Source organism: Oratosquilla oratoria, chromosome 33 (assembly GCF_046742065.1).
Source record: "Oratosquilla oratoria isolate Oo_2021 chromosome 33, ASM4674206v1, whole genome shotgun sequence".
NCBI lineage: Eukaryota > Metazoa > Arthropoda > Malacostraca > Stomatopoda > Squillidae > Oratosquilla > Oratosquilla oratoria.
In genome coordinates this window covers 20114800-20186888 of record NC_134809.1, presented here as the reverse complement: position 1 = coordinate 20186888, position 72089 = coordinate 20114800, and the positions used below count along the sequence as shown (strand labels likewise).

General features: G+C 38.1%; 1 protein-coding gene across 2 annotated transcripts; it reads left to right on the top strand.

Moving 5' to 3' along the window:
- The first annotated feature begins 15966 nt into the window (after positions 1 to 15966).
- Positions 15967 to 63764, top strand: LOC143017794 (uncharacterized). 2 transcript variants are annotated; one of them, XR_012965697.1, is made up of 14 exons: positions 15967 to 16193; positions 16421 to 16635; positions 21311 to 21474; positions 24169 to 24367; positions 24646 to 24777; positions 29015 to 29374; positions 31454 to 32099; positions 33155 to 33391; positions 35923 to 36109; positions 39328 to 39436; positions 43060 to 43142; positions 45630 to 45908; positions 62588 to 63303; positions 63396 to 63764. XR_012965697.1 is itself a non-coding variant. In XM_076172684.1 (13 exons), exons 2-12 carry the CDS (start codon positions 16477 to 16479, stop codon positions 45874 to 45876), a joined length of 2523 nt encoding a protein of 840 aa, XP_076028799.1. In that variant the 5' UTR covers positions 15967 to 16193; positions 16421 to 16476; the 3' UTR covers positions 45877 to 45908; positions 62588 to 63764. The 2 variants fall into 2 exon arrangements, 1 of the variants encoding a protein (XP_076028799.1); XM_076172684.1 differs by having other exon boundaries at positions 62588 to 63764.
- The last annotated feature ends 8325 nt before the right edge of the window (positions 63765 to 72089 follow it).

Sequence of the window (72089 nt, the reverse complement as noted above, 5' to 3'; positions counted from 1 at the left end):
TATGTATATATAACATATATATATATATATATATATATATATATATATATATATATATATATATAAGATAGATGGCCGCCGCCTCGCTTTCAATCCCGTGTCGTCATTGGACGAACATTCTAGAAAATGAACAAAGTGTGTTCCGATGGCTGTCGGTCTCAGAACAGGTAATCGCTATTAGGTTATCAAATGACAAACATTGGTGATTTTTTTCTAGTGATTTACCCCTTGTATATTATTATATTCTTACCTGTGACTCATTCTATATTCTTTACTTAGATACAGAAGATCTCCTGGAAGAGGCTCACGCCTATGACTCCAGATCTAGATTCCCAACTTGTTGCAGCGTGTGGCGGATTATCTGTGCTTTATGGTTACATTTGCATTCTTGAGCAGGACTGCCATTTTGTGGGAATTTTCCACAAATTTGTGGGAGAAATTTGCTCACATGGTATGGACATATGAAGAACTATATGTTGCAATGAACTTATTTGTGCATATAATAATTCCTTCTTTTTGTGGGAAAAATATGGAAATCCAGATTTCCATGTGAGAATTTTGTGAAAAAAATCTCACTCATTTGTGGGAACTGGCAGTGGCAACACTGTTCTTGAGCGGTCCAAAATTTATCTAGCCTGGCTTCAAACTGACGTAATGTGGCTGCCGCAACCACCCACTCAGACAGTTGATTCCAGTTATTACCGCTCTGCATGGGAAAGCGTACCTCCTTACATTCATTCGAGATCTTGATTTAAAGAGTCTCAGTGAGTTACCCTGCTGGAACTTTCCTAAGTGTCAGTATTCCTTTACAGCATTCAGTATCATATTTCCCAGTGAGTAGCTTGTAAACCTCTATTAAATTGATGTTGATATTAGCTTGGATTACTTATAAGATTTTTCTATGCTGAAATAAGTAAAATAAAAAACAATAATATAAACTACTGAAAACTTATTTTTTAACCTTCACCTGTCAACAAAATACTATGTGTTTATATACATCACGCTACCAGTGTTAATATCACATTCTAAATGTTATAGAGGCTGTAGCCAATGGAGTATGAGATTAGAAAATAAAGTATCAAACACATGTAGTGGGACACAAGCAAGATATCTAAACTGGGCAAAACAAAGATTAATCTACCTTTCAGTTCACCTATTATCTTCCATGAAATAATCTTAAGGCAAAGTAAACTCCAAAAACTTGAAAGGCCCTACCTGCTGTGTCTTGGGACCCTGAATTTCATAAAAGTTGGTTTAGGCAACCACTCTGGCTTTTATTTCAGGACTGCAACCAATGGCAACTAACGACCCTAAGCCTTGTATCATCACTATACCAACTACCTGCACTTGTTCAGTTTGAACAGCCACAGACGCTCCTGGAAGTCACACTTCATAAGCCTGCCTGAGAGAGAGAGAGAGAGAGAGAGAGAGAGAGAGAGAGAGAGAGAGAGAGAGAGAGAGAGAGAGAGAGAGAGAGAGAGAGAGAGAGAGAGAGAGAGAGAGAGAGAGAGAGAGAGAAAAAAAAAAAAATATATATATATATATATATATATATATATATATATATATATATATATATATATATATATATATATATATATATATATATATATATATATATAGTTCTGGTTGAAATGCAGGGGACTCAAATACAAATCACCAGATACTAAGGCAGTACTCGTAAATAGAGTTACATAAGCCTAGCAAAGTAGTGTTGCACCCGCACAAAGCAAGCAAAATGTGCCCACTGCCCACAAACAGCAGATACTGGTGGTGGTCCTTCTTCAGCTGCAGATGCTAGTGCATTACATGCTGTTATCAATTGGACTAGGTCTGCCAGGTCCATTCCTAAGTGCTTCAGATAAGGGAACATGCCCTCAATTCAGGGAAATGTGACCAAAACACACACACTGAAAGGACATAGAAAAAGGGTTACAAGTTCTTTTGTGAAAACTGTGTTCACAAGGTGTAGGCTGGCCTTTATGGCGGTGTCTCTTACATCAGTGTTAAATGTTATTGCTCCCAAAGAAAAAATGGAGCTCATCTTAGTTTGCATGTGTTGCTGAAGCCAGATGTGTTGCATGTGTTGCATGTGTTGCATGCCAGATGTGTTGCATGTGTTGCTGAAGCCAGATGGCCAGCTGTGCTCTTGGAACCAGTGGACACTGCAACCGTGTTGTAGCCTTGCTGTATGTCATTAACCATTGTGTACTCCTGAAATATGATGAATTCCCACAACAGAAAATATGTACTGAAAATCATCAGAAGTGTAAGGGTTATCTGATGAACCAATCATGGGGTACATAGAGGTAGAATCAGGCACCAGCTATTCTATTACCTTCCACACAACTATAATACCACTATAATATTATGATATCATGCTAATAAGTTGTAGCTTCTGCTGAATTTACTCTTAGCTCCTTTATCGCTGCCATATCCTCTTTTGTGAAGTCTATGTCAGTGAGTTGTGCATCTTCATGCGTGGACAGATTTAAAAAAAGTTGGATCGTTAATTACAGATTGTGTCTGTGGTGTGCTAAAAGCACTGATATATTGCTGTAGTAATATTTCATAGGCCTGTTGTGGGGTCTCAGTATATGTACCCTCTTTGGTCTTCAGTGGTCCAATATGTATGCAAGTATGTGGGACACCTAGGAATGTGTGTAGACCCCTCGGTGGGTATGTGAGTATGTGGGGGAAGCAGATATACCCTTGGGAAGCTATGATGATGAAAACAGAGAAAGAGAGAGACAAAGATATATATATATATATATATATATATATATATATATATATATATATATATATAGAGAGAGAGAGAGAGAGAGAGAGAGAGAGAGAGAGAGAGAAAATTCATCAGGTAGTGTCCTTAGGTATCTGTCTAGTTCTTGAATCTGATGCTGGAGCAGCCTGTGACAGTCTTTATGTGTTTTGGGAGCGCATTGAATAATATCGGGTCATTGTAGATGAGACTGGTAACAAGGAGGACCACAGTGGAAATAAGTGCCAAACGCTTTTTTGTGTCATCCTCGCAAATTTATACATTGTATCTTTATATTTGTGTATGCGGTTGCAAAATATATACTAGACTAAACTAAATTCAGGACTGAATTGCAGCAGGTGATCATGTTGGATACAAGTATCCAACCTTGGAGAGGGGAGGGTTGATTTTTGTATTTGTATTTGTATTTGTATTTTTGTATTTTGTATTTGTATTTGATGCACCACAAGCAAAATAAAAACTATCCCGAGTTCATTTCTTTCCGCCCAAAGGCTAAATGATAAACGAAATCGTTCACGTCGTTAATCTGCAACCCATAGAGACATGCCGCAGGAGACATCAGCCACTCTCGTACCTAGAAGTGAAGGCAACTGTACAATCGGAATATTTAGTTCTGCCTGATACATACCAAACGATTTAATTCCACTGAGGAACGAATTGAAACAAGTCCTTGGTCGATCGAGACCACGTTTTGGAACAAGTCCGCCTTTCGAATGTTCGAATCGTTTGATATTGACCATAAAAAAAAAAAACCGTGAAGAGATAGGCTTCAACTCTTTAGCGGATTCGAGTCCACTAAAGAATTGAAGCCCATCTCTTCATCAGGCCAGCGCCATTAGCTCAGCTACACCTGCCAGCAGAAGGCACGGCGAAAAGTCGATACACGTGAAATGAGCCTAAGAAACGTCCCTCGTTCCCATCATCTACCCGTTCTCAGCACTGCTCTCTGCGAACTCGGTGTGGAGCAACAGGTCCTCGACGAAAATCGTCTACGGATCGTTGGGTGAAACCCTAACTTCGCGACCTGTTGCTGCGCGCCGTTTCAACCGGAACCTCTGACGCGTCCAGGAATGACGACATCGTCTACCTTTGCCCTGTTTACCGCCTGGCGATTTTCCTTTATTCAATCGAGATAAATCCCTCCATTACCTCTTCCTCCAACTCGAACGCCATCACCCATAAAGCGAAGCGGCTAGACGTGAGAGAGGATCATCCTCACCCTTTTCATTCCCTCTTGTTTAAACCTCACGTCATGTCTTCAGTCTGGGGAACGAGACCTGGGTGATGAATGCATTGGTCGTGCATAAGCAAAGGAACTTAGATGCTTCTGGTTATGCATGGAAATGATACCAACGATGATAATTGATACCCCGAGGCCGAGTTTCGTTGAGTGGAAACCCGTGGTCCCATAGCGCCTGGCAACGGTCATCAAGCTGGTTCTACGTTAATCAATCAATCCATTAACCCAGTTCTCTCAGAAGACCCGCGACCCCAGGAAACCGTCCACGGCCTTATGTTCAGCCCCTATCCCGGATATCAAGAAAATGAAAAGGAAGACACACAAAATAAAACTAGACACAGTAACTAGCCCACCCTTCACTATCAAAACCACAAATTACTAAGAAACGGAAAATCTCACAGGCAGAGGGTCAGACAAGATATCAAACCACTACAATCTGAAACATCTGGGCACTTTATCAGTAATAGCTCTGACCAATGTCTTCAACCACTCCTACTCATACAATGGCATCCCAACAATCTGGAAAAGAACGCATATAATCCCAATCCTAAAATCAAACAATTTGCCAGTAAACTCAGCATGTGTGTGTATGTGTGTGTGTGTGTGTGTGTGTATGTGTGTGTGTGTTTGTGTGTGTGTATGTGTTTGTGTGTATATGTGTGTGTGCGTGCGTGCGTGTGTGTGTGTATGTGTGTGTGTGTGTGTGTGTATGCATGTGTGTATGTGTATGTGTGTGTATATTGTGTACGCGCGCGCGCGTGCGTCTTTACGTACCTAGACCAAGAAAAGTTCTACAGAAAAAAAATAATTCCCCTGTGTTTTCCAAGGTTTATCATTATACTTATTTCCTTCCCTCTCATTCTCTCTTATCTCCTTTCCACCCTTATTTAATTAATTCCTTTATATATTTACCTGCATATTTTTCCATTTACAACTACTCATTTTAACTGTTTCTTTTACAAACGGTTACAAAAGAACATGCCAACAGGAGACCTTTTGGTCCATAACTAGGTTGGATGCAATAAAAAAGAATAAAGTAAATAATGATAAACAATAAACAAACATTAATAATAAATGATAATGATTAACAGATAAATAATCATAATTAATGTTATATCATATATAAATAAATAGAAAGATGAGCACATAAATAATAATAGATAATAATAAATGAACAAATAAAATAAAATAAAATAAATGATAGGCATTGCAGCATTTTGCTTAGGTGTCTATCAAACGAATCTTAAAATTTCAAACTGTACTATATTGTACTGCCTCTGCAGGAAGTTTATTCCATTCATTTACTACTCGGATGGCGAATTTGTTTTTACCTACTTCCAAATCAAATTCACTTCCTGACAGTTTGAAACCATTGTTTCATGTCTGATTCGCATTCAATTGAAAATTTCGTCACTTTTCATTTTGTCAGTTTCCTTTAAAGACCTGTATCAAATCACTTCTTAGTCTACGTTTTTTTAGGGAAAACAGATTCATATGTTTTAGTCGATTTTCGTATGATTTATTTTTGATATTTGGAATCAGTTTTGTGGCTCGCCGTTGTACTTTTTCCAATCTGTCAATGACTGAGATTCGGCGACCATAAGGATACACCATATTCCAAATGCGGACGAACTAACGATTTATATAACTTCTTGATGACAGATGGACTTTTAAAATTAAAATGTCGTGCAATCAGTCCTAGAATCTTATTTGCTTTCTCAGAGGCTGAAATACACTGCATAGATGATTTGAGATCATTACTGATAATTACGCCGAGATCCTTTTCACTATCCACTTTTGTTAACGAATTTCCAAATAACTTGTAGACCTACTTATTCTTATTTTTCCCTATGTGCATAACCTTACATTTACTTGGATTAAATTTTATTATCCACTCTTCAGACCACTGTTGTAGTTTACCTAAATCTTCTTGAATATCTAATTGATTTAAGTGACCATTTTGCCATTCCGCACAGTTCTGTATAATTGGCAAATTTGGAGACAATAGATTTCAGTCCGTGGTTTATATCATCTATCACATACCTTCTTAAAATCTTTGATGATTTTGGACTACACCATAATACAGTACTTCAGGTCCTCATCAGTATTACGCACTAGATTCAACTGAAAAAAATAATAATAAGATAGCCATATATACGTTCAAACTAGCATGAACAGAGCAGTTTGATCAAGCCTGGAAATAGACACTGATCCTCTTAATCCACAGCTCACGTCATTTCATTATGCAGAATTAGCTCCGCATGCAAACAAGTCATTTGTTAAACCACCGTCTTGACAAATTAATTGTGATGCCCACCGAGATTGCGCGCGTGTATGTGTACGTGCGTGTGTGTGTGCGTACGTGTGTGTGTGTGTGTGTGTGTGTGTGTGAGAGAGAGAGAGAGAGATAGTGTGTATGTGTGTGTGTGCGCGCGCGTGTGTATGTGTGTGCGCGCGCGTGTGCATTCATATATGCATGTGTGCGTGTGTGCATTCATGTATGTGTGCGTGTGTGTGCATGTTCACCTTGGTCTTTGGATCACGTGCTGGACTCGTGATCGACAGTTATTTTCCTCTCGAAAGAGAGCTCAGAGATCGTATGACCGATCTATGGGTAATGCTGTGACCTTACACGCACACACACACCCAACTCCCCGCTCACAAGAGTTGGAGTAACGACTCGAAGCGCAGCGATACTGAAATTATTTCAACACAGGGCAGGATTCGAACCCGGACCGCCGTAGTGACAGTCGGGGACTCTACCAACCGCGCCACCAAGTCGTGTGCGTGTGTGTGCATGTGTGCGTACATACATGCGTGTGTATATGCGCTAGTAGGTTTCACCCTCGGGTGCATATCACCTAGCTGGGACTCTTCGCCTTCTGAACTCCTCAGTGAGGTGAGTGTTGAGTAAAAGCAGCAACGACTGCAACAGCACTGTAGGAAAGAGGCCAAACGCAGAGTATGGGATCCAATGAAGAAGCCCTGCTGGGCGAAATGTCAAATATATTGGATCCCATTCTCTGCGTTTGGCCTCTTTCCTACAGAGGTGAGTGTTTCCTACTTGTAGTCGAGTCTCCCTAGTGTTGTGAAACCTAGCATGGGGGAACAGGTAAATTATACTTTCCCATCCTGTTGAAGAAGCTGTGCACATTGTTCAATTCTTCCTCCTTTTTCAAAGGATGTTTCTGGGGCTTTCGTGCACTTGGACAAGGTGTATGACAGGGTTGATGGAGAAGTTTTGAGAAGCGTGTTACAAATATATAGAATAGGGGGAAATAGGCAGTCAAAAGTTTGCACATGACTAGCAGGGCATATTATTATACACAGTTTTGAGGAGCGTGTTAGAGATGTATTGAATAGTGTGAAATCTGTTGAAGGGCAGTAAAAAGTTTGCACATGATTAGTAGGGGATGTTATTGTATACATTGTTTTGTATGGGGCAGAGTCTTGGAATATTTGGCAGTTAGAGAAGAGAATGAATGTTTTTGAGATTAAATGTTTGAGAACAAATATGAGTATTAAAAATATACAGAGTGAGTAGTGTAAAGGTGAGGAATGGGGTGGAAAGGGGGCTGTCGGGTCAGGTAGCAAAGAGTGCCGAGATGGTTTGGGCATGTAGAAGAATAAACATAAGACTAACAAAGAGTATAGTAAGAAGTGGATGGAGTGAACTTGAGAGGAGACCGAGAATGAGACGTATGGATCGAGTGAAGTAGGTTCGGATGCACACGAAATATCTGTATCAGGCAGTTGCATTCGCCGGTGACGCATACTCATCAGCATCGACGTCGCCGCCTCCAAAAGGTGCCCAGGGACCGAACACCAGGCAGGTTGTTTCTGTAAGGTGGTGTTTATTTTGACCCGTGGCCGGTTACAAGAAGTCAGTGTGGGAAACCAAAGGGGCAGTGGTGGAATACAAGTGGCTGTAGCGGAAAGCAAGAGAATGTTGGTGGGGAGGCAAGGTGGTGTTGCGGAAAAGGCAATGTGGAGTTGGATAATGCAAGGGTGTGGTGGAGGAAGGGAAGAGGAGATGGGTGAAGAAAAGGATCCGGTGGAGGTAGGACAAGAGGTAATGGAGGTAAGAAAAATGGATGGGTGAAGGAAGGGGTGGTATAGGAAAGGAAAGGCGATGGTGGAAGGCAAGGTGGTGGGGGAAGGAATGGAGAAGCAACAACAATAAAAACATGTAAACATCACAAATCTCAACAATATTGTGGTGTACTCCACGATTCCGTGACAAACGCAAAACGATATAGTTACTGTTCGACTTCGGTATATTTCGTCGTTCCTCAAAGGTCTTTTGCCACTCTCGGGGCTTCTTCTGAGGGGGTGGTAAATTAGAGTTCTGTAGTATTAACATGAGTAAGTTATCAGATATGCAAGTATTAAATATTTCAGTGTAATCATTTGTTTTCTGAACATCGGCATGGGTTCAGAAGTGAAAGATGTTGTTTAGCTAACATGCCTGAAACATTCGAATATTGAATTAAGCCATTGGATATGGGATGTGATATAGATGATATGCATTTAGACTTCAAAAAGCTATTCGATGCGGTGTTCCACGTGAAGTTTATAACAGAATAAAAAAATATGGGATGGGTGGCTTGTCAGAAGATTGAATTAAAGATTAAAAATAATAATAATAATGATAAGAGTGGCTGCCCATGGAAACTTTTCTGACTGCTGTAAGGTGAAAAGTGGAGTGCCTCAACGTTCTGTTTTAGGGTCTCTCTTGTTCTCGATATTTGTAAATGACATTCCTGGTGGAGCTTGGAGTCAATTGAAAATGTTTGTGAACGAAATAATGATCTGGAATGTAATCTGAACTGACAAAGATGCCAAGGATCTGTTTTAGGGTTTCTCTTGTTCTCGATGTTTGTAAATGGCATTCCTGGTGGAGGTTGAAGTCAATTGAAAATGTTTGTGAACGAAATAAAGATCTGGAATGTAATCTGAACTGACAAAGATGCCAAGGATCTACTAGAACAAGGGTTCTCAGCCTTACTTGGCCCATTCACCCCTTTCACCATTTGTCTGAATGTCATTCCCCCCTCCTTTCCAAGAAAGCCTGTTTCAAAAAGGGCATTCTAAATAATATGCAAATATTACTAAAAACCCTTTTATATTTTCCAAATTAGTATATATTTTTCCCATATTAGTATAATTCCAGCCCAGGTGACAGTCCAGATAGGCCAAAACCTATAATTGCTTTCCTCACCGCGTAAACTGACTGGTCACAAATCACCCCCAGAAAACCCAAAATTCCCCCCCGGGGGTGAATTTTACCCCTAATGAGAACCCCTGTACTAGAAGATTTGGACAGCCTCCATAAATAGTCTAAAAAATGGCTGATGAATTTCAGTATCGATAAGTGTAAGACACTGCATATAAAAAAACAAAAAACAAGGAGCATTGATACTTCATGGGAAATAGTAATATAAGGAAAAGATTGAAGATAGTTGATGCAGAAAATTGTCTAGGTGTGTGGACCTTCAAGGTTCTCGCTTGCTGTCAGGTGTCTGTGCCGCTCATCCTTTCCCTTGCCCCTCTGAAAATGGGTTTAAATGTGGCGGATTTGTTTATGCTGTTTTCATCACTAGCCTACGCATCCAAAAACAACCTGCTACCCTTCTTGTTGTTTTTGTACAAAACACCCGCGCCCTGGCAATCAAATTCATGCTGATACATGTCACAATGTTTGAATATCGCCGAACTATGGTCCCTCCTGTTCATTGCTCTGCGGTGTTCTTGCAGCCTCGTGGTTAGCCTTTTCCCCGTCTCTCCAACGTAGTGCGCGTTGCAGTTCATACATTTCACCTCGTAGACTGCCCCTGCTTGGCCCTCCTTGCACTCTCGATCTTTGACCATCATGAGAACCGTGCAAGGTGTTGCTTGGTTTATGTACCACATTGACTCCATATCTCCGAAGCAGTCTTGCCGTAAGGGATCGTCACCCTTGTTGCTTGTGGCGTGGCGCTTCGGTTGTTTTCCCTTTGTGGTGAAGAGGTGGAATGCATGCCAGAACAAAACAACAGACATTTGGTTACTTGGGTAATTTTGACGGGAGAATGAGAGCAGACAAGTGTACCACGTGTATTGCTTTTTTGTATATGAAAGAAGATTGAATGCCTCTCCATTGTAACCCCTCAGAACGATCCCCGGACAGGGCTCGAAACATCGGTATTAAATTATCTATATCTGAGTCCGGTGCTTTTTACTTTTTCCACCGTGGTTCTTGGACTCCAGATGTTTTTTTTCGTACACACACGCGCATTAAAAAAAAAAAAAAAAAAAAATATATATATATATATATATATATACATATATGTATACATATATATACATATATACATATGTATATGTATATGTATATGTATATGTATATGTATATGGAAGGAGGAAGAGAAAGACACGGGTCTAGGGCCGAGTTTATTCCTGACCGGTTTCGCTTACAGCTTCTTCAGAGGAATGTTGATCCTGGATGACGCTGACGGTATTTTTAGTAGTCCGACACCACAATCCCACCAGCTGGGCAAGGGACGCGGGTCGGTGGACAGAGACCTGTAAATAATTAATCAATTCATTAAAAATAAATAAAATGAAATAGAATAAATAAGTTAAAATAAAAGATAAAATGAGTTTCCCAAATCATGTATTCAAGATGAGTAAGAATGGAAAGTTAATGAGAAAACTTACGTGTCACAATGTCTCAACAATATATATATGTATATATATATATATATATGTATATATATACATATATATGTATATATATATATATATATATACATATATATGCAAACTAACCACAGGAGAAGGGAAACTTGTAGACAGTAAGTACTTTCGTATATTACATCTTCAGAGATACAGAGTTGTGTTTATGTGTTTAAACGTAAGTATCAGGTAGCGGGGGAGGGGGAGACAATACAATGCGGGAATGGGGGATGCCTTACCTCTATCGACCTGACCAACCCATAAGGTTCAATCTGGCGGAAACATTTTTATCCCCATTTGGATTACCAATTTATCACATTTAAAATGTCCATGGCTTAAGTTTATATTTTTATCAAACGTGCCTGATATTAAGCAGGCCATAAAAATAAGGGAGCTTGGGAGTAAAAACTTTAAGTTTGGACACTTGTTCACTAGTGGTGATCTTACGAACTAGCTTATTAAAAGAGGCAGCCATGTCTTTTAAGGGGTTTTTGGTGAGTTTCTCGTATGTATTTTGATCATTAAGAAGCTCCATAGCTTTTTCAACATAGCTTCTTAATGATCAAAATACATACGAGAAACTCACCAAAAAAAACTTAAAAGACATGGCTGCCTCTTTTAATAAGCTAGTTCGTAAGATCACCACTAGTGAACAAGTGTCCAAACTTAAAGTTTTTACTCCCAAGCTCCCTTATTTTTATGGCCTCCCCAAGTTACATAAAGAGGGTACCCCATTAAGGCCCATTATTTCCAACAGGGGTTCTTGTTCCAGCAGACTCTCTAAATGGCTTGCGGGTTTATTATCACCATTTGTGGGCAAATTTTCCAATTCCCATTTGAAACATTCAGAAGATTTCATCCAGAAAATAAAGGAGATTAACATAGTAGGCCGTCGCTTATTAAGTCTTGATATTGTCTCATTATTTACGAACATTTGTGTTGATGATGTTTTGTCCTTTCTAGAAACTAAGCTACAACCATTCCAAGACAAATTCCCCCTTCCGGTTTCCAAAATCATTGCTCTTGTACGCACCTGCGTGTCATCTAATGTCTTTTCCTTTCAAAATCGGTTTTTCAGGCAAAGGTTTGGTTGTAGCATGGGTTCGAATCTTTCTCCTGTTCTGGCTAATCTTTACATGGAATACTTTGAGAGTGTTCTTCTTCCAACAATTAAACCCCCAGGAATGATTTGGTTAAGATACGTTGATGATATTTTCACTCTTTGGGATGAGAGTTGGGGTCCCTTTGATATTTTTCTAGATAAACTGAATAATTTAACAACCAACATCAAGTTCAAAGTGGAATGGGGAAAAGATGACAAAATCCCCTTTTTAGACATCTTAATCATGAAGAATGGGAATAAGCTTGCTTTTACTGTTTGTAGAAAGAACACTCATTCAGGTAGTCACCTCCATTTCTTCAGTCATCACCCAGATCACATTAAAAGGAGTGTAGCTTCGGGACTTTTTCTCCGAGCCTTTAGGATTTGTAGCCCCCAATTTTTAGAACACGAATTAACTTCTATCAAGTCCCAATTAACAAAATTAGCCTACCCTCATTGGTTTCTGGATAAAGCCCTTAGTCAAGCCAGAGCAAGTTTTTTCAAACACCCTTCCACTAAGTCAAAGAAAGAGAGACAAAATCCCCTAGTCATCCCCTTCTCAGAGTCCATCAGTCAATTGTCCAAGTTTCTTCCCAAAGAGAAAGTAAATTTAATTCATAACTACCCTAATACTATTAATAAAAAAGTTGTTAATGTTCACCAGAGGTTGAAGGAAGAACATATCCCAGGTGTTTACTCCCTTCCATGTAAAGATTGTAACCTTTCATACATTGGCCAGACGGGGAGAGACCTACCGACAAGATTAAATGAACACAAAAGGTCGATTAGATATGGCCAAATAAATTCAGCAGTGTTTCAACACGTTAATAAATTTAATCACCGGATGGACTGGGAGAAATCTGATCTCATTTATAAATCAGGGTGTGGGTTCAGAAGGAAAATGGTGGAATCAACATTAATTGATTATCTGCCCACGATGAATATTTCCAAGGGTCAATGGACCCCAGACATCATTTCAGGACTATTCATCACCAAAAATATTGTCAACAAGCTTCCTCCCCCTCCCCCTGACCCGACCTCGTGTCAGCCTCAGGTCAACTAGGGTTGGGGCAGTGATGTTCTGTATTTTCTCATGTTCCCTTTCTTTTGTAAGAGGTTGCTACTTAAGATAGCCTCCTCCCTGCCACTTTGTACTACTGAAGAGGATTGCAGGTAGCAATCGAAATATATAGTTCCGCTTACGCAACTTTTTCTTTCGTCCGACTGTGGTGTTAGTTGTGATATATATATATATATATATACATATATATATATATATATATATTATATATATATATATATATATATATATATGCTGAACACATTATCTTTACGATTATTACAAAGGCCTTGGAATATTTCGTTCAGTACATTTTATTATTATTTTATTTCTTAAATGTCGGTGTTGTCTGAGCTATTTATTCTGAGCAAAGAATACCCCCGAAGAGGTCTAGGTGAAAGACTATTCATGATATAATCCGACCTAATGTATAATTAATTAGCTCAAACAGCATCGACTTTAAAAGAAGCTGAAATGAAATATACTACTTGTAATGATACGATGAAATGGACGAAATATGCCAAAAATAAGGGCAGCTACGTCTGGAAATGCCAAACGACTGTGAAAGTACAAATTTACATCCGCTGCAAGGACTGAATCATTGTTTAGCCAAATCCAACAAATACTTTTGAAAAATGGAGTAATGATGAGATGAACTTGAAATATGTAATAAATGTAAAAATAAAGTGGTTCGCATTTTTTTTTTTTTTTACAATCATGTACTCATTTCTATTCAATACCCTCTGTGATAAAGTGACTCAGATTTTCATCTATTACCCTGTCTAGCTGGGGAGGGGTAGAGTTGTGGTAAAGACCACCCACTAGTGCGGGATCGGTAGTTGTAGAAGGGATATGTCTGTAGGAAAAAAAAAATGTTGGGTATGAAAAAAGATTTGCCACCGGGCGTTTCTTTTTTTTTAATGATAATTATTGTTTATATACGATCCGTCAGGTATCGTGAGGTCTTTGATGCTTGATGTGGTACGGTTATCGAGAGAAGAATTTGTACCCTAAATTTGCTCATGTGTAAAAACTAAGTGTAACTTTGTTTTTGTGCGCGAAGCCAAGATATGACGCCACGTCGTGTGTGAGACAAGCGTGATCGATCATCGTTGTGCATCAATGTGAAATCTCAACCTGCCAGTCCAACCGAAGCGACATAATCCTGGACCACTTCAAGGTCTAAGTAAACAGGTCTAACCGCTGGAGCAGTTCTGCGCAGCTTCTGACGTCATTTGGATGCGTCCATTTTCTCTTTGTGATACACTGAAGAAAACTGTGAAACGCCAAGGAAGACAGGAACTATAATATTTTATATTATATATATATATATTATATATCATATATATTATATATTCATATATATAGACAGGAACTATAATATTTTATATATATTTATATATATATATTTTATATAATATTTGTCAGAATATAACTAATTGAGTGGAGCGGTGCGAGCGAAGGCGACGTCATTTTCGAACGACGGACCAACTTCAACTGACAGCTATAGGACCCGCTAACCCCACTTTGAACAGCCAGGTGACGTTCACGGGCTCGCTGCGCCAACTCCCTCGAAATTCGGTCGGAAGTGGTTAGACCTTATATTCTTAGATCTTGGACCACTTATTGGCTATGGACTTTTCACGAGTTCTTCAAGATCTATTGAGTCAAGAACTTCATCCTCTTATCATCTTAGACGCTTGTAAGCACTAAGCATTATGAACCACCTATATCTCTGGATAACTTTCTAGTGACTAGAAACTCGTAGGGACTAGAATCTAGTCCCTACGACTAGTAATTTTTTACAACGTATCACCAGGCTACCGCAGAATTCCCTTGATCCTCTTTTCTCCTAAGCGTATTGTTTCCATTATAGATAAGCAATGACTACTATAATGCACTAATAAGTTTATTTGTCTTTTTCTTTAGCATTTTTACATTAGTTCCAAATATACTACATATTTTCATAGATATTTTTAGACCATGTAGACTGAAAAATGTTCCAAATTCTATGAGTGAAAGCTGGACATTGATTTTTGCAAATTATGGGATCACTTTGACAGCGTATCTACTGAACAATGAACATATAATGGCAGTTGGTCTGCTGTTCCAATAACAGAACACGTCGGTTCGCGACAGCTCCCATTATCTTATCTCAGTCTTGTTCATTTATGAAGAACAGAAACTTTTACAGTTCGAACTTCACCATGAAACATGGTCGTCCAGAGAGGGAAGGAGCAACTGCTCCCCACAAAAAATCCAGGGTGATTGAAATTTTAGCGACTGTCACAAATCCTTTCGTTAAACTTTTAGATTAGAGAATATCAGTGAATGACTGATTTTCGACTGCATTAAAGTATGTACTGATTAGTCCGATGTACACATACTCTGAATTTGATTAAAGTCAAAATGTAACTTATGTAGATAATGTGAATATATGCCTATGCGGCCAATATGAACTGTGTATCTTGATATAACCATATAGCCTACCATCAGTCTCAATATCCTACGTGTTACGAATATTTTAGCAGTATTAACAAAGCTATAATAATGTTTATGTGTCATATATGTACTGATCGGTATTGCTCCTGACTGTCTCTGGTCCCTTTAACCCCTTTGTATGTTGTCTGTGTTACTTAGTGTAGAAAATCAGTCTAATGAGGACCACAATGGAAATAAGCTTACGTGCTTTTTTGTGTTATCCTCGGCAATTGTAATTGTTTTTTCGAACTATGTTATCTTGTCATTATCTGCACTTCATGTATATTGATTCTTTGCCAAATAAACTTACTTACTATTTATCAACTATATATATGTCTAATTTTAAGCCCTTAAAAATCATGCGAGATCAAGATATAGTACAAAGATAGGAAATGATCACTGTTAACCCACTATCGGAGAAATAATAACGGAAAGTTATAGTGGGTTAACAGTGATCTTTTACAAATGTGTTATAACATACTAGTTTCCAAAAGATAGGAAACTTGAAGTATCATCGAGTAGGAGAGATATAAATCCCACTTTAGTTGCCAAAAAATGCAATAGATGGCGACACAATGTAGATAAACAAAGTTTAGTAAACATGATCTATAAAAAGTAAATATTTGTGATACAATAAGTAGCTACGATATTTGTTTATATTTTTGCGTAATTCTTAGTGGTATCTAGTTATAATTTATAGTTCGCAGTGGCCCCTACTCTTATTTTAGAGAGTACACTGTACACGACAAAAGGCGACTGTGTACAGAAGACAAGTCTTAGAACTTGTAAGTCGTCATGTGACAAAAAAAAGGTGGGTAAATGAGCGTATATGTCAAATATGTAATTGATGGAAGTATTGGCATTAGAAGACTTAGTAATGCAGATATGATGAATATGCATTATAAGAAATTTCAGCTGCTTCATAAACATTGGTTTCAATTAACACAAAACTGTAATGACCTATGAATCGAATGGTCATTTTAACACCCACTCTGACTAGGCCACTTGTGAATTTTTGGTAATATTTTTTTTTTTCAGTTGATGAAGCAAGGGAGGCTGTTTAATTCATCTGAACTCCATCTACTTACTGTGACATGAATATGTCGGGGTACAGTGCATTGAGTACCTATTCAGAGTCCATGGTGCGATGGCAAGGGGCAGGTTATTCTTTAGGGGCGACTGCAGCAGCAGCCATCCAGTCTTTGCCACCTGAACTTGATATTGCCTCCTCCATTTCAGTTACACCATTTAAGGTATAGTAGTTATACTACACTGGTTTATTGTTACTACAATAATTATGATTAACCAAATCTCAGGGTATTACTGTTAGAAACTGTAGTAGTATTTCTTCTCTGATAATCAGTGGTTTTATACTTGGTGATAGTATCAGGCTAAAGGTAGAGTTATAGAGATAATAAAGGAGAGGTGTAAGGAGGGTTGCAGAAAGGAGGTATAGTAGGAATTAAAAGTGATATCAGGTAGTATTCTTTGAGTGAAGATTGGACTAAGTATAAGACTAATTGGTGTCTCATGAGTCAATGATAGGTTGTCGTTCCCTAGACTGTCTGTCCGAGCAGTCCCGTCTCCCCAAGGAAGGCCACAGCCGAAACTGGGTTTTCCCACAAATCCTTTATAGAGTGTATGTTGTGTTGTTTGCATGCATGATTGTGTATAATGCAGTCTTCCATTATGTGTTGTATGGTATGGGGTGAAGTGTTACATCCTGGGCAGCTGTTCACAACACGGTCGTCCAGCCTCTTCTGGTAGCTTAGAAGTGCTGGGTGGTGACCGCATCGCAGTCTGGCCAAGTGGACTCTGTCCTTACGTGGGAGAGAGGATTCAGAAGGGTGGATATCAGGGGGTCTGGCATGCAGCAGTGTGTTGTCTTTCAGTGTGTTAATGGAGCGGTGAGTGATATGATTATGAATATGTTTCCGGAGGCTGGTATTTGGTGGTTGTGGAGGAAGAGAAGAGAGTATCTGTGTGTAATAAAGGTCTTTGGGTGTAGTTTTAATGTTTCTTGGTGTGTGTGGGTGTTCTGCTATGTAGTGTAGCGGGTGTGATGTGTTTGTGGTGGCTGCAGCAAGTGTTTGTGTGCCTCTCATGTCGAGGTGGTCCTTGACTTTGAGGACTTTTGTCTCATGGTGTAAATGGTCTGTAGGTGTTGTATTTGTGCAGCCTGTAATTGTTTTTAGGGCTTTGTTTTGTATGATTTGAAGGGTGTTGTGGTGTGTCTCACTGAGATTAGGAGCCCATGCAGGACTCGCATAATTCATCACTGAGCGTATGCATTGTTTGTATATTGTTATATTAGTTTCTTTGTTTTGTCCAAATGTTGTTCCAGTGATTGACTTAAATGCGTTAAGTCTAGGTGTGCATTTGTTTTTTATGTTTGTGAGGTGTTGTATGAAAGACATGGATGTATCGTATGTTACACCAAGAATTTTCGGTGTGTTTGTGTGTGGTATTAGAGTGTTGTTGATGTAGAGATGAGGTATGTATTTGTGTTCTTTTGTCATTTTTCAATGATAGGTTCCTGCTTGTGGTGGTCTTGCAAGATGGACAACAGAAATACCCATTTTCAGATCCCAGCAACTCCCTCACCTCTATCAGGAGGCAATGTGAGAGTCCTGAGAGACCTAATTTGTCTCTTGACTTAATCTGAAATCTCTGTTGATCAAGTTCAACTATATAGATATTATTATTCAAGACATGGAGAGCTGATAACCAGGAGTTGCTGCCCTCTGTACTTTCAGCCAGTGACATAGTCCTGCACTATTACAGCACTGACAATTGTCTAAAGTTTCTTCTCAAAGAGATCTATCAGAGGGCCTGAGGACTCTTGCCAATCACTGTGGGGCTACAGGTTGTCAGTCATTGAAACTTGAAGCAGCAATTATTGTTGTTATTCATGTCTCTATGTATGACCTGGCTTTGCTCCACACCCACAGTCACTAAACATGGTTGGTAGCTATAATATGGTACTGTATAAAATACTGATGGCAATGTGATAAAGTGCTTTTGTATGTACCAAGAGCAGTAATAGTTGATTTAGTGTACCAATATATGGTAACAGAGGCATCTTGGTTATGAAACTTGGGAGCATGATTGTACATAAGTGAAAGTACAGTACTTGGTATACACTAAGTGGCATGGCTCTTGGAAGTGCATAGAAAACCTTGTATAAATTAGACATTCATGTTATAAATAAATGAGGTGTTCAGGGCCATGAAAACATCTGATTTGTGTATCTGATTCACAAGCGTGTGATTTATTGAGGGTTTAACATATGCATGATAGTGCCTACTAACAGGGGTCACACCCTCCCTTGTGCATTCCATAAAAGTACACTTCATCTGTCTGTGCATATGCTAACATTAATTTGTCCAAAATCACTGTATAGGACAGTGTAGCTTTAAGTCAATCTGTTCACTTTCATTACCCTATGTGGATATTTGAAGCAAATGATATAGTATAGGTGCTACTAAGTTTCTTAAATATTGACCAATTGACATCTAAAAGAAGATAGGATTCTAGTATTTCTCCATTGCAATACACCCCCTTAGTGATCAGTAATGTATTTATCATGAGTGGAGCATTGGCATGTTATTTTGTAATATTGTACTGGTGATATTGGCTGTATAGTTATATGCAGTCAATACTTTTGAAACTTTTAAGGTGCTTCTGTGAACAAGAGTCACATTCATCAATTCTAGAAAAAAATCTATTCATGAAGGAATAATGAGATGCTTTTTTTTACTGTTGCTGCCTTTCTTAATTTCTTTACAAATTCTACAATTCTACCTCTTCCTTCTTTACCTAGTGTTATGTGTGGAAGACAACTACCTCCGTTGTTCATATATGTGTTGTAGAAGGCAACTAAATGGAATAGAGTGAAGGAACAATTGATATATCACTATTTTTCTCCCTGTGAAGATAAGGCACAAGAATGTGTCTGGGAAATAGACTCCAATCAGAACTGGGTTATTGAATGTTGATATGGTATGGCTGAGAGCAAAAGAGAAGAGATTGGTAGCATGTGTGTGAGAAGAAAGATGATGTGTTACCATTGAATGACATTAAAAGGGAAAGATCATTTTGAGTTTGGGAGTGTGGTAAGTTGGGTGATAGGGGTGACAAGAAGGTGGGGAGGGAAGGAGTGGCACTGTTGGTAAGTGATGTGATATATGTGTGATGGAGTAGAGAGAATTTGGGGTGGGAGATTTGGGATTTGTGAGTTCATATGGCCATGGTAGTAAGAAAAGTGAGGAGAGAGGAATATTTTGGAATAATAAGTATGTGGAAAGGCTTGAGAGAAGTGTGTGTTGGTGTTGGAGGATCTTCCTGCTAGAGTAGGAAGTAAGTCAGTAAATGGAGTAGCAGGATATGAGGTGACAAAAAGGAACAGTTATAGAGAGATGTTGGAGATATGTATTGAAAGGAAAACAATAACAATGATAATTTTTGCTACAGGTTTCACTAAATGGAAAATATACAGCCTCAAAGGAACTGACAGTGGTCTTTAGGCTCTCCCATAGATCTCTCTGGGAAGATACTCTGGTCTGTGTTATATTGGTGTGGAACTGTTTCAGTGTCCCTGGCTGAAAGTAGTAGAAAGAGGAGAACATTTGAAGGTTGTTAACTCTCCGTGTGTGAAAAGGTGTAAGAAATACAATTGAAGTTCATAGAAAGAGATTTTAGGTCTAATCTGGAGATTGAGTGCCCCACAGGGCTGCACCTCATGATGGAAGTGAGGGAGCAAATGGGATTTGAAAACTGCACTGTCCTTCTTGCAAGACCACTGCAAGCAGGTACCCATCATTGGTTCCAAGTAAAATGATAATACTGTAGTGAACAGGGTATGAGAAGAAAGATGAATATAGGTATACATGTACCAGGGGGGTTGGTGAGAGGATAGTTGAGAGAGCATTAATTGATTTAGTGGGCACCAAAAAGAAGACTGGAAGGGATCTAGATAAGCGTGTTCAGAGGAAAGGGCAGTGGATTGTGTGATCATTATCTGGTAGAAGGGAAATTGAAAGTGGAAGTTAAGTGAAGAAGGAAGAAAGGGAGGTAGAAAGTCATTGAAAATAAACAAAAAGAATGAACAGGAGAAAGACCAGGTGAAGCCGAGAGGCATGTATTGTAATGAAAAAGTAGTAATGTGATTAGAGGAAGAATATGTATGTTTCAAGGAGGAAATGTTAAAGTGCAAAGATGGTGTGTGGAATGAGGAGGATGGGAGGTAGCAATAGGCATTGAATGGTGGGGTGGAGAGGTGAAGATGGTAGTGGCAAAAAAGAAATAAGTATATGAGGAATGGTTTCAAGGAAGATTTGGGAAAACATATGAAAGGTATAGAGTAAAGTGTGGAAGTAACAAGGTGAGAGAGGCCAAGAGGAGAGCATATGTATTTACCTAGTTGTATTTACCAAGTTGTATTTCATGGGAAGAGAGCTATGCTCATAGTGACCCGCTTTTGTATCTTTCAATATCCAGTTTTATCTTAAATTCTTGTATAGTTTTTGCACTCACTTTCCGCATTCAGTTTGTTCCAGATACCATTCTGTGTGGGAAGCTATTCTTTTTCAGATCTCTTCTGTAACTATCCTTTTTAAGTTTCTTTTCATGTCCTCTTGTTTTTCTTTTATCCCACTTTAATAAATCATCTTTATCAAGGACTTCCACCCCTTTCAAAATTGTGAGGTCGAGTAGGTGTTTGTCAGAATTTTGAAAAGAATAAAAAATGTGGAAGTGAAAATAGTGAGGGCAGGAGATGGGAAAAGAGGAGGGGATAAAAGTAAAAGATGCATATGGGCAGATGTTAATAGAAGTGAAGATAGTGAGTGGAGGATGGGTAGTATTCTACTGTTATATAGCTTAAGGGATAATGACTATAACATTGATTTATATATTTTTTTCTTATAGCCCTTGCATCTCCTGTCTGGTGTGAGTGACATAATTCTCCTGGCAGAATTTTCTGAAATTGAGGGCCCAATGCCATTAGTGACAATACCAGCCAAGAAGCACCATGGAATTGACCTTAATGACTTTGTTGTCAAGGTTATGTCAACTGACTACCAAAACACTAGGTAAGAAAAGGAGATTTTATCATGCTGCTGATTTTTTTTTATTTTTTTATGTTTAATACTAACAGGCATGTGAAATTTCTGCATTTCCATGAAATTCTGCATATTTGAGAATGCTTTCTTTTGGTTTGGCATTTATTTATTTATTTATTTATTTTTTCTTTCTGGACCAAGCTGTAAAGAAATATGTATAAGCTTGTAACTGTTACTTATGATAATTATGTGCTTTCTATATTGATTAGTGAAGTAGTTTTACCAGATCGTGCCATTTGAAGCTAAAAATGCAAAAGCTCCCCACGATGGGATGGGGGACACCTCACTCCCACATCCATCCCTCACTTGGTTGCTTCACTCCCTCGCAACTTTCCTCCTTTTTTTTCCCCGACCCCACTCACACACCTGTATTAACGAGTAAAGAAAGACTAGCAACAAGAATGGCGAAAGCCGTGATGGATTGAATGAATTTGAGGGAAGATAGAGAATGAGATGGATGGCTGTGGTGAAGGGAACCTTGGGTGAAAAGGGAACATCTGTTAAGTAGAGAAGGGAGAAGGCAAGAGCTAGATGTGGGGAATGGTTGTGAATGGGCAATAAATTGACATGGACTGAAAGGTTTCTTCTTGTCTTCTGTGTGAGGGGATGAGGAGGAAGGGCTACCATGTGAATGAAGCAGTGGAGGGTAAACTAGCTTTGGCTGTTGAGCCATACTGTGAATGTACTGTATCTTGCAACAATGGTTCTGACCCAGACAGTGGGCAAGGGTCAGGGATGGCCCGTCTTCTGTAAAGAGCTTGAATAAAAGGGAAACAAATGGGTGGGGGTTGGGTGCATGCCTTGGTTGGCTATCCTCTTACAAGGGAAAAGAGGACTTATGGTATATAGACAGATAGATAAGGTATATATCAGTTGACCCAAGCATTCAATATGATATATATACTTAATATCAAACTTATTTAAACTCCTTTCTGCCTTTTTTAAATTCCTTGTCCCTGCCCTATATGGTGTCATAAGCACACTCTGTGTTCATTCCTAGATACCTTTTTCCCATGAAACTTTTTATTTATCCCCCAAGACATTTACTTAGTTTTCTTACTCTATAACTTGCATCCATTCATACCCCACCATTCCCTGCTAAATGTAACTCTAGTTGTTCCCTTTCCCTTTGTGTTTAACCAGGTCCTGCAAGGATTTGACAAGGTTCCACACCAGAGACTACTAAATAAAGTCAAAACCCATGGCATAGGAGGAAAAGTGTTTGAATGGATTAGAGCTTGGATCAGTAACAGAAAACAGTGGGTCACCATAAACAGTGTAAAATCCAAATGGGGGAGTGTTTCTAGTGGAGTTCCCCAGGGGTTGGTTTTGGGTCCCTTATTGTTCATTATGTATATAAACAATGGGATTAGTAGTGATTTTAGTAAGTTTACAGATGATACTAAAATAGGATGCCAAATTAGGTCAGGACAAGATGCCGAGATTCTACAGAAGGATCTTATATTGATCATGTGGTTGGTGAAATGGCAAATGGATTTCAATATCTCAAAGTGTAGCACGTTAAATGTGGGTGTTAGCAACTGGGTTGGGAAATCTAGGCTTTTTTTTTTTAATGTATATCACTCAAAAGTGCACATCTCCCAACCCAGTTCCACCTTTGCTCACATTATTCCCAAATGTACCTCCCTGCACTCCACCACACATTTATCTTATCATTTACCAGTGGTGATAATCTCTCCCTCCCTTGCCCTCTCTTCACTCTTGACACCCTCCCTACCACACTCACTGCCTTTGAGCTTAATTTCCCTCATTATTAACCTCCTCCATATGATGACACCTATATAGGTGTCATGAGGCATGAGTGGGTATACAAGGATACCATTATCATCCTGGTTATATTTATTTTGTAGTTGTAACTGAGTGACCCCCAAATTCTGTTAACTGGCTGGCCGAGTAGGTTAGGGCATTGTTATTTGTGGCGAAGGTTGAGATGATGATGATTTGAACCCTTCTTGGGGTGAGTTGAACTAAGGGCATGGTTCGTTAAATTCCATGCTACAAAATCCACTGTAAGGGGCACAGTTCTAGCCTTCCAATAGGGGGGAGCTTGTGATGTTAAACCAAATCACATCATCATTACTCAAAATGAGAGAGAACGAGTAAATCAGCAGCGACTATATATTTTATAACACAAGCATTGTGATGCATCATTGAATCATCATAATTCAGGCATCCGATGCTGTGGGTGAGAATTTGACTTGTATTGAAGAAGTTAACAATCCTTCTTCCTTTTCACAAATATACTCCCAATCTCTTCCCTTTTAATCTCACCTATACCACATCCACGCATATTTAATGACCCAATTACCAGCATTCTTTTTGGAGTCTTCCAAGGCCCTCAGGAAAAACACAGAGATAAAAAATAAACAAATAAAAAATAAAGGAAGACTGCATTATGATTATACTGAGCACTGTTGTCTCCTCTAAATGTAGGTGTCTTAGGAATGTTGCCAATTATATAACACTCTTTGGAGGACATATGGGAAAGAGCTAAGTATTCATTGGTGGTGGTAGTTGTGGACAGATGCATTAACTATAGCTTTAACCACCAATTTATGTAGTAAACAATTAATATATGTTGAATTAACACATTCATATACATAGTGCTCCTCTGTCTACCTACAGTGTATAATGTTTTTTCAGTGGTGAATTCCGTGTTTGTTCTGATACACAATTGGTACAACAAAATATAGAGGCAGGAATACATGCCTATGTCCACTACTTCACTTTGTATGATGTTCGTGCTAGAGGCTTTGTGCGTCCAATGTGTCTAGCATACATATCAAGAGATGCCCAGAAGCTTCTTACATATTTCTCCATGTTTAGGAATAAGTTTTGTAGTGTAAGTATTACAATTTTTTGTAACATATTGATATTTTTTTAAACCATGATATTAATATTATATAAACCAGGCTGACAACCAGCAGCTGTTCCTCTTCTCTTCATATTAAGTGCTCTGTTCTTACACACAACCATTTGGACATTTTTTCTGGACCAATCAGTGGTAGATCTCAGGGATCAGTGATGATTACTGTGGGACTGAGAAACTTTAGGTAACAGTTGATGGTTGATTACACTGGAAGCCCACATGTTAGTTACTTTTTGTCTTTTATTTGCCAGATAACAAATTATTTGAAGTGGAGTAACTTGTCATGGTTCTCGAGTGAACTGCACCACCTGATCACAGACTTGGAGTACACAAAGGATCGATACATAGAGCATATGCGTGATGTTCCACCTGACTTAACTCTGGTTAGTATTTTTATGCAATATTTGGTTCAGTTTAATATCATAGAATTCCCCTTCTCAGAGAGGGCTAGGACTTTTTTTTTTTTTTTTGCTGATGCTGATTCCTATTCCCTCTTAGTTGCCAATGCCGATACCAATTCCTATTCACCCTTAATTGCCGATGCCGATGCTGATTCCTATTCAAATTTTTTACTTCCTTTATAATCTGTGTAGATTTATACATGCCAGTTGTTGAGCTGTTGGATGCTAATGATTGAATGAACTTAAATGAAATGCTTATTTATTGACCACTTTATGATTATCAATGTATGATTGTATTATTTTCTATTGGTTGAAAAAGAGGTTAAAAATTACCTGTTTCATAGATTTTGATGTAACTACTAACTTCAAGTAACTTGAAACATTTAATGCATGGTTTTAATAAAACACCTGTGCAGAGTGTAAAATTTATTAATCAATTTCTTAATCATAACTTCATAGTAAAACCTAAACCTAACTCAATCTCTCCTATCTATATGACCCATGGAATGTGGGAAATGGCCAAAAAATAATAAAAGATATATATATATATATATATATATATTCAACAGCTGTGTCTGGGCATAAAATCCAAAAAGGAACAAAAAAAAACAATGAAACTTTTTTTTTTTTAATTTTCGACATGCTGACTCATATAGCACATAGGCTGCATGGCCCTGTGCAACCACCAAAACAATGAATAATAGGTGAATTACTGAATTGGCATCGGCATCAGCAAAATATTGCTGATGCCAAATTCCTATCTATAAAATGCCAATTCTTGCTGATGCCTATTCACCAAAAAAAGTGCCATTTCACCAAAAAAGTGCCGATTCTTGCCAATGCCAATTATTCAGTACACCCCTAGCAAGGACAGTGCCTCCATAGAAAGGGCTTTTTGAAGCATGGTAATTTCATTTAGTATGCCTTTATTGTGAACCCACCTATCACTGCACAGCCTCAACAGCTACGCTCATGACCTCATTCCCAAGTATATACATACATATGCCAAAAGGCTTTCTCTCTTATAAGTGGGGTGGCCAAACCAAATTAGACACCCATCCTTCACCCATCCCACACCCATCCAAAAGCCTATGTGTTCTCCCTTTCCTTTTAGATCCATGTGAATAAAGGGTCTTCCCTGTCGCCCCTTGCTCAGTTAGAGGCAGTGTAGTGATAGCTTTTCCACAGCAGGACCCAACAGCCAAAAACTGATTAAATTCATGGCAACTGCTTCATCACCTCATCCACTCAAGAATTTAGAACAGATAGGAAGAAATTCTTTCAGGCCATGTGTATTCCACATTCATTGACAACTACTTTCCACTCACTCTTATCTCCTCCCATCCCTTTTGCTTGACAGACATTATTCTTGCAAGCCATCTACCTCATTCTTGGTCCACCATATGATACATTTATTAAACCCAAACAATTCACCAGAAAATCTAGCATCCTACAGGCTATTCTCATTATTAAGGTATCCAACAATCCACTTCATGCTTACCTATTTCTTCACTTGCTAGTATAGCCACCCCATCTGGGGTATTGGCTGCATGTTATTGTGGGGTTAAAAGCTGCTAAGTAGCATGCAGCTGATACTGTAGGGTCTATATGGGGCACATCTACAGACCAGAGCCATACATCATTTTGTCTGTGGTAGAGAAAATCTCTGTTCATAGAGAAATGATGATACTTTATTATACTGCAACTGTCCTTCTGTTGTGCTGTCCCCTACTCTTGTTACTGTCCTGTACCATTTCTCTGAATATTCATTTCCTTTCTTCGCCTAACCCTGTGGTGGGGGGAAAAGAATACTGCCACTAAGTCTTTCCACCCAAACCTTAGGGTGCTGGCCCGAGGCCCTCCAGCACCCCTTATGCCTTTCCTTTGCTTTTTAGGAATCTGCCCCTTGGGGCTACAGGGAGAAGGATGCCTAGTCCCTCTCCCCGTCCCTTTCTTCTCGCCTCTTACGATCCAAGTGGGAAACTTGGTGGCAGTATTCTTTTCCCCCACCACAGGGAATTCCCCCATCACAGAAAGAGAATACTCAGAGAAATGGTACAGGACAGCAACAAGGGGTTGGGGGACAGCATAACGGAGGGACAGTCGTAGTATAAAAGTGTGATGTGGAGTGGGATGTGGAGTGTATTTAGGGATGAAATGGGTGGGAGTGTTTTTATGCCTTTCCCTTTTTGGCTACCTCCCTTGGAAGGGGGAAAAAGCCTTGGTATATGTATGTATGTAAGTCTTTCCACTTGAGTCATATGAGGCAACAAAAATGGGACAGGGATAGTACTAGGCATCCTTCTCACTGTAGCCCCAAAAGGAACATTCCTAAAAAAAAAGTTGAGGCATAAGAAAGTCTAGGAGTTTTCCAACCAGTAACCTATGGTTTGGGTCTTTTAATGTGCATGGTTGTGGTACAGAGAGTAAAAGGGAAAGATAGGCAGTATGTTTGTGAGAAGGAAGATGGATGTGTTGGCATTGAGGGAAACTAAGTTGAAACATAAGAACATAAGAATAAAGGAGACTGCAAGAGACCATAAGGCTTACACTAGGCAGGGGTGGGTGAGTTTGAGTTTGGGAGTGTATTTGGGAGGATCTCAGGAGTAAAGAGAGAATGGGGGAGAGAAAGGGTTGCTATTATACAACATAAACATACAAAAGCATAGTCACATCCAGATCACACAAGCCCTCAAGACTGACCACCAAACTCCTTACCTCATGAAACCTCACCAGATATTAGCCCAACAAATACCATCCCAATAAAACAAAAACTATGCTAGCATGACTGTATTCCTCTCGAAGATTCCACAGCTCACTGGTTGAACCAAGTAGTGAAATGGAAGGTAGAGGCTGGCCCTGGGATCTGACATGATATTTTGCTCCACCTTCTTATAGCTGTCAGAAAATGTAGATAAACTTGACAAAAGGCCATGTAAACTTTTTTATACTGCAAAATTTGCAAACATTGCATTTGTAGCTACTGAATGTTTGTGTAGTATACTGCTGGTGTATTGTTTTTGTTATGTTCTTTTGGTTGTGCTTGTGTGATGTATTGAAATGAGTAAGTGGTGTTGAGGGCTCTAGCATAAAACTATGTTCCTATCATTTTCATGTAATATCCTGTAAGGAGAATTTTGATTTCTGAATTCAGATGTCCTATTGGGGTGATTTTTGGTGCATCCTGTTGTTATTCTCAATACATTATTTTATAGTTCTTTAAAATATCAATGTTTATTTTGGTGATTGTTGGGAACCAAGCTGTGGAGGGATAGTTGAGTATGGTTATGATGAATTGTTTGTTGACTGATTAGTTTCCTTGTGTTGCCCTATGCCCATGTTGATTTTTACAGTTGGGTCTTTGATGTACTGGCTGAAGGTTGTATGAGTATCAAAAGTGAGGCCTAGTATTTTACAGCTCATTTCCATTGGGATGGTCTTGCCACTTAAATTTGCAGTTTGTGAGGTGAGGCTTCCATTCTATTATCTCTAAGCTATTGTTCTAGTTTGTCTAAGTAAACTTGGGTGTTCGTAGCAGCTATTTTGTAATTGCTATCTTCAGTTATTATTGTCCGATTATCCACACAAGAGGGTGCTTTTGGTGTTATGTTCTGGATCTGATGTTGAGAGATTGCTTGTGAAGAGGTTAAATAGCATAAGTGAGCTATCCATTTCCAATATTTTGCAACATGTGGTGTTAAAGTTGATATTGTACATTGAACTTTAGTCTAGGTCTTTTGTATTAGGGTGGCTAAATGAAACACACGGTAATTAAGTAAATTCTTCAAAGCACAGACACATGTGCGTACGCTTCAGAAGCGAGAACAAGACTGCCCCATGCCAACCCTTGAGTTGGCGCGAAAAAGCATACATAAATCGCATTTGCAATACCAAAAAAAAAATGCTCACATAAATATACAATAATAAATATATAGTAACAAATAAACAATACTATAGATATGTACATACAAAACACAAGAAATATGTCACCAATACACTTTTAATGGTTTGCAGTTTCTCTCATTTTTTAATTCTTCTCATTATGACCCTGTTATTAGGCACAAACTCTTATCACCATTGAAGATTAAGTGTAAATTTTCATGATTGAGATGGACTAACACTTGACAACATGTAGTGCTACCCTTTTTATTTTCTTAGTCAGCCACATAATGGTCAAAAGAATTGCTGTAATATTTGCCTGCTCAATCTGTTGTTTCAGAGTACAGTGTTGGGGAGACCTAAGCGATACTCATTTCATGGGCAGACAACTAATGGAGAGTTTGGTAGTCTTGGTCTTAGAACTCACTCTCAACCCTCCTCATCACCAAGCCCCACTCTCCAGTTTTCACCCACAACTGCCCTATCTCTCAGTTCCCAGTTGGGTCAGTTCCTCAAGTTTAACAGAAGTAGATCTGAAGGTTCTGAGTCTCGAGATGAAGAAGAATATCAGAAGAAGGAAGAGGAGGATAGGCTACGGAAGGAAGAGGAAGAGTCTATGTTAAAGCACACTACACTCGAAGCAGTTGCTGGGCAGCTGTTAGATTGTCAGCATATCATACATACCATACTGCCATATATGGTAAGTTTATAACTAGCATAATTTGTGTACTTCAGTAAAAGACATTTATCCCTATTCTACCATGAACTTATCTATCTTGTCACTTACTACCATTGCCACTTATGATACCATAACCATCACACTCTTAGACTCCAGGTCATCCTTTCCTTTCAATTTTGTTTCATGTACTGTTAATACATCTTTCTTAAAGTGAACTGCTTAAATGATAAAGAAAAGGAAAAGGAGTACAAGAAGAAACTGAGAGAGGAGTGGGAGGGAGTGAAGGATAGAGTAGAACTAGGAGGGAGTGGAGGAGGAATGGGGATGGTTCTGGAGGGAGTCACAAGGTGTGCAAAGATGGTGTGTGGAACAAGGAGGATGGAAGGAAATAGAAGGAAGGGTAGTGAGTGGTGGCGAGCTTTCACAGAGTGGTTACAAAATAGGACAAGGGAATCATATGAGAGGTACAAAGAAAAGAGAAGAGAAGTAAAACATAAGATAAAGGAGGCAAAGAGGAGAGCGGATGTGAAATGAGGTAAGAGTATGACAGGAAATTTTGAAAGTAATAAAAAGATGTTTTGAAAAGAAATTAAGAGAGGAAGAGGAGGCAAATCAGGTAGAGAAGAAAAGGTAAAAGGTGCAGGTGGAGATATGATAATGGAAGAGAGGCCAGTAAGGGGAAGATGGGCAGAGTACTTTAGGGAGTTGCTAAATGTGAAGGGGGATAGGAAGGGGAAGGTAGTTGCAGTGGGAAATGGTAAGAAAAGGACAGTGATGAGTGAGGAAAATGGAGAAATAAGGAAAGATGAAGTGAAGGCAGTTGTTAAGATGATGAGAGCAGGTAAGGCACCTGGATTGGATGGATGCCATGCAGAATGTCAAAAAAAAGGAGGTACAGGTATCGTGGACTAGCTGGTGAGGTTATTTAATGTTTGTTTAAGAGAGGGTAAAGTGCCAGAGGACTGGAGGAGTGCCTGTATATTTCCACTTTACAAGGGAAAAGGGGACAAGTGTGAGTGTATTAGTTTCAGAGGGATTAGTTTGTTGAGTGTAGTTGGTAAGGCTTATGGGAGGGTTTTGATTGAGAGTATTAGGAGAGGAACAGAGGGAGTAATTTGTGATGAACAGTGTGGGTTTAGGACAGGTAGAGGTTGTGTGGATCAGATTTTTGTGGTAAGACAGATATGTGAGAAAGCTATAGGAAAAGGTAAGGATGTTTTTTGGGCTTTTATGGATTTGGAAAAGGTTTATGACATGGTAGACAGGAAGGCACTGTAGGAGGTATTGCAGATATATGGGATAGGAGGAAAGCTTTTAAGTGCAGTCATGAGTTTTTATAAGAGTAGTAGAGCTTGTGTTAGAATCAGAAATGGAGAGAGTGAGTGGTTTGAGGTAAAGGTGGGACTTTGTCAGGGATGTGTTATGTCGTTGGTTGTTCAATTTGTATATGGATGAGGTGGTGCAAGAAATAAATGCAAGGGTAATGGGTCGGGGACATCAAGTATAATGTTGAATAACTAGTTTGAATATGCAAGGGATTATTGGTAATGTTGCTCTTTTTAGCATGGGAGGGGTGGGGGATACCATTCAATAGCATAATTGCTTGTCACATAGATGTGTACTGGCTTGTATATATCAGAGAGACACCAGTGATTAGCTGACAGGCTGCATTTGTTTCATCAGCCAGTACCAATAATTTGTTTATAAATTTATTATGTATAATTTTTGTACTATATGATATTATCTCAATATTTTTCATTCTATACAGTACAAAGTCAGTTACCATATAAAAGATGTTTTGTAACTTTAGGTGCAATATTATAAACAGACAGGTCATTATAATAACAGTTGTACTTCCTAATATATATATATATATATATATATTATTTCTGAATATCTTGTTAGTTTTTTATTATGACCTCTTGTATTTGTGTGAATACATTGCAAGTTATTGATGTTTTAAATAGTATGCTTTTGAAGGTTTTTGTTACATTCAATTTGTTGTGCTCATGTTATATGATGATTATAAGCAAATATGGTAGTAATGATGGTAATTGTATGACTAAGTAGAATTGATTGACACAAGTTATCCTTTGTCAGGATCAACCAGGTGTTCATGAGGAAATTAGTAACTTAAAGTGCAAGGTTCATGAAACACCTGATAGTCCCTTGCATCAGTGCCTGGAGGAACTGCATTTACTCACTGATGAAGCAGATTCAGTTCACAAGCCATCCATCTTTGTAATGTCACTAATGAAGAGAAACTTCAAAGATATGCGGGGTATAATGGTATTATGTGGAGTAAGCTATGTTCTTGCTCTCATTAAGTTACTGGAGCTTTATGAACGTTTTTCAAAGCCTTATCTTACGCTTCAGTTCGAAGACTTGGACCAAAAAGTTTATAATAGTGCTAATGGATCACTATTTATTGGGACAATTCCAGTGATCAATATTGATAGTTCATCGCAGTCAAAGAATGATATATGTGAAGGTACATCACATGGTTTCACAAATTCTCTCTGGGACTCTGAATTGATTCAACTCCTCATGCCAAACCGAGGAGACTCGCCGTCACAAGATTCTGAATATGATGATGCTACTGAGGAGGTGAATAATGATACCATAGATGTCCCCCCAGCAGGTGACTGCTTAGAGGTCTTCCAACCAGTTGCAAATACAACAGATACTTCAGAAGCTTCATCAAAGACTGAGGATGAATCACATGAGGGAATTGGCGAAAGCAAAGGTAAGAAGCATGAGGTTTTATTTCCATCTGAGTTAAGGCATAGTGAACTCTTCTTTTATAAACTATAATACTTATAATACTTGTTTGAAAGTGTCACAGTCTGGCGTGTTTTTGATTAAATGTGCCAAGTCTGGCCATGATTAGAAGAAATCCCATAAATCAGTCCATTGCTAAAGTGATTATTTTCCCTTTATATTGCTCAATTTCTTTTCTTGGGCAAATAAAAGATGATGTACAAAAAACAAAAAAAAACAAAACAAAAAAAAACATAATGATACAAGTAGACTTATGTGATAATATTATAGGGATAAGAATGAAGGTGTGCAAGAGGAAGAACTAGTATGCAACCCTCTTTATATGTGTGGCACTTGTATAAGCCATAGGCATAGGTGCCAAGAAACCTAAATTTATAGTACTATTTTCCTACTCACCTGCCTTCACACATTTGTCATGTATCTTTATTATGTGAACCCCCTCACCTCCATCATGAGGGGCATGAAATTTATGGTCTCCAAACTGGGCCCAAGATCTCTCTGTAAACTTCAACTGTATTTCTAACACTTTTTCACACATGAGGAGCTGACCACAATGGAAATAAGCTTACATGCTTTTTTGTGTTAACCTCGGCAATTGTAATTGTTATTTCGAACTATGTGTTCTTTTCATTATCTACACTTCATGTATATTGATTCATTGCCAATGGAAATAAGCTTACATGCTTTTTTGTGCTATCCTTGGCAATTGTAATTATTATTTCGAACTGTGTTCTTTTCATTATCTGTACTTCATGTATCTTGATTCATTGCCAGATAAATATATTATTATTATTATTATTATAACCAGCAGCTGCTTCCCTTCTACCACTTTCAGCCAGTAACATACTGTAGAAACAGTCCCACATCAGTAAAACACAAATAACATTTTAAAGTTTTTCCTAGAGATTAGTAGGGCTGTGAGATTTTTTAGTGAAATCTGAACCAACATTTGTTATATATTAAAGAAAGATGTATTTATTTGTGATCTTTGCTAACATTATCTTTTTATACCATTTTCAGCTGAAGACCAGAGTGGAAAGAGTTCCAAAAGTGATTTGAACAGTCAAGTGAGTATCAGTAGCAGCAGAGTCAGCAGTGCTAGAGTGAGTACTAGCAGTGACAACATCTCCCTAGGGATGAACCTTGATGAGTTTGAGGAAATTGAGGAAGAGGAGGGCGTGGATGTCAACCTTATTTCAGCGCTGGACCAGGAGGTGTACAAGACCAGTATTGACATGAGAATGCTGTCAAGCAAAAGTAAGGGCAGAGCCATGAGGCTCTTCATCTTGAGATGTATCTCAACTTTAATGTCCAGGTACACACATGAAGGGACCATGCAGAGGCAACATAGATATATTTGTTTAAAAAAAAATTGTAATCAAGGTTTAAGTATCTTATGATACCATACTCTTGGAAATGAAAGTATGTATTCATGGAGAAATTTTAACTAGTTCACCTATCAGGTTTCACATATGAAAATAGGAAATGGCATTGGACATGAAACAGTGATTGTTAGAATAGTGATTTATCTTTGCACTATGAAATGCCTTTTGTTGTATTTTATGCATAAGAGGGGTAAGGAAATAATGGTAGTTATATGAAAAAAAGGTAAATATTCTGGTGTATATAAGTAATTCCAATACATACACAGGAGTGACAAATTATAAGTATCAGCAAGTGGTGGTTCTGTGAAATGGACATTAGAAGGAATAATCTCTCTACCAATCATATTCAAAACCTATGAATGTTTTCACTTCTATCTGGAGATACAACCCTAAGGAGCTGACACTTGGTTTCTGGACCAGGTGTAAGATCTCCCTTTGTCACCTTTGTAATTTGTACTTAAGGAGAGTAGACAACTGACGGTCTTCCTTCCTCTTCCTCTTATAAGCAGCACATATGATAGGCATGCAGTTAAGCCCACCCATCCCCTCACTTCACCTCACACAAACACAGCCTGCCAAATGCAACATAAAAACAAACTTTATCAATATTTTACTTAATATGGACAACTTAGCCCCAACTTTCCACAATGTGACCATACAAAACACTTGGATTTCAAAACAAGCACTCCCTAATAGACTGTCTTTTTTTTTTTTTTTCTTACTCATACTCCCCCAAAAATCAACCCAGCAGAAAAATCAATTCAAGGTAAACAAGAATTGCATTGGCATGCATGTATTCAGTCATCACCTTGCACAAAAATAGCACCAACAGAGAATTGGTTTTATAGCTGATACCAATTGCCCTGGATGCAACCATCACACAGAACCCAGGGGCATAGCCAGAAGAACAATTGTGGTGTGTGTGTGTGGGGTGGAGGTGGTGGACTTAATGGCTTCCCACACAGAAACTCAAATATCCATTTTATATCAAAAGTAAAGCCTTAGAAATAATATGTGGATAGATAACTTTCTATTCAGAATTACATATTCCTTCAGTTTTCCAAACATGTGATATGTGGATTGAACAGGTATTTGACGTATAAGATTTGCACTGTATTCATGAACACACATAGAAATTTCAGGGATATAACTGCACAGAGCATATTATTCTACACTGTCTCACATTCAGTTTCCAGACTGTCAACATTTTGATAATCAAATCCAGTAGTTGTGGAGATTCAAACTCAGGACCTCATTATGAGGTGTCCAGTCTGCTACCATCTTGCTATCGATATACCACAAGATATCATCCCCATTATAAGGGAGGTAGCCAGCCAACACTCATTTGTTTTCTCTTTTGTCTTAGGTCCTAGTGCCTGGGTAAATGTAAGGTGTTGAGATTTATAAGTGATGAAGATGGCAATGAGTTGAAAGCAAGTCTTAAAGATAACCACCATACCCAAGTACAACTTTTCATTTTTTCTTTCATAATGTTATTTATTTTCATGAATAGATTTAAATGAATGTAGTTTTGGGGTCAAAAGGGAAACAAAAAGGTGAGAGATGGGAATGGGATGGGTAAAGGTTGGTGCATGCCTTGGCTGGCTCCCTCCCTCCCTTAAAAGAGGGAAGATTCCTCTTGGTATATAGATAGAGAGATATGTTTGAAATGAAGTGTTTAAGAAGTATGGTGGGGGCTATGAGAGTGGATATAATGAGAAATGAGGAGGGGAGATATGATAGTGGAGATGAAAAGATACCTGGCTGATAAGATTAATCATAGAATACTTGAATGGATTGGGCATCTGGAAAGAATGAAGAAAGACTAGCAAAAAGAGTGTGGAAGGTAGAGGTAGATGAATTGAACATGAAGGGAAAACAAAAAATTAAATGTATGGGGTGAACCGGGTATTGGGTACAAGGGGAATGTTTATTGAGCAAGAAGGGAGAGGACAAGAGATAGGTGTGAGTGGATAGTGGTTGTGAATGGATGAATAATTGATACAACCCAAAAGGATTTCCTCTTGTCTGGTTCGTAATTTTTTGAGTAGAAGAGGGTTGCCATGTAATGAAGTAGTGGTGTCAACCAGTTTCAGCTGTCAGTTCCTGCCACGGAGATGCTATGTCTTGCTGCATTGCTTTTAACCCAAGCAGTGGTCAGGGGACAGGGATACCCTTCATCCACAAAGAGCTAAAATGGAATAGACAACAAATAAATGTTGGATGGGTGTGGGATAGGTGAAAGGTAGGTTGATGTCTCAACTAGGCCACTCCTGTATAAAAGGGAAGGAAGCATTTGGAATATGTTTGTGTATGTACGAGCAATAATTGATAGTGATATTCTTGTGTTAAGCCTGTATTAGAGTATTATGTTTTAAAGTGTATCACTTGAATTTTCAACAGTGTGTCGGCTGTCAGGACTGATTCAACAGTTTTGTGGAGTTTCCCACTGCTTAGTGCATGCTGTCCTTAGTGGGCGACCTGTTCTCATTGCTGCAGCAGAACCCTATCGTGCTCTTGTTACTGTATACACCAAAGCACTTGCAACACTCCTACCTCATGCACCTGGAAGTTTAATACCAGTACTTGAGTAAGTAGTACTTGTATAATCTTTGATAAAAATGTGAAATTGTGTTGAAAGAACTGTTTAAAGGGGACCAGTGATGAACACCTGTATGTAGTAGTCCTGTATGATAAAACATCAAAGAAAACCACTTTCTTGATAATTGTATCCATATACATGGGAAGGTACAGTCTATGGACTAGTCCCAAAATATTAAGTAACATCAACTGTGGTTCACTTTTTCACAAAAAAAAAAAAAAAAGAAAGCTGACAACTACATGAATAAGGATACAATGAAAAAAATCATAGAATGTCTGATCTGTCCTAGACTAGAAAATGTAACAGTTATATGGTCTCCACACAAAATGAAGGATATAAATAAAATTGAGAGAATACAAAAAGCATCATCAAATTGGTTACTAGTCTTGTAGATAACATATATAAAGACAGATAAGAAACAATGAACCTGCCATTTGGGGAACAAAATAAATGAGGTGACTTGGTTGTAGTGTTCAGGTTGTTTAAAGCAGTAGATTAGTTCTATTGCCCACAGCTCCCGCATAACCAGCAACAGTTACCGGAATTGCCCAGAAGTCACTTATGGAAGAGATATTGTGTTGTTGTATGGGTAAGGATAGAATAGGACAGTGGATGAGGTATTTGGTATTTTCTGTGTGATGATTACATCAAGGTAGTTTGCATTTGCAGCTAGGCCTCCATGAATCTATGTTAGTTACAGGAGGTGGCAGTTTAATTTTGGTTCTTTTTGAGGTCAGTCTTCCAGTTTGGATATGTTGGATGGTAAGGAAATTCTTTTATAGCATGCTAGATTTTCTGGTGGTTTATTCAGTTTTAAGCTTATTTAAATTTTGTTGTGGATCCAGAAGTATTTACCTAGTTGTAATATACGGGAGGGGAGCTATGCTCGTGGTGACCCGTCTTTGTATCTCTCCGCATCAAGTTTTATCTTAAAATCTTGTATAGTGTTAGCACATACTGTTTTGTTGTCTAATTTGTTCCATGTATTTATCGCTCTGTGTGGGAAACTGTTCCTTTTCAATTTTTTTCTATAACTATCCTTTTTCAATTTTTTCCCGTGTCCTCTTGTTTTACTGTTGTCCCACATTAATAGGTCGTTCCTGTCTAAAACTTCCATTCCTTTCATTATTCTGTATATAGTTAGCAAATCTCCTCTTTCTCTTCTTTGTTCTAGAGTTGGTAGGTTCAATTTGGATAGTCTTTGCTCATATGTTAGTTCGGCGAGTGTCGGTGCTAGTTTTGTTGTCGCTCTTTGTAATCTTTCTAGTTTCTTAATATTCTTTTTGGTACTGGATGTCCAAAGTGATGCTGTGTACTTGAGTTTTGGTCTTATTAGTGTAGTAAGTATTTTCCTTATCATTTCTTCGTCCATATAGGTAAATGCCACTTTGATTGCTCTCAATAAGTTGTAGGTTTCTCCGAACATCTTGTTTATATGCTTATCTGGTTTCATGTCCTTTCCAATCATCACTCCAAGATCTTTTTCAAAGTTTGTTTTATTTATTTTTTCTTCCCCAATTCTGTAATCTTTTGATATTCTATTTTTACTCTTTCCAAATTCCATTATGCTGCATTTCTTAATATTGAATTTTACTTCCCATTTTTGAGTCCAATTCCATATTGTGTCCAGATCTTGTTGCAATGAGTTGCAGTCCTCTTCCGTTTTTACCTTCTTAAGTAATTTTGCATCATCTGCAAAAAAAATTATATAGCACTCCATGCCTTCATTCATGTCATTAATGTATACAGCGAACATGATCGGTGCCAGTACTGATCCTTGCGGGACCCCACTTTTTACTTCTTCCCAGTTGGAGAATTTTTCTCTAATTACAACTCTCATTTTCCTCCCAATCAGAAAGTCTTTCATCCATTCCAATAATTTTCCTCTGATGCCACCTTTTGACTCTATCTTATTTATTAGTTTCCTATGAGGTACCTTATCGAATGCCTTTTGCAGGTCCAGAAAAGCACAGTCTGCCCATCCATCTCTTTCTTCTATTATGTCTACTAATCTTGAGTAAAAGCAAATCAGATTTGTTGTACAGGATCTCCCTTGTCTAAATCCAAATTGATTTGGGTTCAGTATAGATTTTTCTTCCAGGTACTTAACCCATCTGTTTTTGATCACTCTTTCACAAATTTTTGCTATTGTGCTTGTTAGTGAGACCGGTCTGTAGTTAGATGGATCTTCCTTATCACCTCCCTTATAAATTGGTACAATGTTTGCTTTTTTCCAGTCCAATGGTACTTTTCCTTCTTTAATTGATGATTTAATTATATCATATATTTTGTCAGTTAATCCTTCCATGCATTCTTTCAGTATCCAGTTTGCTATTCCGTCTGGGCCATGTGATTTTCTGACATCCAGGGTTTTAATTTGATCACTGATTTCTTTTTGTGTTATGTTTATTTCTTTCATTGCTGGGGATAATTCTCTCTCTCTAACTTCACTGTTAGGCGAGTTTTCTATTGTGAATACTGATCTGAAGTGGTTGTTCATTATTTCAGCCATTTCCAGTTCTTCTGTAAATTCCTTTTTATCTTGGCACAGTTTTTCTATTTCTTGTTTGTTTTTCAGTTTTCCATTTACATATTTGTAAAATAGTTTGGGTTCTTCTAAACATTTGTCTATTATCTTTGAAGATATCTGCTGAAGCTTTTGTATTTGGACCAAGAGGTTCTAGATGGATGTTTTAAATCTTGTCTGGGCCTTTTGCATGAGTTTTTCAATTTTGTATTGCATTTTCTACATCTTTGTTGGAAAGAGGTGTGGCAACAAAGGGGTGTGGGAGGGCCAAAGGGTGGCTGTATGCTGTGGTTAGGTAATCCCCTTTATAGTGGGAAATGGGCCTACTGATTGATATATTTGTGTATGTATTCTTCAGTTGATATTTTACATTATGCTTTTATCACTCATTTATGCAACATAAATTCTTTTTTATGGTGTAGGGATATTTTTAGGAGGGTAGAAATAATTAATTTGGTACTCACAGAATTTTAATCATCATAGGGGTCTTTGTTTCCTAACCCCTGCAAATCGAGGGTTTATTGTACTCAGTTGTACTTACCAAATAGTGTTTTAAGGAACAGGTTATTCCTTTGATGCCCCACCTCATGACTGAGTTCATATATGTTCTATTATATTTCAATGTATTTCTTGATACCTGTCATGATGTTTTTATACACCCTTTTCTTGGTCTGTACAGATGGCATGCAGGAACTGTAACCAACTTCCACATTGAACGCTACAGTATTATTGGGGTCTGCATACCTGAGAGACTTCATGTGCAGGATCTCATGTCCAATGCCACCCTGGTAAGCTCAAGACCTAGTGTCTACCTCATCACCCTACTCCCATGTAGTGTAAAGTGAGAAACCCCTGATAGGACTAGCCATATCAGTTGCAGAAAGCTGGTGGGCTTTTTAGGATGATGTTCAGTGGCCAGGGCTGTCAGGAACCAACACAGCAAGCCAGCAACTGGTCCCAGAAGTTGAATTCATGACTACCTGCTTATGAGTTTGACATGGTATCCACTGAGTTACCAGTTCTACCATATGTATTTTTATTGGATGTAGCCAGACATTTTTGTTCAGCTGAAGAAGTCCCATTGCTGTTGAAGGGTTGAAAAACACATGAATATAAAGAAATACAATATTATGCTAGAGATCATGGGCCTTTACACCCTGTCTCAAAAAAGCAATCCACAGAATGAAATAGTAAACCCCTCCTTCCAGCCTTCTACTTACAAGTATACCAAAACTTACTTCCTACTCCCTAAAATGTGACCAGCTAACAGAAATATTTAATAAATTAATGGAAAAATGTAGTAGGTAATATTGGTTTTGTGCCTATTTCTTAGGGCAAGCAAACATTTCTGTTTTCAAAAAGGGTGACAAACCAGTTTGATGTCAGTTATAGGTGAAATGCTTGAATCAATAATAGCCAATAGAATCAGAGGTTACATCAAGAGATGTAGTTTGATTCGTGACTCTCAGCATGGGTTCACCGAAGGTAAGTCATGTGTAACTAATCTTCTATCTTTTCACACTAATGTCTACAAGGTATCAGATAAGTGATAGTTACAATGTTATTTACCTTGACTTTAGCAAAGTGTTCAACAAAGTGCCCCACTAGAGACTACTAAAGTCAAAGCCTGTGGTATAGGAGGAAAAGTGTTCGAATGGAATAGAGCATGGATCAGTGACAGAAAACAGGTCACCATCAACAGTGTAAAATCCAAATGGGGGAGTGTTTCTAATGGAGTTCCCTAGCGCTCAGTTTTAGGTCCCATATTGAAAGAATGAGTGAAGAAAGATTAGTAAAAGAGGTGTGGAAGGTAGAGGGAGCAACCAAGAATGAGATGGATGGATGAGGTAAAAGGGGCTTTAGGAAAGAGGGGAATGTCTGTTGAAGAAGGATGGAAGAAGACAGAAGATAGTGGTGAATGGAGAATAGTTGTGTATGGATGATGCTGTGATACAGGAAAGGGAGTGAGTAGGGGATGGGGGCTAATAGTGTATGTGTGAAAAGATAATTTGATGGAGCTCAAAGTGATTTTTACCCATCTTCTCTTTTTCTGCATGAGGGGATGGAGAAGGGGGTCGCTGATTTAATGAAGTGCCCTTGCTGTGGATGTGCAGTGTCTTGCGACACTGCTTCTGACCCAGAGCAGTGGGCATGATGCAGGGATGACTTGTTATCCAAGAGGAGCCAAGAAAATAGGGAGGGAGGGGGATGAATGGGAGTGGAGTATGTGAGGATGGAATGGGTGGGAGTGGATTTTATGCCTTTATTTTTTGGCTACCTCCCTTGTTAGGGGAAAAGAGCCTTTGGTATATGGATGTTTGTATTGTTCATTAAGTATATAAAAAACTTGGACAATGTGATTAGTAGTGATGTTAGTAAGTTTGTAGATGACACTGAAATAGGACACCAAATTAGGTCAGGAGAAGATGCCAAGATACTGCAGGAAGATCATAACAAATTGTTATTTGTTTTTGTTTTGTTTTCATTTGTCTGTCTGATTTTCATTTATTATTAGTTATATGTCAATTTATTATTATTTACTATTTACCTATTTGTTTATTATTTAACTATACCTATGCATTTATTTATGTATTTTATTTGTTATTTACATTATTATAGTTTTTATTTATTGTTTTATTATTTATATGATTTTTTTTTCGCATCCGACCTAGATATGGATCAAAAGGTCTCCTGTCGGCATGCTCCGCCTTTGTAATCCTTTGTAAATTGTTCACATGGTCGGTGAAATGGCAAATAGACTCCTGTATCTCAAAGTGCAGGGAGTTGAATGTAGGTTCACACAATCCAGAAAGCAGGTATACCTTAGACAAAACCTTTTTAGAGAAAACTGAATGCGAGAGAGATTTGGGAGTTCTAATGAATCCTGACCTTAAATCCATGAAGCAGTGCATTAGCACCAGGAATAGAGCTAATAGAGCATTAATTTTCATTGCTAAGACTATTATGAATAAAAGTACAGAGGTAGTTATCAAAAACTATGTGGTGTTAGACCCATCCTTGACAATGGTAATGGACATAGAACTACCTAGTGTAGGCCTTATGGGCTCTTGCTCACTCAAAGAAGGAAAGATACCACAAGATTGGTAAAATGCAAATATTGTACCAATATATAAAGGGGGAGATAAAGAAGACCCAACAAACTATAGACCAGTCTCCCTTACAAGCAAAATAGCCAAAATATGTGAAAAAGTTATGAAAAGTAGATGGATTAAATATCTGGAAGAAAACAATATTCTGAATCCAAAACAGTTTGGCTTTAGACAAGGAAAATCATGTGCCACAAACTTGATATGTTTTTATTCAAGGTTAATAGATAATGCAAGAAAGGGACGGATGGGCAGATTGTGCTTTCCTGGATTTACAAAAGGCATTTGATAAAATACCAGACAAAAAGCCATTAAAAAAACTTGAAATAACAGGAGGTGTACAAGGAAATTTATTGAAGTGAATGGAAGATTTCTTGCATGTGAGAAAAATGAGGAAGAGTCCCACAAGGTTCAGTATTAGCTCCAATAATGTTTGCTATGTATATAGATGACACGGATGAAGGTGTGGCATGTTAAATGAACTTCTTTGCAGATGACACAAAACTACTAAAGAAAGTACAGAAAAAGACTGTGAATCACTGCAGAGAGACCTGGACAAAGTTTGGGAATGGAGCCAAAAGTGGGAAATGAACTTCAACATCAAGAAATGTAGTATAATGGAGTTTGGAAAAAGTACATACATTCATATACCAAAGGCATTTTTCCCCCTTATAAGGGAGGTAGCCAAAAAACAAAGTCATAAAAACCATTCCTACCCATTCCATCCCTATCATACTCCACTTCCCTCCACCCTCTTATCTTGGCACCTCCTGGATGACGGATCATCCCTGCATCTTGTCCACTGCCCTGGGTCAGAAGCAGTGTCACAAGACACAGCACATCCACAGCAAGGCTGCTTCATTAAATTGGCGACCCCCCCTCTCCGTCCCCTCATGCAGAAAAGGAGAAGGGGAGAAATCCCTTTGGGCTGCATCAAATTATTTTTTACACATACTCCCTCTCTCTCCATCCCCCCACCCATTCCACCTCATGCATCACAGTATCATCCATATACATCCATTCTCTATTCACCCCTGTCTTCTGTCCTCTCCCATCCTTCCTCAACAGACAATCCCCTCTTTCCCAAAGCCCCTTTTACCCCATCCACCCACCTTATTCTAGGTTGACCCCTCATGCTCATTCTCTCTACCTCTGTCTTCCACACCTCTTTTAGTAGTAGTAAATTAAGTAATTTAGATGAATTGACTTTACATAGCAGTAGAAGTGCTTATGGTAACCTTTTACTCTTTGATTTTTCATTATTGCCAATTGTTAATAATAAGATATCACTATTTTTTATACAGAATCAGGTGACAGTGCTGAATATAGAGACAGGTCATATCTCTGGTGTGGCATACAGTGGAACCCTTGTTCGAGGTGTTGAAAGGTGCAGTATGATGCTTCATATCATTTAGTTGTACTATTGTCTCAATATTTTACAGAAAAATACTGTAATACTTTTATATGTGCATATTGTATATACATGTAGAAAGTTACTTCTTGATGTATGCATACTTATATTTTTGTGTTCATACATTGCAAATCTTTGTCATTGGTTCATAGAAGGATCCAGTCAGTCAGTCAGTTCATTACCCCAGTTCTCTATTGTTGGAAACCCACAACCCCCAGGAAACCAGCTACAAACACACTGTTTTGCTTTCTGGAAAGGGAGATTGTAGGGCACTGTAAGATTGTGCTTTGTGCCTTCTGTGTGGTGATTGCATTATATTAATTCTCAGTATTTTACAGAAAAAGGCTAATACTTTAACATGTGTATGTTGTATAGATATATGTAGATGGTTACTTCTTGATGTACAGTATATATATTTATATTTTTGTTCATACATTGCATATTTCATCATATCACGTATGAAAAAATTGCACTCAACTACAATAATCAGCCATATGTACCACTAAATACATCCACACAAAAGTATATTTGTATTCAGATCACAAAACAAACTCTTTTATGACCTCCCAACAAACTCCCTTCTCTATCAAACCCTGCCCAAACAATAGTCCAAAGTTTCTTCCCAGAGAGATCTGTAGGAGGTTTCAAAGACTGTTGTCATCCACTGTGGGGCTGCAGGTTTTCCACATACTCAGTCTAGAGAGAGAGAGAGAGAGAGAGAGAGAAAAAAAAGAAAAAAAAAATATATATATATATATATATATACAACCACTCCTCGTTTAACGACGACAATTGGGACCAGCGCGTCGTCGTTAACCGAATTGGTCGTTAAGCGAAAGTGTATACATATGTGTACATGTACTGTATGTACAATGTCCAGCAATACATGTATCTTTATTTTCGTGTATTTTCCCTCTTTTATACAGTACATTAAAGCTTTATTTACTGTTTATTTACGGTGGTTAGGTTCCTGAAATTGCCGTATATGACCAAATCCGCGTATGCTGACATTCCATATTGAATACCAGGGTATTTTTTTTAGTTTCGACCATGGGCGCAATATAGCAATAGAAAATTAACTATTAATTTTGTAAATTAAAATGTATCAACGTAATGTGCAATTTTGTGGGCGGAAATGAAAGTAAAAAATACCTTGCTACAAGAAAATATGCTAATGAACGAAGTCGGTAGCATAGGATCGGGACGCCATCTTGTCGTCTGCCAACGTCTCTCACGACGACGACAACGAGGACGAGCCGGATGACATTTAATTTGCAGGTAATGATTTATTAAACACAGGTTAGGTTAGTTTAGTTAAGGTTAGATGAATTCATCATCCTTTCATTTCTTCGACATCGGCATATATCATAACAAACATAGTGTACCATTCGTCCAACATGACTTCGTTACTTACGAAATTTGTTTTAGCATTTTTTTTATTTCCGCTCGCAAAATTGCATATTACGTTGATACATTATAATTTACAAAATTAATAATTAATTTTCTATTGCTATATTGCGCCCATGGTCGAAACTAAAAATTTACCACTACTGGTATATACTGTACCCCAGGTAGTTTTTGCAGCTTGCAGGATGGTAATGTAGACCTAAGCTTCAGAACATTTTACCTCGCAGGTAATATCCACCGTACAAGTTCATTTATAACATCATACAAATTTGCCTCAGCCAACTTAATTATCGTACACAACGTCGTAACTTCGGGAGATTTACGTTAAACGAATATTGGTCTGTCATAAAGCCCGTCGTTACTCCGAGTTGTCGTTAACCGAGTAGGTCGTTAAACGAGGAGTGGGTGTATATATATATATATATATATTTCACACTACTCAGAATCTGTAGCTTGGAATACTTGGAGGATGTGTGCCACTAAATCAGAGTCCCTTTTTGAAACTGAAATGTTCAGAATTCCTTGTCAAATACTTTAGGAAAAAGACAGCCAAGATAATCAAAGGCTGTTGCCAGTGAAATGAACCATCCATAAGTTTATCTTATCTTACAAATTTGCCTCAGCCAACTTAATTATCGTACACAACGTCGTAACTTCGGGAGATTTACGTTAAACGAATATTGGTCTGTCATAAAGCCCGTCGTTACTCCGAGTTGTTGTTAACCGAGTAGGTCGTTAAACGAGGAGTGGGTGTATATATATATATATATTTCACACTACTCAGAATCTGTAGCTTGGAATACTTGGAGGATGTGTGCCACTAAATCAGAGTCCCTTTTTGAAACTGAAATGTTCAGAATTCCTTGTCAAATACTTTAGGAAAAAGACAGCCAAGATAATCAAAGGCTGTTGCCAGTGAAATGAACCATCCATAAGTTTATCTTAAGTTGGACATGGCATTGTTTTGCTGAATCTCAGTAGCTCTTGGTATGGACCAAGAAGCTCCATGCTAGTTAGAATACTTTCCATTGCATCAGTTTTCTTTCTTTCCCACAGGTACAGCCGAAGGTGCTTTAAATCTGATGCAGCCCTTTTTGCAGCCCTGCAAGCCAACCTAGTAACAATGGGACTCAAGGTCTTCCTTCTGTACCACCTCCTACAAACAACATCACGCCACCCTAGTGAGGTCTTGAAGGCTATTGGAGTCTCCCGTGGGGACTGGAATGTCATAAAACACTTGACTGCCCTGGTGCTCAAGCAAATGAATGCACCACAAGCCACTGTATCCCTTTGTGAATCATAATTTCTAACTCTCCTCTAAAGTTCCCCACCAAGGTGAGGGGTATGCAAGGATACAACAAACTATCCTCTGTCTCTTTCTCTCTCACTTTTCTCTCTCTTCTTCCTCTTCTTTTTCTTCTCTCTGTCTCTCCCTCTCTTTCTCACCTTCCCTCCCTTTTATTGTCTTCTTTTTCAATTTGGGGATGGGGGCTGAGTGTACATATACACATTGGACCACCATTTTCTTTTATAATGGCACAGACAGACTGCTCAAATTGAAGTCAGGTTGGACTAAGGTTTCTGGGTGTACTTTCCAACTACACCCAAAAAATAGTCCTAAGGATGGTCTGAAGATGCCTGTTTGTACCCAGAAAGGGATCCTAAGCTAGAAAATTAAGTTGGGAACTGTTATGTTTCCAGCCAAAGTGCCAAAGCATTGACCCCCCAAATCATGTCCCCTGCCATGCTACAACCAAAAGAAATTAATTATATAAAATTTACAAAAATGTATATTCTATATGTGTATATTATTGTAGACATTTTCATATATATCTAGTTTTAACTAAATCATAAAATGGGGAGATTAAGCTATGAAGTATCTGGCTGTGTCTGAAAGCATCACTTCTCTCCAGTGACCTCAGACAGGGTAATAGTCAGTAGTAGATATTGAGGTCCTATCTCGGTTCTATGTAGGGACAAGTGCAAGGCTCAGATCTACACAGTGCCACACAACCATATGTTCCCAGTTGTGTGGCAGCCAATATACCCAAATTTGACATAGTGAATGCACAGTTATTTGTTACCAGGATTGAAAAAAATATATATAGGAAAAAGATGATTTTTGAGAATATGATAATATAATATGATATAATGTAATATACAGTTGTTAAATTTTGTTTTGTGGTATGGAGCAGGGATAACTCTTCATCCATGAGATGTTAAGATGAAAGGGGCAATGAATGTGTTGTAGATGGCAGTAGGGTGGGTGTGTACTTTAACTTGATCACTTTCTCAAAAGGAAGAAAAGGCCATTTGGTATGTATGTATATTTTTTCCACAAGTGATTCATAATTATAGTTTGTTATATATATATGTATATGTATATATATATATATATATATGTGTGTGTATATATATATATATATATATATATGTATGTGTGTGTATATATATATATCTTAGAGGGAGAGAGGGAGGTGAGTGGGAGTGGAGTGTGTGGGGATGGAATAGGTGGGAGTGGATTTTATGCCTTTGTTTTTTGGCTACCGCCCTTGTAAGGGAAAAAAAGCCCTTGGTATATATATATATATATATTTCTCTTCTCCAGCCATTACTCATTTTGCAAGGTGGCTAAACATTAAATGTCTTTGTTAGAGCTCAGGGATTTAAGGTGGTGTGCCCATACTACCATCACACATTGACTCTCTTAATGAGACTGGAGATGCCATCCATCTAGTTTTTGCCTCCAGATGTCAGTGCCTCAGTTTACTTGGCAACAGTGCTCTCCCTGTTTATGTGTGTATATGATATATATGATATATGTAAAAAGATCACAAAACCACATGACCCAATAAATTGCTGAATACCACAAATGAAACCGGAAAAGAAACTAAAATTCCCAAGTGCTTTCGTGATATTTTATGATATTTCACTCTTCAGGGCATTCCCCTGAAGATGTGAAATATCATGAAAGATCTTGGGAATTTTAGTTTCTTTTCTGGTTTCCTTCATGGTTATTCAGCAATATGATATGTATATGATATATATATATATATATATATATATATATATATATAATACACACACACACACACACTTCAGCGAATGGACGGCTTGGATGACGTTCTGAAGAAAACTGAAGTCTGTGGATCCCAACGCAAAGAGAAGTGCCTAGTGTTTTTGCAGGGTGGGGGGGAAATTGCTCGTGGAGTAGTGGGAAAGTAGGGAAAGAGGAAAAGGGGAGGGATTACTGAGGGAAATGGAAGGAAATGAGGAGGGAGTAGACTTGGCCCAGCCAGACAAGCGGAAGGTAAACAAACGACTGAGTGAGGATGACATGTCTAATAAAAATGTAAAGATTAGAAGTATAGAGAGGAGCAATACAGAAGAAAGTGACGAGAATATGTTCCAGGGATTTAAAGAGGGTGGGGGGGACACAACCCCCCCCCCCCCCCCCGACTGATAAGACTAGAGGAGAGAGTTGATAAGGTGATCGAGGACTTGGAGCGTAAGTTAGGTAACGTAGACTCCATTTTCCAAAGAATTGAAAGGTTGGAACAACTAGAGAAGGCTAACAGAAACTTAACTGAAGAAATAGAGGACCTAAAAAGACAGTTAGGAAATGTAAAGGAGGAGAATGAGAAATTGAAGAAGAATAGTAATGAAAACAGAGGGAAAATAGCTACAGAAGCTAAACATTGGAGAATAACTCAAGAAGGGAATAAGGTTTCATTCACTGACATAGTCAAACAGCAATTGAAAGAACATAATGAAGACTCAGTTATTAAAGTGATGAGACAGAAGGAGAATATAGTAAGAGAATTAGCTGACAAAAAGAAATGTATAATTATATTAGGAATGGAAGAGAAACATAACCCAGATAGAACCGCAAGAATCAAGGAGGAAAATGAAAGAGTAAGCAGTTTATTAAAATTAGTCCAGGAAGATGAACCAGAAATTATAAAGGAAATTGAGGAAAAATTCAGACTCGGAAAATATAGTACAGATAAGACCAGACCAATTAAGATTAAATTCAGGTCACAAACAACAGCAGAGAAAATTCTATCCAAGACAGGGAAACTAGCAACAAATGATCAATATAAAAAGGTATGGATAAAAAGAGAAATGAATAAGGAGGAAAGAGAGGCAGAAAAGCAGAAAAGAATTGAAGCTAAGGCAAAAAACGAGGAAAGAACGGAGTCAGAGAAAGAGAGATTCTATTGGAGAGTAGTGAACATGAAAATAAAGCAGTTCGACATACTAAAGAAAAACATAAGGGAAACAGAGAATACAATGGAAGTGGCAGAAAACTAAGAGTGTCTTACACAAATATAGATGGATTGATAACAGGATTGAATGAACTGAATGATTATTTGAAAGAAAAAGAACCGGACATAATGGGAATTGTAGAAACAAAATTAAAAGGCCCACTACCACCCAACAGTGTAGGACATGATACATAAAATTATTGGATTAGAAACAGAGAGAAAAAACAAGGGGGTGGAGTTATGTTCCTGACTAAGAAGGATATAAACGTGAAGGGTGTCATATATGGAAAGAATACAGTAGAGATGATTATGATAGAAGTGGAAGACCGAGATAAGAAGAGCAGAAAATTTGTGATCAATTATGTGCCTCCGAAAACAGCCTCATGGGAGGAGAGTGAACATAAAAGTATGTTAGAGGACACAAAGATAGCATTAACTAAAATAATGGAAGACGGAGGAAGAATAGTTATGATGGGCGACTTTAATTGCAAAGAAATCTGCTGGGAAGAAATGACTGTAAAGAGTGGTGATGACTCATGGGGAAATGCTCTACTTGAGATGATTACTGACCATTCAATGACACAATGGATACAAGAGAACACTAGGTATAGAAATGAAGAAGAACCATCGAGGCTAGACTTAATAATTACATCTGAACCTAGAATAGTGGACAAGATTGAATATAAAACACCAATAGGTAAAAGTGACCACATATTGATTGAACTGGAACTTAATGAAGAAAAATATATGAAAAGAAATGAACAATATAGAAAAGGAAGAATGATGTATGAAAAAACAAACTTTGATCAAAATAAGAGAATTCTTCCAACAAGAAAACTGGGAAGAAATATACAAAGAAGAAACAACAGTGGAAGAGAAATGGAATATTTTGACAAAAATTTACAAAAAAGGAGTGGAAAAGTATGTCCCAAGACAAAAACAAGAAAAAGAATATGTAAAATGCTGGTACAACAAAAGTTGTAGGGAGTTAAAGGACAAAAGAGACAAAGCCTGGAACAGATGGAAAAAAGACAGAAGACCTGAAAAATGGAAAATATATACTGGTTATAGAAATGAATATGTACAAAAGTGCAGAGAGGAAAAAAGAAAATATGAAAAAGATGTTATAGAAAAGTGTAAAGATCAACCAAAACTATTCTACAGATTTGTAAACAATAAACTGAAAAACAAACAAGACTTAGAGAAATTAAGACAAGGAGGAGTTGAATACACTGAGGAAATGGAAATGGCAGAAATTATGAACAAACATTTTAAATCAGTGTTTACAAGGGAAAATATACAACCTGAAGAGATTGAGTGGAAGGAAAAAGTCCCCCCTATGGAAGAAATAGAAGTAACAAAGAATGAAATATTGACACACTTGGGTAATTTTGATGTCAGAAAATCGCATGGGCCAGATGAAATAGCAAACTGGATTCTGAAAGAATGCAGGAATGAACTGGCAGACAAAATACATAGCATAATAAGCAGTTCCTTAAAAGAAGGAAAAGTTCCAGAAGATTGGAAAAAAGCAAATATAGTACCTATATATAAAGGAGGAAATAAAGAAGAACCTACCAACTATAGACCAGTCTCTCTAACAAGTACAATAGCAAAAATATGTGAAAGAATTATCAAAAGTAGATGGGTAAAATACTTGGAAAAAAACAACGTACTAAATCCAAGGCAATTTGGATTCAGACAAGGACGATCATGCGTCACCAATTTAATATGTTTCTATTCAAGGCTAATAGATATAATACAAGAAAGAGATGGATGGGCTGATTGTGCATTTCTAGACCTAAAAAAAAGCTTTTGACAAAGTACCACATAAGAAGTTGCTTAAGAAATTAGAATATGAAGGAGGAATACAAGGTAAATTGCTAAATTGGATGGAAGACTTTTTGCAAGAAAGAAAAATGAGAGTAGTGATAAGAGATCAGCACTCAAAATGGAATGAAGTAATAAGCGGTGTCCCGCAGGGAACAGTTCTGGCCCCAATAATGTTTGCTATATATATTAATGATATGGATGAAGGAATTGAAAGCTATATGAGCTTCTTTGCAGATGATGCAAAATTACTGAAAAGAGTGAAAACTGAAGAAGATTGTGAATCACTACAGAGAGATCTAAATAAAGTACAAGAATGGAGTAGGAAGTGGGAGATGGAGTTCAATACAAAAAAGTGTAGTATAATGGAATTTGGAAAAAGCAAAAACAGAATAACAGGATCATATAATTTGGGAGAAGAAGGAATAAAAAAAGTAGAAAATGAGAAGGACCTGGGAGTCATTGTTATGAATAATATGTCACCTGAGAAACATATAAATAAGATTTTTGGAGAAACTTATAATTTAATAAGAACAATCAAAGTGGCATTTACATACCTGGATGAAGAAATGGTGAGGAAAATCCTAATCACCCTGATAAGACCAAGATTGGAATATGCAGCAACGATATGGTCACAAAGTACAAAAAAATGTATAAAAAAACTTGAAAGAATACAAAGAGCAATTACAAAACTGGCACCAACACTCTCAAAACTATCATATGAAGAGAGACTACAAAAACTTAAACTACAGACACTAGAGCAAAGAAGAGAGAGAGGAGATTTGATAGCTATTTACAGAATCATGAAAGGCATAGAAATTACTGATAGAGAGAATCTGATAAAATGGGATGACAGAAATACAAGAGGACACGGAAAGAAAATAAAAAAAGACAGCTATAGAAGAGATTTGAAAAAGAACAGCTTTCCTCACAGAGCAATAGACAGTTGGAACAAGTTAGATGAGAAAGTGGTGTGTGCAAAAACAATACATGAATTTAAAAATAGTTTAGATAAAATGAGATATGAAGACGGGACCCCACGAGCATAGCTCCCCTTCCCGTAAAATACAACTAGGTAAATACAACTAGGTAAATACATTTATATATATATGTATATATATACACAGTCAGACCTCATCCAACACAAGTGTTAAGTTTCTTACCCTGTTATGCTGGACAAAATTCGTGTTGGGCAGACAACAGGTCTTAGGGGAAAAATTAGGTTAGGTTACCAGACCTTCTCCAGAATGAAAAGCAAACAAAACATAACTGTACAAAGACAAATCATATAGTGAGAATTGGCCCAGATCCATTTCCCATGAACAGGCCCAACAAACATAATTTGTGCTTTCATTAAATTTTGAATTGATAAAAACTTTTAATTTAAAATACAATTGTTTCTAATGTTATTATGAAAAACATTGGATTGTGCACTATCAGTTGACAATGATGAGTTAAGCCACCTGAACCCCCGTACATCCCAAAGAAAGAAAACAGTAAACAACATGGTACATGGACAGCCATGATTGGCATGGAGGACAGTGAATTGTGAATGTTTATCTCTCTGTAATGAGTAAAAGTATATCAATATAATTTTCAATCTATATACCACTGGTATGACATTACGTAGTAAGAAAAAATTAAACTCAAAGGATCTCCTACATGGGTAAGTCATGAGTATGGGCCCTTGAATCATGAAACCTATTTAGGTTTCCACCTTTGATTAATCTTTGATTCACTTACATAATATATTAACAAAGCAGTGTAAGCATGGCATTGGGGATACAATGAGTCATAATGTTTACTACCTAGTGCTAAGGTGGGATACTTTCGGTTCAGTAAGATACTGTGAAACTTTATTGGTATAGCTTGTCCTAAGCCAGTTTTGTCATATAGCACACAGAGCCTACTTTTTGGATATTTCTTTGGGAGAAAAAAAAAAAAAAAAAAAAAAATCTGTGCAGTATACCTGAAAAATATTGTACATGCACACACTATAATGCAGACAGAGCCACAGAAATATTACAGCCATGCCTTGACACACTCAACACCTGGTTCACTACAAACTCAAAATAACCACAACCAAATCCATAACCACACTTCTCATCAACTGAACAGCAGAACACAAATACATACCCATGCCTCTTTGTCAACAACACCCTCATATCAGACACACATACACCCAAGATTTTTGAAGTAACACATGATATATCCATGTTATTCAAACAATACATCACAAACATGAAAACAAAATGCACATCTAGACTCACTATGCTTAAATCACTTGCAGGTACAACTTTCAGACAAAAAAACAACTAACATATCAGTATAGAGTCATGGCAAAAAATTTTTTAACACATCATCGGCCATGAAAATTATAACACAATTTGTGTGTGCCGAATTGTCTGGGTGTTTTTTCTCGAGTGCTACAGCTGCTATTGAAGGGTTTAACATCACCTTATGGTTTAACAGCTTCTCTGTCCTTGCTGTCATCTTTCTTAGTGCTCCAGAGCCTGTTTTCCTTTGAGGAGTCATGCCTGGTGGTAGTGCCACTGGCACATCCCAGGCATGATAAATGGCTTGTCTAGACACCTTCAGGTCAGTGGCTACATGAATCACAGACATGCCCCAATCTAATAGAGTGATAGCATGAGACTTTTCCTCCATGCTGAGCTTAGTACGTCCCATTATGTGCAGGTTGAATGGAATTATATGGCTGCAAAGATAGGGCTACAGTCAGGATTGGTGCTAAGGGGAGTAGCCTACTATGCAACCTCTTTACACAAGCACTCATGGTGCACTGAGACATGCCTGGGTGGTGTGGTGTAGCTACATACCCATCAAGGCCACTGGGTCAACACAAGCTCCACCCACTCTCTATGTTGGAACATGAAATAAAATCATAACATGCAAATTCTGTATTACAATTTTTATTGCCGATATGTTATGATTTTTTTTGCCGTGACTGTACAAACAATATTACACTCAGTGATGAATTATGCAAGCCCAGCATGTGCCCTTAATCTCACCAAGACACCACAATACCCTACTGACTATACAGGACAAAGCCCTAAGATAATTACAGACTGCACAAGTACAACACCTAAAGACCATCTAGACTATGAAACAAAAGTCCACAAAGTCAAAGATCATCTTGACATGAGAGGTGCACAAACACATGCTGCCCCCTCCACAAACATGGCAGAACATCTACACATACCAAGAAACTCCAAAACAACATCCAAATACCTATGTCACACACAAATACTCTCTTCTCTTCCTCCACAACCACCAAACACCCACCTCCAGAAGTATGTCCATAATTCATATTGCGTACTGCTCCATCAATAAATTGACAGACAACACATTGCTCCTTGATAACCATCCCACTGAATCCACTCTTCCTCAAGAGGACAGAGTTCACCTGGCCAGACTGCAGTGTGCCCACCATCCAGCCCTTGTAAGCCACCAAAAGAGGCTGGACTTACTGTTCAGGATGTAACACTTCACCCCATACTATATAACACATTCATGCACACCAACAACACACAATACACTCTATATGGGATTTATGGGAAAACTCCTTCTCAGCCGTAGGGATTCTCAGAGAGATGAGACTGCTTGGCCAAACAATCTGGGAATAACAATAACAACATTTTGGATGGAAAAAAACACAGTCATAGGCACTAGAGGACGGAGCAACACCAACACACCCTCTTTCAAATATGGCAGACTTGACACTGAATAGGCTTACCTGTAGTAACAATGATGGAAAAATGCCAGACAAGTTGCCAGATACCAACAGTTAGAAATATCTTACCAGATAGAGGGAGAAACACAGAATAAATTGGTACACTTTTTCCGTGGTAATAACTTGGGTAAGTCCCAAGATTTTTTGTGGCTGTAAATATATATATGTATATATATATATATATATATATATATATATATATATATATATATATATATATATATATATATATCTATCTATCTAGGGCTTTCACACCACCTTGAAATGAAGTATGCAAAATTACTAAAGAAGAAAGGCAAGTTGAAGACAGAAAGTACTCTCGTAAATTACATTATCAGATAGATTACTTGTAATCTGTCTGAGGATGTAATATATGAAAATACTTACTGTCTTCCAGTTTTCTTTCTCCTTTGGATATATATATATATACATATACTATGTTCAACACATGAAACCTATGGATATAAGGCTTTAATGGACCAATATTCCCCCTCTTTAGTCTGTAGTTTCTGGATTCATATGTATATATATATATATATATATATCTATATATATATATATATATATATATATATATATATATATATATATATATATATGCTGGGACATTGTGATAAGTTGATGAAAGTGGAAGACATTCCTCTAAAGAAGCATAGAGCAAAACTGGTCAGGAATAAACTTAAAAACATCTAGACCTGTGACTTCCTTTTTCCACCTTCATCATATGTATATATTATATATATATATATATATACATTTTTTTTCCTTTTTCTTGTGTATATTTTCTATATAACATATATTCAATTTATCTTATTTTGTAAATTTACTTAAATCTCATAATGTGGCTGACATTTAGGAACTCTCATTCTATTTTCAAGTGCGAAGTGCTGTGTCTAGTAGTGTGTCTTTTTTATATATGGGATGTGTGGATCATAGCTATTGTACTGCAGATGAGGTCATTGGTGACTGGCTGATGCTGGCCAGTTAGCATGCATAATATTCTCACCTCTGGTTAGCTCTCCTAGTGGGTGAAGTAATGGATTTCACTGGTCTTTTCACTGTTAGTCTTTTCCTTTATGGCAAGGTCTGAAAGGCATCCACTTGAATGCTAATAGTTGGCTGTTTTGTCTGAATGTGGAGGGCTTCTAAGAATAGCAACCTGCAGGTAACAAGATCAACAGGTTAATGTGGGACCAGTAATCCAACACCAATCAATCAGTTATTGCCTTAAGTTTCACAAAGTGGAAAATCCACAGTCTCACAGTGGCTGACAACAGTTCCCAGAACTTCCTACAGATCCTTCTGGGAAGAAAATTTGGAATGCTGTCTGTGTTGTATGTGGGACTATTTCTATGTCACCACCTGAAAGTGGTAAGAAGAGAGCAGTCACTGGTTGTCAGCTCGTCATGTGTGAAAATTGTAATAAATACAGATAGTTAATAGAGATATCTTGGGCCCAGTCTGTAGACTGAGTGTCAACCTCTCAGGGCTACATCTCCTGGTATAGGTTTATGAGATGGAAGTCTGGTACACAAAATGCTGTCACCAATAGCAGTGGGTAGTTTGGAAGGAATATGGTATCTTATATAACGATCTAAGTTCATTATATGAGTGGGTAGTTTAGATGGAAAATTATGTTTGTTGTATTAAAAATCACTATAACTAGGTTCAGTATATTGGAGGGTTTATTGTATAAACAGTATATATGTATATATATATGTGTGTGTGTGTATGTACTGTATATATACACATAAAGGTATTCATCTATTAACACAATATATACATTCTTTTATCTGTTGTGCAATTAGAAAATCATACATACATATACCAAGGCTTTTTCCCCCTTACAAGGGAGGTAGCCAAAAAGAAGAAGGCATAAAACCATTCCCACCCATTCCATCCCTAAATACACTCCACCTGCTTCCACCCTCCCTCTTATCTTAGCACCTCCTGAATGACGGGTCATTCCTGCACCTTGTCCACTGCCCTGGGTCAGAGGCAGTGTCGCAAGACACATCACATCCACAGCAAGGCCGCTTCATTAAATTGGCGACCCCCCCTCTTCGTCCCCCCATGCAGAAAAGGAGAAGACAGGGAGAAATCCCTTCGGGCTGCGTCAAATTTTTCTCACACATACTACCTCACCCCCCATCTCCCCACCCATTCCACCTCATGCATCATAGCATCATCCATATACAACCGTTCTCCATTCACCCCATCTTCTGTCCTCTCCCCGTCCATCAACAGACATTCCCCTCTTCCCCAAAGCCCCCTTCACCCTATCCATCCATCTCATCTTAGGAAGCCCCCTCATGTTCACTCCCTCCACATCTGCATTCCATACCTCTTTTACTAGTCTTTCTTCACTCATTCTTTCCATGTGTCCAAACCATCCTAATACTCTTTCATCAACCCTATCTCCCAACTCCCCTACCATCCTTGTTCTCCTCCTTACCTCCTCATTTCTCACTCTATCCAGCCTAGTAACCCCCATCATATTTCTCAGACACCTCATCTCAAACACATTCAAACTCCTCTCTTCCTCTCTTATGTTCCATGTTTCTGCCCCATACAATGCTTTTGGCAAAATCACTCCTTCATAGTCTTCTCTTAGCATCCATTCCCAAATGTCTATTCCTTATTACACTTTTTAATCCACCAAGGCATTTACTTACTTCTCTCAATCTATATTCTACCTCCACCTCCACTCCACCCTTTCCTGTCACATTTGAACCCAAGTATCTAAAACTATCCACTTCCTCCAGTCGCTCTCCCTTAATGCTCACTTCCAGTCTGCTGCCACTTTCACCCCTTGTACATCTCATCACCTTACTTTTACCCACATTTATCTTCAATTTTCTTCTTCACACACTCTCCCAAACTCTGTCACCAACTTCCTCAATCCCTCCTCTGATGGTTAAAGAAAATGGAGAAAAGTGGGAGGTGAGCCAGCTGTTGTTTGCGGATAACACTGCGCTTGTAGCAGGATCAGAAAATCATGCAAATAGAAAATAGGATGGTTGTGGAGAAAGAGAAGAGAGTATTTGTGTTTGATATAGGTATTTGGGTATTGTTTTGATCTTTTTTGGCATGTGTGGATGTTCTGCTATGTAATGTAGTGGGTGTACTGTGTTTGAGGAGGCTATTTGTGGGAGCAGTTTGTGTACCAGGCCATAGGTTGCCAGTGCAGAATTTAAAAATGTAGTTGACCCAGAATTTGCAAAAGTGATTTGAAAAACCTACCTTGTTTGAAATAAATTTCCAATGTTACATGGTGCACCAAAGCAAAAATGCATTACTAGAACATGCATAGACTAATACCTATATATATGGTTGTACTGTCTTGCGACACTGCTTCTGACCCAGGGCAGTGGACAAGGTGCAAGGATGAGCCATCATCCAGGAGGTGCTCAGATAAGAGGGAGGGTGGAGGGGTGTGGAGTGTATTCAGGGATGGAATGGGTGGAAATGATTTTATGCCTTTTCCTTTATGGCTACCTCCCTTGTAAGGAGGAAAAAGCCTTGGTATATGTATGTATGTATATTTTATATATATATACTGTATATATATGTATATATATATATATATATATATATATATATATATATATATATATATATATATATACACATATATATATGTGTATTTACCTAGCTGTATTTTATGGGAAGGGGATCTATGCTCGTGGTGTCCCGTCTTCATATCTTGTTTTATCTAGACTGTTTTTGAATTCATGTATCATTTTTGCACACACCACATTCTCCTCTAGCTTGTTCCAAACATCTATTACCCTGTAGGGAAAGCTGTTCTTTTTCAGGTCTCTTCTATAACTGTCTTTCTTGATTTTCTTTCTGTGTCCTCTTGTATCTCTATTATCCCATTTTATTAGATCCTCTCTATCAATAGTTTCTATGCCTTTCATGATTCTATAGTTATCAAGTCTCCTCTCTCTCTTCTTTGCTCTAATATCTGTAGCTCAAGTTTTGCTAGTCTCTCTTCATATGATAGTTCTGAGTGTTGGTGCCAATTTCATAATTGCTCTTTGTATTCTTTCAATTTTTGTTGTACATTTTTTGTACTTGGTGACCATGTCACCGCTGCATACTCCAATCTTGGTCGTATCAGAATGACTAGTATTTTCTTCACCATTTCTTTGTCCAGGTATGTAAATGCCACTTTGATTGTTCTTATTAAATCATAAGCTTCTCCAAAAATTTTGTTTATATGTTTCTCGGGGGACATATTATTGATAATAATGATTCTCAGGTCCTTCTCATTTTCTACTTTTTTAATTTCTTCCTCTCCCAATTTATATGATCCCACTATTCTTTTTCTGTTTCTTCCAAATTCCATTATACTACACTTCTTAATATTGAATTCCATCTCCCACTTCCTACTCCATTCCCATACTTTATTGAGATCACTCTGTAGTGACTCACATTCTTCTACAGTGTTCACTTTTTTCAACAATTTTGCATTGTCTGCAAAGAAGCTCATATAACTTTCAATTCCTTTATCCATATCATTAATAGCAAACATTGGGGCCAGAACTGTTCCTTGTGGAACTCCACTAATCACTTCATCCCAATTAGAGTGTTGGTCTCTTATCACTACTCTCATTTTTCTTTCATGCAAGAAGTCTTCCATCCACTTCAGCAGTTTGCCCTGTATTCCTCCTGCAGTTTCTAATTTCTTTAGCAATTTCTTATATGGCACCTTATCAAAAGCTTTTTTCAGGTCTAGAAATGCACAATCAGCCCATCCATCTCTTTCTAGTATTACACCTATTAGCCTTGAATAGAAACACATTAAGTTTGTGTCGCATGATCGTCCTTGTCTAAATCCAAATTGCCTTGGATTTAGTGCATTGTTTTTTTCCAAATGCCTTATCCATCTACTTTTGATAATTCTTTCACAAATTTTAGCTATCATACTTGTAAGAGAGACCGGTCTATAGTTAGTAGGGTCTTCCTTGTTTCCCCCTTTATATATTGGTACTATATTTGCTCTTTTCCAATCTTCTGGAACTTTTCCTTCTTTCAATGAACTGCTTATTAGACTATGTATTTCGTCTGTTCATTCTTGCTTTCTCTCAAAATCCAGTTTGCCATTTCATCCAGAGCATGTGATTTTCTGACATCGAGATTACTCAAGTGATTCATTAATTCTTTCCTTGTTACTTCTATCTCTTTCATAGGGGAGACTTTTTCCTCCCACTCGACATCTCTAAGTTGTATGTTCTCCCTCGTAAACACCGATTTAAAATGCTTGTTCATAATTTCTGTCATTTCTATTTCCTCTGTGTATTCAACTCCTCCTTGTCATAGTTTCTCTAATTCTTGTTTGTTTTCAATTTGTTGTTTACAAATCTGTAAAATAGTTTAGGTTGATCTTTACATTTTTCTATGACATCTTTTTCGTATTTTCTCTTTTCTTCTCTGAACATTTGTACATTTTCATTTCTATAACTAGTTTATATTTTCCATTTTTCAGGTCTTTTGTCTTTTTTCAATTTTATCCCTTTTGTCTTTTAACTCCCTACATCTTTTATTGTACCTTCACTTTACATATCCTTTTTCTTGTTTTTGTCTTGGAACATATTTTTCCACTCCTACTTTATCAATTTTTGTCAAAATATTCCATTTCTCTTCTACTGTTGTTTCCTCCTTGTGTATTCTTCCCCAGTCTGCTTTTTGAAAGAATTCTCTTATTCTATACAATTTTTTTTTTTCATACATCAATCTTCCCTTTCTATATTGTTCATTTTTTTCCATGAATTTTTCCTCATTTAGTTCCAGTTCAACCAATATGTGGTCACTTTTACTTATCGGTGTCTCATATTCAATCTTGTCCACTATTTTGGGTTCTGATGTGATTATTAGGTCCAGTCTCGATGGTTCTTCCTCATCTCTATACCTAGTTTTCTCTTGTATCCATTGCGTGATTGTATGGTCTACAATCATATCAAGTAGTACATTTCCCCATAGGTTGTCTCCACCCTTCACTGTCATCTCTTCCCAGCAGATTTCTTTACAATTAGTCACCCATTATAACCATTCTTCCTCCATCTTCCATTATCCTATTTAGTGTTATCCTTTTGTCTTCTAACATATTTTTGTGTTCTCTCTCTTCCCACGAAGCTGTTTTAGGAGGCACATAATTTACTACAAACTTCCTGCTCTTCCCATCCCTGTCCTCCTCTTCCGTCATAATCATCTCTCTTCTTTCCATATGTGACATTCCTCACATTTATATCCTTCTTAGTCAGAAACATAACTCCACCCCCTTGTTTTACCTGTTTCTAATCCAATAATTATATGCACCATGTCCTACACTGTTGGGTGGTAGTGGACCTTTCAATTTTGTCTCTACAATTCCCATTATCTCCAGTTCTTTTTCCTTCAGGTAATCATTTAGTTCCTTCAAGCCTGCTATTAAGCCATCTATATTTGTGTAAGACACTTTTAATTTTCTGCTACTTCCATTGTGTTTTCTATTTCTCTTCAGTTTTTCTTTGCTATGAACCATTTCCTCACTTTCATATCCACTCTCCAATAGAATTTCTCATTATCTGAATCTTTTCTTTTCTCAATTTTTTTTTTCCCTTAGCTTCTAGTCTTTTTTTGTTTTTTCATCCTCTCTTTCCTCTTTATTCATCTCTCTTTTTATCCATACCTGTTTATACTGATCTCTTTTTGCTAGTTTCCCTGTTTTTGCTAAGATATTCTCTGCTGTCGTTTGTGACCTGAATTTAACCTTAATTGCTCTGGCCTTATCTGTATTGTATTTCCCTATTCTATATATTTCTTCATTGTCTTTCCCTGTTTCTTGTTCATCCTCTTGAACTACTTCTAACATCTTGTTTACCTTTTTCTTCTCTTATTTTACTCTTGTAGTCCTATTTGGATTATGCTTCTCTTCCGTCCCTAATATAATTATACATTTCTTTTTATCCGCTAAGTCTCTTACTATATTCTCCTTCCTCATTACTTTAATAACTGTGTCCTTAGTTTGTTCTTTCATCTCCTGTGTCACTATATCTCTAAATTCAATTTTGTTGTTCTCTTGGACTTTTCTCCAATCCTGTACCTCTTTTACTATGGACTTTTTATTCTCTTTATTCTTCTTCTTTAATTCCTCATTCTCATCTTTTACTTCTTTTAACTGTCTTTTTAATTCTTCCATTTCTTTAGTTAGGTTTTGGTTCTCCTTCTTTAGTTCTTCCAATTTATCAACTCTTTGTGTAATGTAAGTTGGCTGAACCTAACCTCCCACTTTTTGTTCATTTTCTCGAGTTTTTCCTCTAGACTTGCTAATTGGCAGAGGTAGTCATCCCCTCCCTCATTAAATCCATGGAAATAATTATCTCCACTTTCTGTTGTGTTGTTCTTATATATATTTCTAATTTTAATGCCTTTACTGATATTTTCAACTTCACCTGTGTAGTCTGCAGCCCTATTGTTTACATTCCTTCTGACGTCAAGGGGAGCCCGTTTGTCTCCTTCCTCATTTTCTTCCATTTTCCTCACCAATCCCTCCCCTTCTCCTTTTTCTTCACCTGCCCACTACACCAGAAGTTTTCCCCTTCCCTATTAATACAACACAGGTACTCCATCATCGTTGAAATTTATGAAAATTTTGTTTTTTCCGGAGTTCCAATTGTAGCTGTCTCTCTGCCGACCATGTGTGTATATGTATATGTATATATATATATATATATATATATATATATATATATATATATATATATATGTACAACACTAAATGGGTCCCAGTGATTAGAGATACATTTTAACAACCACAATGCACTTTAGTTCTAAGCCATCAAAGGCTGACATGCAGAAATTGAAATGTGGTACTGCCAAGGACTCAAACCTGGCATCTTCATGACAAGTGCAGCATTGACTTACCAACTAGGCTATCAAGAGAGCTCTTGATAGCCTAGTTGGTAAGTCACTGCTGTACTTGTCATGAGTATGCGGGGTTCAAGTCCTTGGCAGTACCACATTTCAATTTCTGCATGTCGGCCTTTGATGGCTTAGAATTAAAGTGCATGGTGGTTGTTAGAATATATACATATATATATATATATATATATATATATATTGTTTTTTATGTAATTATATTATTATTATTATTTTTTCCCTCCTTTTCCAATAATTAGATTGTGGGTACTGGAGGTGCTGGTGCTATTCCTCACCCTCTGATGGGTGCAGGTCTACAAGCTGACATCAGTTTCATGACCAGGCTCAGAATTTTGTCCCAACATCTGTGGATCTGAACTATGACTCATTGGTTTGCTCTTTGCTGAAGAGAACCCTGAGGTTACAAATTAGTTTTATAATAAATGAGATGAACTACATGTTGCTAGTAAGAATATAGACCAAAAGCAACCCATGAAATTAACTATATTGTTGCAACTAATGGAGGAGCAAGAAGGGGTTATCAACCAAATCTTGGGAAGGGAAAAAATACATTTTCTCAATCCAACTACCTCCACACAGTGATGCCCTTTTCACATTGTATTCTAGACAATTTTATTCAATGTACAGAATGCCATGATCATAAAAGAATTAAGACTATCTCATTTAGACCATCATAATGAGAAGTGCATACCCACCCTTACCCAAATATTCCTCTTCTGCGGCTCTCATTTGACTAGTTTGCTCTGTCAGTAATGTCAGTATCTGTCATTGACACCTGTCATCTCTCATAAGCATCTGATGATCGCCACCTGAATGGGGTCGTTCCACGGGACAGATATCAGAGATCATCTCACAGCTACCTATCATCAAAGCTCATCAGCAACCTCAACTCTACCCAGAAGTGCAGCTGTTAGGGATTAGCATTCTATTTCCATAACAGGCCAAAGATCTATCTGTAAGTATGTATATATAAACATGTAATATATATATGTGTGTGTATATAAGCCGAGCGTATGACTGGCAATTTTCTTATTCTTGTTTTACTAGCCAGGGACAGAAAGAACACAACACTCTTTCACACAACATAGACAGCTGTCATGGAGAGATTATGATGGGAGAGCCAAAGGATTATAGCCAGTTACTGTGGGTTAGAGAAGCACAAGGCAACAGTGGATTGGCATCCTTTTATGTATTTTAGTTATCAACCTCATGAAGTTAGTACTGTTAACAGCATTTTAGTATTTTAAGTAATTACCAGTTGTGTAAGGGCACCATTATGTGGAATAATCTAAAGATGAATATTTGAAAATGCACAGATGTGTGTTGTATGTGTGAGTATATATCAATCATGTCTTTTCACAGGTTTTTTCATTTGTATATCAATAAATCAATAAGCATCTGAAAACCATACTTATTTTCCATGCCTAACTTAAGGAAGCTTGCTGGCTGAGCAGGTTAGGGCGTTGTTACTTGCGACGAAGATCGAGGTGACGGTGGTTTGAATCCTGCCACCAGTGAAGTTGAACCAAGGGCATGGTTCATTAAATTCCATGTTACAAAGCCCTCTGTGAGGGGCACCATCCTAGCCTCCCAATAGGGGGGAGTGTGTGATGTTAAACCATATCATCATCATAATGATGGACATTTTTTTTTTTTTTCTTTTCTCTAATGTTTACCCTATGTCTCATTTTAAAACATAATCTCATTCAGACCTTCTATCCGGGACTACAGCAGTATTCTTGGTAATTGCTAGACAATTTTATTCCACTGGGGCTATCCTTTGTCCAGTTAAGAGTTTCTCAGTATGAAATTAGCTGTTAACCCTTATCCTGTATTTTTTAACTGCAATGCATCTGTCTGAAGAATTGACAGAAACATCAGGTATGATTGGTCAAGATGTATTCCTTGTGATCAAGATTGAAAAAAGTGCTGTGGTTACAAAGATGTTTGAGTAAATTCAGCCAGCTGGTTGGTGAGATACACAAATAAAGATAGATGATGTTGTTTAGGGCAACAAATTCCATAGGATTTCACAGCATTCTCTATTACTACATTATTTTGTAAAAAAGGTGTAGCCACAGAAAATGATGCTAAGAGTGGCAAGCATCAATGTGCCCTCACTGAACTTTATTCTATATACTTTTTGTGGTATGTCATAGTTGAGTTATGTTGTCTTTATCCTATGAAGATGTCATCAGCTACTATAGCTAGACTGGAGATACCTGTGGGAATCTTTCATCCCATTAGCTGTACAAGTTTACATTCTCTGTGGAGAAGAGGTTCATGGAGCTACATTGGAACCTGTACAGATCATGAATAATTAAAATGAATGTGGTTAGGTGGTGATCCAATTTGACCAGTGAGATCTACCTGTATTCATGGAAGGTGCCAAGTACTGAGAACCTACTACAGTATAATCAATACAACTACTACTTCAGACTTTGTGATTTTGGAGTAAGACAAAGTAAAGTGATATCACTCATAAACCCAACCTCTCTGTACATTATCTACATATCAAAAGACTTCTACCCCCTCGCAAGGGAGGTAGCCAACCAAGGCATGCACCCAACCTCCACCCATCCCACACCTATCCCCACTGATTTGTTTCCCTTAGCATTCCTGATGCATGGTGCAATGCTATAGTGATTTTGCTTCATAAAAAAGGAGACCAAAAGGACCTTAGTAACTATCAACCGATTAGCTTGCTATCAAATGTATATAAAGTATTCTTCAATATCCTTACATATAGACTAAGTCAAGTTTTGGATGGAAACCAGCCAAGAGAACAGGCCGGCTTTAGGAGCAGATATTTGACTCTAGACCATATGCAGGCAGTATACCAACTAATCGAGAAAATGACAGAATACAATACCTGTATACCTCTCTGTTTAGCTTTTGTAGATTACGAGAAGGCCTTTGACTCAGTAGAATAAATAGCAATACTTAACTCGCTTTGCAAGCAGGGTACAAACAAACAGATCATAAGAGTTTTGGAGAAGATTTATGCAAAAGGTATCGCTATAATTCGACTACATAAAGATAGAGAAAAGATCAAGATTGAGAAAAAAGTATGGCAAGGAAATACACTTTCACCCAAATTATTTACAGCTTGCTTGGAAGATATTTTCAAAAGTTGGGAAAAGAAAGTTTTAAGATTAATGGCAAATATTTGAACCACCTAAGATTTGCGGATGGCATTATTCTTATTTCAGAAAAAGCAGAAGACTTGCAAGATATGGTGAGTGATCTAAACAAGGAAAGTCTCAAAGTAGGTTTAAAAATGAATAAGAGTGAAACCAAAGTAATGTTAAACATGAAAGTTCCAAGTAAAGAGATTATAATTGATGGTGAGAGCCTTGAAGAAGTTGAAGAGTATAATTATTTAGGCCAGATGGTGAAAGTGAGAAAAGATCATGATAATGAAATAAAAAGAAACATTACAATTGGTTGAAAAGTGTTTGTTAAGTATGATAAAATCCTGAGAGGCTCTCTACCTTTATGTTTGAAATGTAAAGTTTACAATCAGTGAATTCTGATAGCTATAATCTATGGGTGTGAGACTTGGAAACTGACGAAGGCGATGGAAACAAAACTAAGGACTACACAGGAGAATAGAGAGATCAATGATGGGAATAACACTGAGAGTATGAGAGCAAGTTGGGTGAGAGAGCAAACTAGAGTGAAAGATACTGTGGAGGCAGTAAAAGAAAGGAAGTGGAATTGGGCAGGTAAGTTAGTGAGAATGACTGATGAGAGATGGAGCAAATGTGTTACTGAGTGGGCGCCATGAGATAGGAATTGTGGAAGAGGGAGACCAGACAGAAGATGGAGAAATGAGATTGAGAAGTTTGCAGGAGTCATGTGGTAGAGGATGGCACGGTCGTGTGAATCATGGAATGCTATGAAGGAGACCTTTGTTCAGTAGTGGACTCAGGATGGCCGATTTGATTGACTTGTGGAGGAAGGGCTTTCTCTGTCCCCCACCCACTGCTTGGGTCAGATGCAGTGGAGCAAGATAGAGCACACAGTAGGGTCCAATTAATAAAGCTGGTTCATCCCCACTTCTTCCTTTACATGGCAACCATCACTTCTTGTCCCCTCATGTGTAAATAGAAATGAGGATAAATCCCTTTGGGCCATGTCAGTTCATCATCCAGTCACAACCATTCTCCACTCACACCTATCCCCTGCCCTCTCTTCCCCATTCGCAACAGACCACTCTTAAGGCCCCTTCACCACATCCATCCATCCCATTTTCGATCTTCCCCACAAATTCACTCCATTCATCTTTGCCTTTCACACTTTCTTCACCCATTCTTCCCATCTGCCCAAACCATCCCATACCTGTATAGGTAGAGACTTTATTTTTTTCCCCTTTCCTTTTTGGTGTTGCAGACGACACCAAGATCATGAAAAGAGAAAGTAATTAAAGTAAATGAATAAAAAAAGTTGCATCAACCAAACAAAGTTATCACAAAGTAGGAAAAAGAAAGCTAGGAAAATGCACAGTTAGAATAGGAAAACCGCAATTGTAAAGAGCTATGAAACTATCAAAACCTAAACAATCATCTCTCCCCCAGCCATAAAACAGAGGAATTCAAGGATAAATACCAGCACCAGAACAGCAGTCAATCAATCCATTGCTCAAGAAGGCGGGGGTTACCTCGTGTCGCCTACGGGCGGAGAGGTGTATTTCATGTTTTCTCGTCCAACTTTCGAATGGCCCAATGGAGAGTGAAGTGAAGACCTCCCTCCTGAATGCCCTAGAAACCGAGAGAGACCTCACCGGTCACTCCTAGAAGGCCCATATATTTACCTAGTTGTGTTTTACAGGAAGGGGAGCTATGCTTGTGGTGTCCCGTCTTCATATCTCGTTTTTTATCTACTGTTTTTAAATTCGTGTATTGTTTTTGCACACTACCCTCTCATTCAACTTGTTCCAAACGTCTATTACTAGTGGTGGGCAGCTACCGGCAAAGTTACCGGTTTCATCGGTAACAACCTTAACGGTAGCTTACCGGCAAAAATTCTGCTTCCGTTAAGGCTCCGTTAACCGATAAGCTATACCACAACACTCGGAGAGCGGTAAGCACGTCTCGGCTTGGTGGTACTGAGTGACGGTACTGACGGTAGTGGTGGGCAGCTACCGGTAGTTACGGGTTTTATCGGTAACAACCTTGACGGTAGCTTACCGGCAAAAATTCTGCTACCGTTAAGGCTCCGTTAACCGATAAGCTATACCATAACACTCAGAGAGCGGTAAGCACGTCTCGGCTTGGTGGTACTGAGTGACGGTACTGTACCGCTAATTTTACCGGTTAAACTTTTACCATTAAGCAAGTATGTACCGCTAAGATCTCGGTAATTTTTTTTACCATTGAAACCGTTTTTTCGGCATTTTTGTTAATTTCTCAATAGAATTAATGTTACTTCTGTGATCAGCATACGAAATTATATTAATTGTGAAAGTTTCATCAAAAAATTCCGCGTGTCGCCAAACGAAGACATATATATATATATATATATATATATATATATATGTATGTATAATGTGTATATATATATATGTGTATGTATATATGTATATACATATATATATATATATATATATATATATATATGTATGTATAATGTGTATATATATATATGTATATTATATATATATATTTATATACAATATACTGTATATGCTTAAGTGATGAAAATGTCAATATGCTTCTGTTTCTAAATAAGAATATGAACTAATTTGTATGAAAAGATAATTGAGGAAATAAATAAAAAAACATGCTGACAATGAAATCTAATATATCCTTGAGTAACCTTGGTCTTTGGATCACGTGCTGGGCTAATTTGTATGAAATAAGTATTAAAACAAGAGAGCATTAAAAACAGTTTTTAGGAAAACTTCTATTACAAATTAGTCAGTTTAGGTTAGTTTTTAAGAAAACATTTATTACAAATTAGTCAAAGTTCGTTATATGTGTATGTGTGTGTATTAACAAAACTCCCACTCCCACATGCATCCTCCAAACATGAACCCATGCATGCAGAGGCGGACAAAAGTTTATACACCACACCCACCCTCAGACACCCTCCATTCACTCACTTGCGCGGTAGGTAGCATACTACAGTAGCACCAATTAAAGTATGACTTTTTTCCCTTTACAATGGCATAACAATCAAAATAATATGTAAAATAGAACCAGACATATAGCTTATTAAAGGACAAAAACATTGATTTTTCAGGAGAGACAGTTAAACTGGGAGGCTGGATACTGTGGATAGGCGGCATGCTTCTACCTCTAACTTTGATAACGCACTGATATCTATAAAATTCAATATCATGTGTTTACTGTTTAGAATCATAGCTTGGTTCCGATTGGTGGGAAGAGTTGCCAGATATCTCCATAAACACAATATCGTAAATAAAATAGAACTGGCTATCGAAATTTTTACTTTATTTCAATATACAGAATATGCAATGGGGTTGTGACTACACACCATAGTAGGATGAAATTTGTTTAAAGATTTAAGTCATAAAGGGCGACTACTACCTCACGAGTCTTTTACCGGTAAAATACCGGTAATTCCGGTAACGGCATTGTTGTTTACCGGTAATTCCGGTACTGAGATTAGCGGTATTTGCCCAGCACTATCTATTACCCCTTGGGGAAAGCTGTTCTTTTTTAGGTCTCTTCTATAACTGTCTTTCTTGATTTTCTTTCCATGTCCTCTTGTATCTCTACAATCCCATTTTATTAGATCCTCTCTATCAATAGTTTCTATGCTTTTCATGATTCTATAAATCCAGGAAAAAGTGTATGGCCAGTCTAACGGATCCATCTTGCTTAAAAAAAAAAAAAACAGTAACAGGGAAGTAAAGGGTTGGTTCCCTCAAACCATGTCTAAAAGTAGTTGTTACCAGAACTGGAGAATTAAGAAGTAGAGATAAAGCAGTTACTATTGCATGTACCAAATATTTAGTATCCACGCATTTTTTTTAGCTTAATCTCAAGCATTGTACGAATGCTGCTCACTTTCTGTGTGTTTGTGTTTATATCGATTAGGTTTGGTAAATTAAACATTTGTTTGATATGAATGAATTTAATATCAGCTATAACACACAAAACTGTTTGTAATAGCATACTGGTGGTAAGAGGTTGTAGTTCCACCATGCTCGGGAGCAGGCAATTCATAATAACAAGGCCGTAGCCCAGGGACCTGATGCACGCATTAGATCCCTTGAAAGTCCTCCAAGGCCTCGGGAGAAGCATCCTTTATTATCCCATTTGTTGGGGATTGTAATTCATCCCATTATTGTTGTTATTCATCATATTAGGGTTGTTATACATATTAGGGTTGTTATACATATTAGGGTTGTTATGCATCATATGGTCATCATTCATACCCGTGAAGTTGGCTGGAAGCATTCCCTGGTTAATGTTCACTTCAACGTTTATATTGCCGCCAAGAGGGTGTTCTCCATTGCCCATCATATGAGTCATATTTACGTTGTTCGGGTACATGTGGTTGTTGTGGTAGTTCGGGTACATCTGGCTGCTCTGGTTGTTCGGGAAGTTCTGGTTGTTCGGGAAGTTCTGGTTGTTCGGGAAGTTCTGGTTGTTCGGGAAGTTCTGGTTGTTCTGGTTGTTCGGGAAGTTCTGGTTGTTCTGGTTGCTCGGGAAGTTCTGGTTGTTCGGGAAGTTCTGGTTTTGAGCAGTTACAACGACCACCTGGAAAGAAGAGAGAGGCTGAAGGCTGGACGCATGCTTTCGTATGAAGGTGAAAAGAACACTCGTTCGTGTACACACAGACACGCAAGGACACTTGCAGACACTCACGGGCACACTTGTACACCCTTACGGACACACGCAAATATGAGTGGAAGGGTGGTGAGGTAAACACCAGGAACCGTTGGAGTTTTTATTGCTAACGTTTCGTCCTGAAAGGACTTCCTCAGAGTGTACACAAACAAATCATTGACAGCTTATATACTCACAGCTTACCCCGTTCCTCCCCGTTCGTCTTCGCTCCTCATGCACCTCCGTTCGGCATCACGAAGAACCAAGCTGGCCGTTACTCTCGCCAATTTTACAAATCCATCACGGTGGTTGCTACATGGATGTAAATTGATGTAGGCTGCCTCAATTACTTTTCTTCTCTATTTCGTTAGACCTTTATGTAGCACCTCTGTTCCATGTAGCAACCACCGTGATGGATTTGTAAAATTGGCGAGAGTAACGGCCAGCTTGGTTCTTCGTGATGCCGAACGGAGGTGCATGAGGAGCGAAGACGAACGGGGAGGAACGGGGTAAGCTGTGAGTATATAAGCTGTCAATTATTTGTTTGTGTACACAGCGCTCCTAGAGGTCGGACGTCTCTCCACTCCAGCTCACTCAACAAACGCCCAGGAATCTTCGCCGGCCGGTGGTGGCGAGGAGATATATCTCCTTTGCTGCAACCGGTTTGACACAGGCCGTCCTCTTCGTTGACGTCGGCAGGCGGGTTTACACCAAGACAAATACACACATTTCCCAAGCCACGTTATTCTCTGTTTTTAGAGTAGTGCTTGGAAGGAAAGAGGCACACGTACACTTGCTCGCTGGCTTAGCAGAGGCCCAACCCAACTCTTATTCAGAACCCTCATCTGATCACCGGCTGGTCGGCAGAGAGGAATTGGGGAGCCTCTCTGTCAACCGGCCCGCACTCACGCGCTGGCCTCTTCGCTGACGCTGGCGAGCGGGTTTACATTTCTGACATTTACACACAATTCCCAGTCACGTAATTCTCTGCTTTCAGAGTTGTGCTGGGAAGGAGAAAGGTAATACAACACCCAACCTGAGGAAAAGCAGGAAAAGCTCAGGCCTTACCTGGGGCTAAACAGGAACGCGCTCTCTACACGCGGGAAGTGAACTCTACTCACTTCCCGTAAGATACATACACACACCTCTCACGAACATAGCCACGACCCACGCACAAACATCTACACTTTTTCTTCGACTAAAGTTCGCTTCCTTTCTAACTTTCTCTTATACTACATCTCATTTCAGTTTACCTCCCACTAAAGATTTTTCCGTTTTTCCACCTTTCTCTACTACTACGCCTCCTACCATTTTCTGAACTTTTGGTGATTCTAATCCCGGCCGTCGGCGCCGCCGTCCGAGTTCCCTGTCCATTTCTCCCGAGCCACGACCACCAACAGCCCCTGATCGCTCGCTTAATCGCCCAGTGGCAATAGCCCTCTTTTATACACTACTATCTTTTTATTTTCTTACATTCTTCCCCTCCCACAAAAACCGGTCACGCGCAAGCGGGTGGTCTTACCTTACAAGTCGCAAGTCGCAAGTCGCACTCTGAGGAAGTCCTTTCAGGACGAAACGTTAGCAATAAAAACTACAACGGTTCCTGGTGATTACCTAATCACCCTTCCACCCATTCTGTCTTACGCACTTCGACACGCAAATATATATACACAAACACACAACACACGCGCTCACACACGCATGCACGGGCACACAGACACACACGTACACACACATCTGTTCGTGCCTTAAAGAACTCACCACTGTCAGTAGAAGTATCCACATCTTCGGGAAGATCATGATGGTTGACTTTTTCTGGAAAGAAAGATGTGGTTTTACTGGTCTGTATTAAGATGGTTGAAAGATGTCGCAGCGTATTATTACTGATTCAAATACATTATGATCGTTATTATGGAACCCTAGACTAAGTTCGACCAAC

What these genes read in the sequence shown, in the direction of transcription:
- LOC143017794 (XM_076172684.1), top strand. Translation starts at nt 16,477, where the DNA reads ATGAATATGTCGGGGTACAGTGCATTGAGTACCTATTCAGAGTCCATG. An exon ending in GGGAATTGGCGAAAGCAAAG is followed by an intron (nt 32,100 to 33,154) that starts GTAAGAAGCATG and finishes TACCATTTTCAG; the next exon opens with CTGAAGACCAGAGTGGAAAG. An exon ending in CTTGTTCGAGGTGTTGAAAG is followed by an intron (nt 43,143 to 45,629) that starts GTGCAGTATGAT and finishes TCTTTCCCACAG; the next exon opens with GTACAGCCGAAGGTGCTTTA.